At 34.7% G+C, this 72,089-nt stretch overlaps 9 protein-coding genes across 9 annotated transcripts; all 9 read left to right on the top strand.

The window, feature by feature from the left end:
- The first annotated feature begins 107 nt into the window (after positions 1-107).
- On the top strand, positions 108-1,073 carry LOC119819285 (olfactory receptor 10AG1-like). Its single transcript, XM_038337407.1, has one exon. It carries the CDS (start codon positions 114-116, stop codon positions 1,071-1,073), a length of 960 nt encoding a protein of 319 aa, XP_038193335.1. The 5' UTR covers positions 108-113.
- A 6,802-nt stretch (positions 1,074-7,875) lies between these two features.
- LOC119819401 (olfactory receptor 10AG1-like) lies at positions 7,876-8,855 on the top strand. Its single transcript, XM_038337595.1, is given in 2 exon segments — positions 7,876-8,437; positions 8,440-8,855. Coding segments are annotated over 2 exon segments (978 nt in total).
- Positions 8,856-21,517: 12,662 nt separating this feature from the next.
- On the top strand, positions 21,518-22,486 carry LOC119818791 (olfactory receptor 10AG1-like). Its single transcript, XM_038336568.1, has one exon. It carries the CDS (start codon positions 21,518-21,520, stop codon positions 22,484-22,486), a length of 969 nt encoding a protein of 322 aa, XP_038192496.1.
- A 6,543-nt stretch (positions 22,487-29,029) lies between these two features.
- Positions 29,030-29,974, top strand: LOC119819228 (olfactory receptor 10AG1-like). Its single transcript, XM_038337312.1, has one exon. It carries the CDS (start codon positions 29,030-29,032, stop codon positions 29,972-29,974), a length of 945 nt encoding a protein of 314 aa, XP_038193240.1.
- Positions 29,975-38,773: 8,799 nt separating this feature from the next.
- Positions 38,774-39,754, top strand: LOC119819230 (olfactory receptor 10AG1-like). The gene has a single exon (XM_038337314.1). It carries the CDS (start codon positions 38,774-38,776, stop codon positions 39,752-39,754), a length of 981 nt encoding a protein of 326 aa, XP_038193242.1.
- Positions 39,755-43,055: 3,301 nt separating this feature from the next.
- LOC119819346 (olfactory receptor 10AG1-like) lies at positions 43,056-43,949 on the top strand. Its single transcript, XM_038337512.1, has one exon. It carries the CDS (start codon positions 43,056-43,058, stop codon positions 43,947-43,949), a length of 894 nt encoding a protein of 297 aa, XP_038193440.1.
- A 6,287-nt stretch (positions 43,950-50,236) lies between these two features.
- Positions 50,237-51,190, top strand: LOC119818790 (olfactory receptor 10AG1-like). The gene has a single exon (XM_038336567.1). It carries the CDS (start codon positions 50,246-50,248, stop codon positions 51,188-51,190), a length of 945 nt encoding a protein of 314 aa, XP_038192495.1. The 5' UTR covers positions 50,237-50,245.
- Positions 51,191-59,122: 7,932 nt separating this feature from the next.
- Positions 59,123-60,100, top strand: LOC119818789 (olfactory receptor 10AG1-like). Its single transcript, XM_038336565.1, has one exon. The coding sequence runs from the start codon at positions 59,123-59,125 to the stop codon at positions 60,098-60,100; it is 978 nt and encodes a 325-aa protein (XP_038192493.1).
- Positions 60,101-70,866: 10,766 nt separating this feature from the next.
- LOC119818788 (olfactory receptor 10AG1-like) lies at positions 70,867-71,817 on the top strand. The gene has a single exon (XM_038336564.1). The coding sequence runs from the start codon at positions 70,867-70,869 to the stop codon at positions 71,815-71,817; it is 951 nt and encodes a 316-aa protein (XP_038192492.1).
- The last annotated feature ends 272 nt before the right edge of the window (positions 71,818-72,089 follow it).

Below are 72,089 nucleotides of genomic sequence, written 5' to 3'. Positions count from 1 at the left end.
AATAAATACAAGTGGACATCTCTACTGGGTCTGTGGATTTGACACATAATTTGACACAATTATTTTTTGAATTCCATAGAGTAAAGAACTTATAACCTTGATACCTGTCATTCATGGATGGATCAACATTACAAAGTCCCCAACAAAAGAACCATTCCACATTGTTAAAATTCATCTTAATTGGGTTTTCTGATGTTCCCAATTTGCAAGAATTTCTTTTTGGGGTGTTCTTGATAATCTATATAATTATTGTGATGAGCAACAGTTTTATAATCATAATTACTAGAACTGACCCTTCCCTGCAGACTCCCATGTATTTTTTCCTTGGAAATTTTTCTTTCTCAGAAATATGTTATGTGTCAGTCATTCTCCCCAGGTTATTAACCAGTCTCTACAGACAAGACAGAAGTATTTCCATTATAGCATGTGCTATTCAAATGTATTTATTTCTTGTCTTGGGGGCCACTGAATGCCTTATTCTGACTGTTATGGCTTATGACAGATACGTTGCCATTTGTAACCCATTGCTCTACCCTCTCATCATGAACAATAGTTTCTGTATTCTACTGGCAACTGGCTGTTGGGTATTTGGAGTTCCTGTGCATATAGGGTTCACATATTGGATCTTCTCTCTACCATTTTGTGGATCAAATCAGTTGGATCATTTTTTCTGTGATGTACTTCCAGTAGTGAACCTAGCTTGTGGGGACACTTTATTGCTAGAGGTAGTGATTTATGTGATTGCACTTTTAGTGGTCACAATTCCTTTTATGTTGATTCTTGGATCTTATGTAAAAATAATCTCAACCATTCTGAAGCTTCCATCTGCTACTGGGAGAGCCAAGGCCTTCTCTACATGTTCTTCCCACCTTATGGTTGTAGCTTTATTCTTTGGATCATGTATCATCACATATTTGAGGCCAAAATCTAGCTATTCAGCAGTAACAGACAAAATTCTTTCTCTTTTCTATACAATTGTGACCCCACTATTTAATCCCATAATATACTGTTTGAGAAACAAAGATGTTACGATTGCATTGAAAAAGTTCCTTTTGATAAGTTTTATGTTATGACTTGCAACACATGCTTGATTTATTTTGATAAATTTCTTATTTTCTGTAATTGTAGTGTAAATATGTCATTGATACCTCCTTCTATTTTTCTTAACCAATTCATGTAACATTCCCCTTGCTCCATTTCAATTTCATGGCCCTTTTTAAAAATTATTTGTACATATAAGTCCATGTACATAAAACACAATAAACATTGCTCTTTTTCATACAGTATTTGCGATTATTTTTCAACAACCTTAATTTCGAGTCATTCTGAAGGAGTGCTCACATTTTTATATTATTATGCAAAACCAACTCAGTGTTTATTATCAAGCAATAGATTAATTCCAAGTTTGAGTTCTTATTTATGTGCAAATAAAATTTCAAGAAAATTCTTGATTTCAAAAGTAACAATGTAGTTATTAAAGAATTGTTTAGTTCTTTTTATCTTAGGATTTCAAAATAACTGCTCTATTTTCTATTTCATGACAGTATCATGGAGATGTATGCTGTGCTGGGTAGTTCAGTGTCAACTTGACACAAACTAGAGGCAGTGAAGAGGGGGGAACTTCGGTTGAGGAAATGCCTTCATTGTTATGAGCAAAAGGATTATTTAATAATTAGTCGGTCTCATTTCACATGGTCAGACTATCAGAGTGAGGAACTGTGAATGCAGGTTTAAATGCAGTGTAAGGAATGTTGGAATTACTGCCTTGTGGGTTTCTTCACCATAAACTATTTCTTCCTGCTACAAATTTGTGATTCAACTCCCACAGTTCATTACTATTTCATCATTTACTGGACACAATTTTACCTAGGAATTTGCTGTTTACTGATTACATCCTCTAGGTATGTGTGAAAACAGTCCCACTAACAAGTGTTTGCTCCTGTCTCCTATGCAAATGCAGGGATCAGCCTTCCTGCAATAATCTTTATGGACAGGCATTGGGTCAGTGTTTAGGGTCCATATAAAATATTCCATCTAAGACATTCCCAGATATCCAAGGACATAGAATTCCTTCGTGCTCAAATTTGCAGATCCATTTCTACTCAGATAGATAGAAAATAGATGCATTTACTGGTTTTACCTCACTTGTTGGTAAAGAAGCAATTGTCTAACAGAGCCTTGTTTAAATGATTCCTAACTCCTAATGCTCATCTTCACCTCAGTTTACTGAAGACTTTCATTAAGGAGATTTACTACTGTGCCTTAACCTCAAGAAAAACAATTCCCCATCTTCCCATAGCCCAGTGGAAGACAAACTTCTACTGGTACCTCTGGTTGGCATCAAGCCCCAAATCTGGCAATTTTGAAGCTTGGGTATTTTCTTTGTTCCAACTGCTTAGAGTAAGTGAGTAAATGCTATAAAATTCAGATCCAAAAGGGCCTTAAAGTTTGCAACATTTGGCAAAAGTGCTAATGGACAGTAGTAGGCCGTAAACTTCACTTGTTTCTGAATTGGGCTGCCTGAAGGATTTTGTGGGTCTATGTAGCTGGGTAAGAAAAGAGTTAACGGAAGTTGGAGCAGAAGCATCCTATAAATTAGCAGAGATAGGAAAATGAAGAAAAAAGAAGGAAAAGAATGTAGCTGAAAAATGAAATTTAATTAGAATTGAGACAGAGTGAGAGCTAAGAAATTATACACTGTGTCCTTATAAAAAGCACCAATTAGAGACAGTGGGATATAGAAAAACAAACAAATACAATGACATGAAGTTGAGAGAAAGGGCATATTAGATTGGCTTGGAAATATTGGAGAGAAAAATGGGGAGGGTACATATGAAATTTGCATATCATAAATATGAATGAAATTTTTATACAATGAAAAATAATAAAGCTAATTTTATTCACTAGCATTTGAAAGGTAGAGTAATATATTTTCATTGGAGCACATAACTGAATTAAAAAGTAAGTGTTCGTATTACTAACTCAGTCCTAAATAAGATATGGAAGAAATGAAAACCTGTGCTAAATGAAACATTTGTCATTGATTGTACAAAATTCCTCTGCTTTTAATCCAAGCACTAAGAAGACAGAGGCAGGTGTATCCCTGAGTTCAAGGCCAGTGCCTGGTCAACAGAGCAAATTCCAGGACTGCTGAGGCTACATGAGAAACAATGTCTTAAAAATAAAATGAAATAAATACATGTGATGCTTTTGCAAATGATAACAACAAAGAGTTATCCAATGAAAAAATAATAAAACAGAAAATGAAGTTTTGTTACTAAAAAAATCCTATAACTAGATTATAACTGGTCAAATGAGTTAGGTATATAATATCCTTAAAAGGGTGTGGAAATACTGCTTTAATAAATTCACTATAAATATATAGATGGTATTACTTCTTTTTTTTTGTTTTTTGAGACAGTGTTTCCCTGTAGTTTCTAGAGCCTGTCCTGAAACTAGCTCTTGTAGACCAGGCTGGCCTCGAACTCAGAGATCCGCCTGCCTCTGCCTCCTGAGTGCTGGGATTAAAGGCGTGTGCCACCACTGCCCGGCTATAGATGATATTAATATCAATATTATGTTTATGATGAAAGGATAAAAAATGAAGCTACTTTTATACACTCATTACTATTGTTGGTAGGGTCAATACAGACATATGAGTTGGGTTGCTGCCCTTAAAGTAATAATCAATAACTATACAAAATTATCTCTAGCAGCTTTTCATATTTTTATTAAGAGGTATATGAGAAAACATATCTTTTCACCAATATTTATATAAATAAACTATTTCTGTCACCAGTTAAAAAATAATGTCACAATTCCTGTGGCAAGCACAATTACTGTGGAAACTTTGTATACAGTAAGATAATGCCAAAGATCAGTTCTCCCTGTGTAGTAACAGCTCATTTATATTTCAATAAATAAAGCTTGCCTAAAGATTACAGAGTAAAAAGTCCCGCTGTTAATAGTAACAGGAAATGATAACACATACCTATAATCCCAGTAGCCACATCAGTTTGCCAAATAACCAGAAGGTTCATGACTTTAATACCAAAAGTGCATACCCTTAATCCCAGTCCTAGAGAAGATTATAAAGTAGGAGAATACAGTACTCAGACAGAATCTTAGTCTGAGATTCCTGAAGGCAGGATCACCATCTCCAGACTGAGTTTGAGGTAAGAACCAGTGGTGGACTATTTTGCTTTTCTGACTTTCAGTTTGATCCCCACATTCTTTCTCTCTCTGAGTTTTTATTAACCAAGCTTCATTTTGGTGCCCACATTTTGGGGCATGAATTTACAAAAAAGTCATTTACCTGAGGCTTTTTATCCACCAGCCAAGGCCAGAGTTGGTATTGGAATTTTAGCTCTAGGAACTGGAACCCAAACCCAACCATCTGAGTTTGGGAAATCTAGTGATTCCGGTTCCCATCTGCGTGGCTTAACTTCCATGAAAAGATGGAAATTACACAGAGAATCTAAATATTGTATGTTAATGAACTGTCTTTAAATTGTTTGACTGCTGAGGAAGGAGCAACAACTGCTAGAAGACATTTGATTATAAATGCTGCTGGATTAATCCAACCTAAACTTTTTGAAAATGCCTTGACTTCGAAGTCAAAAGATGTGTTACTTTGCAGGAAAGCTTTTGCTTTGATTCCACAGGAAATGAGCATCTGTTAATTCATTATTGGTAAAGAAAAATAAAGTTTGATTGGCTCTGGATTCATTCTGGGTTAAGAAAAATAAGATTTGGTCAAGGATGACCCATTGAGAAACCTCCAATCGGAGCAGATGGTTCAGATGATCCAACATTTTAGAGCAACCCTGCTGCAGCTTCCTCTGTGTTCTACATCCAGAACTGTTTTCAAGACTGCTGCCTGGGATGATCCAGCTTACAGAAGACTCCAGTCATGACTTGTTCATAACCCTAAATTTTCTTTGGGTCTCCATAACATTATTAGCTTCCCCCAATAATCAAGAAGCTGCTAAAAAACTACAGCCACATTATCAGAAAATGGACTATGGATGCATGTCTTGGCTTAGTGTGTTGGTTACAAGTTGTTATGGATAATGGTCAGGAAAAGAAGGTAAACAAAGGAATTAGATTCAAGGTTTTGGTTTTGAAAAGAAAAAAAAGGATATAAATATGGTAGGATAAAAGGATAAATTACTGAATCTACTCTGGAAAGAAAACAAGGAGGCAGAAAATATGATAAGAAGGTAGATTATTGAATATACTTTTAAAAATCAACTACTAGTTTGAAATGTTTGACATTGGATTGGATTTTTGTGTTTTGTTTACATATTTTGTATATTGATATGAATTTGATATTAATTTTGTTAAAACCTACTGTACATACATTTTGAATCTTGTCCAAGGTATTGTACCTATTCATCTCATATAATGTATGCAATAGAATGCAAATCTAGTTTTTAAAAATTATTACCAATTGTTTAAGATAGTAAGGAAATGTAGGCAGGTAATTAGTTACCTATTATAATCAACTTGTTGTCATATTAGGTATGATTTCAAGGTAAAACAAAATATATTTTAGATAGACAAATCATCTTAAAACACTTCAGAGGTCTACAGAATAAGGTTTCAATAACCAAGATTATTCTTCTTTGTGAAAATAAGGTATATTGGCTCCTGGCAGCACTAATCTACTTCAGAGAAGATAAAAGACCTCGAAGAAACTCCACGTGGGGATGATTTTCTTTGTGGCAAAAGTAAGTCACTGGACAAGAAACTGCAACGGCCTCAAATGCTGACAGTATGCTGTCCTAATTTGAAAAACAGGACACAAAATATTCTGCGTCACAGAGAAGTCTGTAGGTTAAACTAGGCTTGAAGCCCAAAGATGGATTCAAGATCATTTCAGAGGAAATACGGATGACTGTCCAGACAGTCAGCTGTTTCTATTATTGATTACATGTTTTGGAAGTTGCCTGCTTGCACTTGCTGATTACTTAGTAAATATTATCTTTTTCTCAGGTTTCCAAGATTCTTGAAGACTAGATATTTATTTATAGTTATAGTCTCCCTTGTTTACAAGGCTCTGAAAAGAAATTTACTAAGGAAATGCAAAGTATATAAGATTGTGAGACATCAAAATATACTTTGAGCCGGGCGGCGGTGGCGCACGCCTTTAATCCCAGCACTCGGGAGGCAGAGGCAGGAGGATCTCTGTCAGTTCGAGGCCAGCCTGGTCTACAAGAGCTGGTTCCAGGACAGGCTCCAAAGCTACAGAGAAACCCTGTCTCGAAAAACCAAAAAATATATATATATACTTTGAATGGTAATACCAATTATGATAGAAAGTAAATTAGGCATAAGACTTTAGACTCACCAAGTTAGGATAGATTTATGATTTCTAGATCCAAAGAATGATACTGTAAAAACCTATAATCAGCAGTATAAAAGTATTTTGATATTTAGATAAGAGAAGAACATAAATTTGATTAATATCATTTTCCCAGAAATTAATTATTAATAGTATCCTAAAATCAATTTGATGCATAGGAGAAATTTTCCTCAGGGGTTTGATGGTCCTTATTAAATAACAATTCCTATCTGGAACCAAAATAATTAGAGTGGAATCAGTGCAACTCCCTGAGGAAAGCAAGAGCATATAAAACACGAAAGATAAAATTTCCATTTACTTTCACTGCCGATTTCAAGTGGATGTGTAGAGGTAAGATCAAGTCTGTCTTTAAATCGTGGAATCTTATAGGGCCTTCCCAACCACTAGGCATTATCTTGCTTTATGGAGTTGTGAACTCTGCTCTTCAAGGTAGCAAGCTCAAAACTGAAAGTTGCAACCATATATCCATGGATTTAACTTTCTTTGTACTCAGTGTAACAGCCTGTGGAATTCACAAAGACCTTCTTTTGAATAAGAGTTAAAGAAAATCTTCAAATAAAATCTGTGGATTTAAAAACTTTGTATTGATGAAAATGAAGGAAAGGTAATTTACAAACACAAAAACAAAAAAGGTTGTACTAAATTCTCACTAATTAACTGTTAGCAGTGGGCTACTTTACTGTACAGCCCATAACTCTGTTTGCAAGGTTGAAGTGGCCCTCTGCAAACTGAGAGTCACTCTGCATACTGAGGGTCAGCTTTTAGATATCCCCCAGTCTCATGACCAGCAACTGACGTGATCTATGTTATCGTTTAAATGAAAGAATGTATGTGACTTTTCAGCTATGCATTGTCCCATAGTCTTCCCTGCTATGCAAAACTGGCCATATTAGGGGACTATAGAGCTTTGGTAAACACCACCAGAAATGCCAAAGAGTAACAATGAGCTAAATATAAACATTAGCTTAACCGAAAAAACCCTGTTAATACAAATTGTTTTTAAAGTAATTTATTTCTGATTTTCATCTCAAGATTGTATAAATTCTTTTATTCATGTCTGATGTTAGCTTAATCCGACAAAGGGGAGTTTGGAATCTGCTCATGGCCACAGCCACAGAAGTCTGTCTCTTCCTGTGGTCACAGCTGTAGCTGACAAATTTTGTGTACCCCAAGGAGATTTTTTTTCTTTTTCTGGAATAAAATTTGCTTCTGGTTTAATAGAAAAAAAGAAGAAATACAAAGATATAATTTCCCTACAGTGTTCCTGTATTTATAATGTATGCATCTCAAAACTGTGTTGAAATATAGCTGAGTCTAGTAAAATAAATCTCATGTCATGAGCTCATTTTGACTACATACCTAGTGCTTTTTGAATGTTAAAAAATTTTATGCTGTAGTTAAAAAGCAAAATTATCATAAAATATGTCTAAAAACACATAAATATATTCATTCATCTCATCCAGCCAACATAAGACACTTGTGGATTTGAAAAAATAAATGCTTCAAGCATGGAAATTGTTTTATCTACAGATGAAGAGCAAAGTAAACTAAAATATTCTAATATTACAATTAGAGAATTCATTCTCTTAGGATTTTCTGATGTTCCCTATCTCCATTGGATGCTTTTTGGGGTATTTTTGCTCATGTATTTGATTACTCTTCTCTGCAATAGCATTATAATACTAATAACAAGAATTGACCCTGCTCAACGGACCCCTATGTATTTTTTTCTTAGCAACTTCTCTTTTGTGGAAATCTGCTACGTAACAGTCACCATCCCGAGGATGCTCATGGATCTTTGTACACAGAAAGGCAGCATTCCATTGTTTTCCTGTGCTTTACAAGTCTGTCTTGTCATCATGTTTGGAGGAATGGAGTGCCTCCTACTTACAGTCATGGCCTATGACCGTTATGTGGCCATTTGTAATCCTCTGAACTATCCACTAATCAAGAACAGTAAGATCTCTGTGCAGCTTGTGGCTGCTTGCTGGATCAGTATCATTCCAGTTGTGACTGGGCAAACTTATCAAATTTTCTCTTTGCCTTATTGTGGATCTAACGAAATTAATCACTTTTTTGTGACAACCCCCCTATACTTAAGCTTGCTTGTGGAGACACATTTGTGAATAATTTAGCAATCTATGTTGCTGCAGTGATTTTTATCATGGTTCCATTTCTGTTAATCATTGCCTCCTATGGCAAGATTATCTGCAACATTCTATATCTGTCATCTGCTGGAGGAAGTTCTAAAGCCTTCTCTACCTGCTCATCACATCTTATAGTTGTGGTATTGTTTTATGGAACAGCTATTATAACATATGTAATACTAAAATCAAATCAATCAGAAAGCATGGGGAAGCTGCTGTCTCTTTTCTACACTGTTTTCATCCCACTGTTGAATCCCATCATATATACACTGAGAAATAAGGACATCATGGTAGCACTGAGAAAATTACAAACTAAGTTATTGATATATGGGACCACATAAAATTACAAAAATGGTTTTCTTATATGTTTTGCATGTATATGCAACACAGCAGAATTGTTAAATTCATTTCTGAATGTTCAACTATAATAATTAATATTGTTTTAGTACTCATGTCAAATGAAATTTGTTTGATGAAATTTGAAGTTCTGTAAACAGAAACTGTACTTCATTTCCTGGCTACCCTGACCCAAATAATAAAACAGAAATTACATTAATTTCAACACTATTTGGCAAATGGCTCATCGTATTCCTGCATAGCTCGTATATCTTAAGGTACCCCTGTAATAGGAAACTGTGCATTATTTGCTGGCTGCCCATTCTCAAACAGATACACAAAAACTGTATTAATTACAACTTTGCTTGGTTAATGCCTCAGGTGTATTTCTAGATAGCTCTCACATCTTAAATTAGTCAATTTCTATTAATGTGTGCATTGCTATGAGCCTGAGGCTTTCTTGTAAGACTCTTGTAAGACTTCTCCTTTCATAGCTACGTGGTATCTCCCTGACTCCTCCTGCTTGCCTCCTTTTTCATTGCTTAGATTTCCTGCCTTACTATATGCTTGACTGCCATAGGCCAAAGCAGATTCTTTCTTAATCAGTGCTAATAAAACATATTCATAGCATACAGAATGAGTCCCTACATTATAACCTATTTCTATTAGTAAATGTATCACCACGAGGCTGTGGCTCACTGGCATCCTTGGCCTTCGTCAGCTACAGGGCATCTCCTTGAGTCTGCCTACTTTTTGTATATATCTGTTTTCAGATTTTCTGCCTGGCTTTAGTCTGCTAAGCCATTGGCCAAAACAGCTTTATTCTTCCACCAATAAAAACAAAATATATACAAAAGGACATCCCACTTCATATCACATTTTCTGTTTAATTAGAAATGAAGGCTTTAACTTTGACATAGTAAAATTACATATGCAAAACAGTGATTAAACAAGAATCAAAGTTACAATATTTTGTCCATTTATATTTGGCAAATTAAGGAAATACTCTATCATCTATCCTATTTTTGTGAGTCTAAAGTTTTGTGTTTAATTTATCATAACTAAGGAAAACAAAAATTATAACTATCTGGTAGTCAACTCCATCAAAGATCCCAGAAGTGTATAATATTACCTAAACAAGAAGTACATTGTAAGCAACTTCCAATGTTCTAGAAATGACACAGACATCTCACTGCCTGGAGAGTCACCCAAAGTTCTTTCGTAATGTTGGGGCATCTGTCTTCAGTCTATAGGCCCGTAATATCTGGCAAACTTTTCAGTGAAGCAGGAAACTTGAAGATTTGTTCTGCCTTGTACTGGCAAGGTTCATCAGTTGCTTTTTTCTGTGTTTAGCAGAATGTCTGACATTTTCTTCTGTGAAGTAGGAACTCTGAAGGACCATCACTTTTTTGGAAAGTTCAGTAGTCACTTTTCTATGGGTTCTATATGCCTAGTATAATACAGCATACAGTCATACAGTCTAGGAAAGGGCAGCTTCTTGCCCAAAGGGCTCGACTTGTTACCTTGAAGACAAATTCCATAATGAGTTTCTTCGATGTCCATCCACGTCTCTGAAATACTTGTTGCGGACAGAAGAAGAAATGTCTCACTGTTGAAAAAAGTCTAAGTTCTTAAAATATTTTAAATGCTGTATTATGTAGGTCTTTGAGATGTTTGAAGAATTTCTATCCATTTTAAATATATCTCTGTACATCTAGAAAGCCTAACTAACATGACTATGCATTGATTATTATAGGTGACTATCTATAATTGATAATTTTAATTATATATTACATTTTAATGAGTTAAAATAAACATAATACCTTAAACAAGAGTAGATATTTGTAGCAATAGACCAACATCTATACTAATGTAAAGTGTTTATCTCTAAATAATATCCCCCTTCTTTGGCCACAATCTCAGATACTCCGTTTCATATTGAAACATTTTTTCAACTGCAAGAAGTCAATTTCCTGCTGCCCTGTACCCTCGTACAGTTCCCTCCCTACTTCCTAATGTTGGCGGTGACCCTCAAGGTACAGAGACAGGGCATGCAGTAGGGTGAAGGAGCTGCTCCAATCCCACTTCCCCACAACTGTGCACCTCTCCATAGTAGTGTGTGCACACCGCTGTTTCCCAACCCTTGTTTGTTTGCACTGCCGCACCCACACTGGGCAGCCATGCGTTCTTTGAACTCCATGGGTGGGTTTTCAGGCTAATTAGGTTCGCCTAATGTTTCTGCTGCCATCACCCTGTGTCCACTCACACTGAGGCCATGGCTCCACTAGTGAACACAAGGCTCCTAGCAACAAGGCAGTGCACCATCGCCACCCTGGGATTGTGAGAGCTCAGGCAGCTGGGTGCTTGGCGCAAATGTTGCAAATGGCTTGAAGCTACAGCACCCCACTCCATGCCCAGGCCCCTGCCACCTCCCAAGGAGTGTTCCTCAGTCGTGGGTGCTATTCAGCCCCCCCACCAACTTGGGGCTCCCAGTCAAATGGTCAGGAGGTCAGGCGGTGGGCACTCAGTGCCCACTGTTCCCCAAAGGCTTTGCCCTCTTCCAATTTCTGGTACCACTGCAGCGCTCCAATTTGCAGGTCAGCCCCTTTCAGCTGTTCTGCTCTTGCTGCCTTTCTTCTAAAGAGGCATGCTGCTCTCTTTCCCTTTGCCCCATATTCAAGCTCTCTCCAGGTAGTGAGTAAGAGAAAGTGGAAGAAATCATCTGTACGATAGCTTTAGTTCATTAGAAACATGAGTACATTACAAACACAAAGATCACAAAAGCCCAAGGGCACAGGTAGAGAGTTTGCTCCAATAACACAAAGGAAAAAAATTTTAAAAACAGTGACAGGTTGGCATTCTCAAGTGGGAGAGACCCTGTTGGCTCAACTCAATTATGACAAAACTGTCCAGATTTGAGGCTCTTTCTCATCCTCCATCAAATGAACCTTGAGGGATTCCTCCACAGGGAGTTGGGACTCAAACCCACATTCTCCCTCCACAGGGAGGTGAGATTGAAACCCATGGTCTCCCTCCAAAAGGAGATGAAACTTGAACCCATGATCTCCCTCCATGGGGCCCATAATGTCTTTTGGATCATCCGTGGTCCCAGCACTCCCCAACACCTCCGCTGATCGGCTGAGCAACCCAATTGGGACTGTAACCAACTTTGCATCTCACTGTAACCACTTTACATATTCTGTGTGCTACAGAAAATGAAAGAAACATGAACCCAAAAAGGAGGCAAAGACTAAGATAAACAAAGAAAGTTACCTTCTGGCTGTGGCCGGCGGCCTTGGGATATCAAGGATGAGCTCTCAAATGGTATGCCCATGTCACAGGACACCCAAACAAGACCACCACAGAACCAGTGTCCAATGCAATCACACTGGGGTTTTTTGATTACAAGTTAGCTAACTCAGAACATAATCCAACACTCTGGCAAAGCAGGTGTGTGAGAATGTCTCCCAGGGCTTCAGCGTAAGGGATTTTAAAGGGAAGAAAAGTAAGCAGGATGGTACAAGCCTTGGCATTTTGGGATTTTGTAAAAGTATGCAGTTTCTTAATACTTTGGTTGGGCTATAGGGAAATTTCAAACAGCGACTGTCAGCACACACGAATTTTAAAACAGCAGTCAATCAGATACCTACAAGGACATTTGAAGCAAGCAGTTGTTGTTTAGATCCCCTGTTGGGTCACTTTGACCAGGAATGGCACAGTTTCTTGGAAATGTTTATGACTTACTAGGCTACATTCACCCCCCTAGTTATGTTCTGTCTAAAATGAAATTTCTTTCTCAAAACGGAATTTGTTCTGCCCCCTAGAAAATTAGGTTAGGGTTTTCACACACAAATAGGTACTTGGGAGTGGCTAGTACATATCCGGTGAGCTCCTTATTGGAGAAAGTTAAGAAAGGAATTAAATTATCAGGAGTTTCTAGAGAGGATGGTAAGTGTGCTATACTACACTTTTAGGTGATAGATAAAAGTTAAAATGCTTATTTTCAGTAAAATTATGATTAGGACTTGAACTTTATTTTAAATCATTGTGCACTTTTTTTCTTCTCTGAGCATGCACAGAATCAGGTAACCAAGCAACCTATATAAACAGTCAGGTGGAAGCCATGACTCTTAATCAGATTAGCACAGACACCAGATGCTGCAGTTTCTATGGGCCTAGGTCTAGAGTGAGACTTACTGCTCTAAGCAAAGAAGAGACCAATGCTCTAAATTATCAGTTCCAGGCTCTGCTGTTTTCAGCCACTCTGACTGTGGGTGCTGGGGTTCTTTCTCTGGGTTGCAGTTAATTCTCTCCTCTGTTGTCCTTGAGTGTAAAACACAAGCCCCAAATTTCCTGAATTAAAGCACCCGTAGGATGAGGTGAAAGTGAGTTCAAGGATTACACCGTGGAATAAAACCAGAGCAGTAGCTTGGGCAGGTAGTAATTCTATGTCCTTGAGTATCTGTGAAAGTTTAAGTGGGGTGCACCATGCCTGGACCCAGATGCCTGCTGATGAAGGTAACTGCAGGAAGGCAGAACTCTGCAATTATCTAGGAGAAGAATAAGGCCTGGCAGTGGAAACTGTTTCCACAAATAGTTCTGAACTGTGAACAATTCATTTTCAAATATGTAACAAAAAGAGAATTCAGCTACACTGGAAAATTTACATCAAAGGACAGCCACTTATTTACAAAGCAGTAACTCCAAAAAGCTTTGCTTTTTGGTTCAGCCTTTACCCAAACCCTGGGTTCAGATGAGTCACTCATAAAAAGATAACTGAGCAATTACTTTATAAAATTGTGGCTTGTAGCAGGAAACCTGAGGAATAGAAATAAATCATAAATTTTCTGAAGGTGTTAGTAAAGATGAAATAGAATCCAAGGATAATAACTCCAGTGGTCTACATAAGATTAGTTGATCAGTCATAAAATATTCAAGAAGTGGAAGAGCCTGAAAATCAGAAAGGAAAGGAAAGAAATAAAAACACTAATAAAAGAATCCAGGCTTAGATTTTGCAGCATAGATTTTTGCAGAAAACTTCTTTTTTTTTTACCTTTAAAACAATCTTTTCCCATTTTATGTAACAATTCCATTTCCCACTTCCTTTCTTCCCCCTTCCCCACACCTTCTCCTTACCCAGGCCCCTGTATACTATTCAGAGAGGGTAAGCTTTCTCATGGGGAGTCAATAGAGTATGGTGTAACAATTGGAGGCAGGACCAAAGCACCCCCCCACATATCTACATTGATAAATGCATTCCTCCAAAGAGAATGAGTTTCAAAATGCCAGTTCAAGCACTAGGGATGTATCCTGGCCCCACTGCCAATGATCCCACAGACTTTCTCTGCTACACAATTGTCCTTCTTATTCAGTGGGCCTAGTTTAGTCCTATGCAGCTTCCCCTCCTGTTGTGAACTCCCACTGCCTCAGGTCAGGTGTTTCTGAGAGTATCCCCATCATGGTCTTGACCCCTTTGCCCTTATTAATACTCCTCCACTTCTTCAACTGTTTTCTGAGAGCTTGACCCAATGATTAGTTGTGAATCTTTTATTATAGTTAAGGTATATTTCAATTTGATTACTTTGGAAGGCTAGTTCAGGACCTCTAAGAGAGACATACATGGGTTACCCTGAGAAGGGGAAATAGACAAGATCTCCTGAGAATATCAAGAGTGTAGAGCGGGAGAAGAGAGGGCAGAAGGGGAAGGAGAATAGAAGAGATTGGGGAGGAGAACATGAGGGAACTACATGTCCAAGATGAAGGAAGGACAGGGGGAGAGCAAGGAAAGAGTTACCTTAATTGAGGGAGTAATTATGGGTCTAGCAAGAAAATTGGCACTAGGGAAATTTGCAGGCATCAACAAGGATGACTCCAGTTAAGACCCTAAACAACAGTGGAGAGGGTACCTGAAATGCAGAAGACTTCCTGATGAGCAAAAGAATACCATAAAAGCATGAAACGGCTTAAGTAGCATAACTCACATGGAATTTCCAGGGGCCACACCAATCATGCCCCTAGGAATTATACTGTCAGGTAACACATTGCCATGAAACTCTCTTAGAATACAGAGAGGAAAAATGTCTAATACAAATAATAATCCAAATGTTTTAATTGTCAAGTTGTTGATAAGCTGAGTATATTAGGGAACACAGAAAGGGACTTCAACTGGGAAGAACACATCAACCAGGTATCCAGCAACAAGTTGACAGTCATGAAAGCATATGTGCATGGAACATCTTATAGAATCGAGAGACCATGCTGAGAATATATATTATATACAAATACATGTGATGCCAATTATTATAAAAAGGGGTCATAAATTTGAAGGGAACAAATTTACATATCTGGTGGTGTTTGGAGGGAGAAGTGGGAAGGAAAAAATATTGGAATTCCAAAATAAATGTTTATTAAATGATCATATTTGTAAATTATGTATAGATCTAAAGCTGCTAAAGTGATATTTGAATTTTACTGAAGAAAATAATTACTATGGTCATGAAATTGACATTCATGATCTAATGTCTGATTAAGTGCTTCTTTCCCTAAAAGGAAGCTATATAATCTGTAGTAACTGAATCTGCACCACAATAAACCACCTAACAAAACTTCCAGAAGAAAATACAATGGACCTACAGGAATTTGTTTTGGAGTTTTCTGATATTTCTCAGGTCCAGTTATTTCTTTGCAGACTGTTCATTTTCAAATATTACACCATACTATTGGGCAACAGTACCACTGTGCCAATCACAAGGATATTCCTTACCATAGCTACTTTTTCTTTTTAGAGTTATGTTATATATTAATTACTCCTCCTAGTATGTTCTTCAACCTTGTGACTTAGTGAAGAATCATCTCTTTGACTGGCTGTGCTGCACAAATGTACTTCACTCTTATTCTGTGGCCCACAGAGTGCTTCCCCCTGACTGTGAAAATATATGAGAACTATGTATGCATTTGCAGTTCCCTGTACTATTCTGTAGTCAGAAGTCACACTATGTGGTATGTACTCCTAGCTTGTGGTTGGATCTTGGATCAGGGAAATTCCAGTAAATGTAGGACCAACATCACAAACTTTATATTGTTTTGTTGGATGGTAAGTGTTGCTTTTGTTGCTTAATGAATACAGATTCTGCCTTAGCCTGTAATAGGGCAGAGTAGAACGGGGTAGGAAAACTAAACTGGATGCTGGAAGGGATGAAAGCAGAACTTCATAGTAAAATATAAAATAATGGAAATGGGTTCATTCTAGATATAAAAACGACCTAGTAATGTTCTTAAGCTATTGGCCAAACAGTATTGCAAATAATATAGTTTCTGTGTGAATATTTCAGAGTCTGGCTGGTCGGAAAAATGAACAAGTAGCCTCATTACAACATTGTGTGGTTCCTAATACATCAACCACTTCTGTGATTCTCTTGCTAATTTACCCTTCTAGTGACGACATATTCATGAAAGAGGTTGTAGTTTTCCTAGATGCAGTATTATTTTGCTTGGTTTAGTTTCTGTTACTATTTATATCCTATTATGAATTCTGACGAAGTTATTATCTAAGTGATTCACTAGAAGATTCATTGATCTGTAGCTGTTAACTATATTTTTACATGTCTATAATAAAATTTCAAGAATTATTTATTTTACAAAGATAGCTATTCAAAATTAAACTTTACCTGTAATGTTGAAACTTATTTGCCTGTAGGTCTATGTATGAAATATTTATCACAAATTCCAATTCATTCTATGTCACATTTTATCTAACTCTGTATAGTATTTGTTATCAAAACAGAACTTCTGATATGATAAATTGTCTAAGATAGAAAGTCATACTTTGCTATATAATCTATTGGAGATAATAGCATTTACTTTCATGAATTAGTGGCAGCAGTATTTGAAGTGACACTCGTAGACTGACAATGAACCTGAAATAAAATAATAAATGCTCATATTCTTTTATATGTATATATTATATATTTGTCTAAATATGACTTACCAAATGAATCACTTACCATAAAAAGTTCTAGGTTTTGTCATATTAATTTATATCATGGGTTTAAAACCTTAACAATGACTTTGCATATCCAGGAAATTTGCTAATAATGTAGTGGTTTCAAGCCCCTAAATGTACTCACTTTGGTGCATATAGTTATATATCTTCTTTTTATTAAGTATAGTAAACAGAGTCATATTTTATGTATGTATACAAGGAATCCATATTGTGGGAAATCATGGTTATGTAAATATATAATACTGAAATATAGCCATCTATTTTAAAAATCAATAGAATAATTCTATGAACAGAGATAAATACTTTTACAGTGAATGGTGACAAAGCATGAATCACTTCAGATGTATTTCCTGAGTCTAAACAAAATATAGTAAATTAGTAAATATGGACACAGGATTTACTTTTTTTCTTTAAATATATTATATGTGTGTGTGCATGTGTGTGTGTTGTGTGTGTCTGTGTATGTGTATGCAACTGAGTGACTACATAGTTTTAAGAAGGAACTAAGACTAAGAAACTAGATAAGTAGCAAATTTCTTCCTTGATATGCATTTGTCATTGAGATCTATCTATTCAAAATACTTCAAAAAAAGGAAAATAACTCTAATTATTATGGTTACCACTTTATTATGTTTCTGCTGTCAGAATTTGCATTTCTTAATAACTGCACACAAAACATAAAGGTTAAGGGTATATAGGATGGATAGCCCAAGACTACCATTTCCCTCATTTATTCATTTCATTATTACTTTAAACTCCCTGAGTAGCAAGAATTTTGTTTCATTCAGTTAAAAAGTAACATGGGAAAGGAATTTTTCCCTAGAGTAGTGAGGATCTCCCAGTGAAATTTTAGTGTGTCTTCTTCCAATAGAATATATATAAGATGATGCCCAGTCTAACATTAAACAAATTCTTAAACACAGTTCAACTTATTTCTTCATCAGTTTTGAAATTTATCAATCAATAAACGTAAGAATGCTATATGTTTAAGTCCAAAATGATACTCTTGAGCTACTTTTGGCAAATGTCAAATTTACTTGTGCTTTTATTTTTTTTAATATCAACATTCTAGTAGAATCACACAAAGTAATGAAAAGAATTCAAGGACTTATCATTACCTTAGATTGACTTTTTACTGTTTGATATTTGACATTAATTACATAAATGAAAAAATACATTTTGTAAAAGAAAGATGAAGAAAGTTGTTGTCATTGATATTGTTATCTTATGTGCTAATATGTATCACATCATTTTATTTTTGGACAGATATCTTCAAATGTATCTGTATTAAATCTGGATTTCCAACTGTATAGCAGATGATCAAAACGTTGATGAATATGATTGAAGTTTCTTGGTAACCTACTCTTACCCAAAGTGTTCCTAACTGTTCATGATAAATTAATCTAGAAATATTAACATATTTCCTTTGGGCTTTAAAGATGTGAACCCTTTTATTTCACATCTGCAATTTTATTCATACACTTTTTCATAAAATTAAAAGTGTTAGGTGTACTCTAACTGATTTTAAGTGTTCCTGTTAATATCACAGCAATAGCTACAGTAACAGAAATCAGTGTTTCAAAAAGGATGAAAGTTAAATTAAGGTAAGGTACATGAATACAATATGCCTAAACCTACCAGAGATGCCTACTGATTTTCTCTTTCCTACTGTAATTCCTCACCTCTAATGGTAACCAAAAATATTTTCAAATTGTTAGAAAAATAATAGCGGACATATTAATCCATTGAAAACATTTATGCAACCCTTATACTAAGGAAATAGGTCAGGTTAGAATGTTGTTTGACATAAATGAATCCCTGTGTTAGAGCAGAACAACAAACAAATAAAAATATGAGAATTTAAGAACATATGGAATCATATAATTGCATTAACTCTTTCCTTGTAGCTTTAAATGTTAAAATTCATAAAGGTGAGTAAAATTACTTGTTCTTTTGACAGTGTAAAAGTGAGACTTCACACCTAAAACCAAGCAAAATATCAGAGAAATTTAATAAAGAAAGAAATAGAATTCTACAGATGTCGAGGAAGTGGGTCTGTTTATCAGGCTTTTTTTTCTATAGGATATCTTTTTGTCTGTTATTATTTTATTAATAATTTCCTTCTCCATAGACTTTCATTAAATTTTACAGCAGACTTGAAATTGCAACAAGCAACATTTTTCAGGGTTTTTTCATTGACATCTTAAATTTCATTTTTTCTTTTTTTATATATCTTATCTATTTTGTTGAGTATAATGTAGAGATGCATTCTATTACTTAAAGAGCAATGAGAGGTGAATATTGTAAGAAGGAGCACCCTGAAGGTAGAACAAGATGATATTTTATATGTAGCATTGTCTTGATGGAAACAGTTTTTGAGGAAAATGTTTGTCTGAACAAACTTAGAAAACACAATACTTTCTAACACTTAATGAAATGGATGAAATTGTTTATCATTGTATTCTACAATCAGGTATATGTTCAATTAGGTGGTTGAATAAATCTTCATGTGAATTTTATTATGTAGTGTAGAAAAATGGAAATTTTGTCTTGTACGTTTGTGACTGTGAATCATACCTTCACGATGTGAGTACTTCTTACTAGTTTTTGTTCCTTAAATTTTCAGTTAATTCATTCTCATCTTTTAATAATTGCTTTAGTTAATATTCAATATGAAAATTGTAAAATATAAAATAAATTATGATTTTACATTCCTGTACTCAGAAAATTATTAGGTTAGTTTTTCATATTTAACACAAGCTTTCTCACTTGTACATATGCTTTAGAACTAACATCTTGGAAAACCACCCACATGTAAGTCTTTAAATATAACTGGTGGTCTGCCTTTTATTTGCTGTGAATTTCACCTTTCTTTTTGAGTTAATAATGATTCATTTAGAAATTACTCAACAAATCCTTAAAATATATGTTGGGAGCTATTTCCATAAGAGTAGATGAAATAAATGTTATTCCAATGAACTTATCTACTGAATACATGACTGAATAAAAATTATGGAATATATATAAAATATGGACTATCATGTATATATGATACCAGATGAAATTATAATATTTACCTGGTGACAAAAATGAGATGATTATGATAAATAAGAACTTAAAAATGCAGAAGACATAATGAAACAAAGGAGAGCAAAATATTAAGGACAATAGTGAAGATTTCAAAGATTTGGGAACAGCTCAAAGAAAAGTGCAGTAGATACGCTTTCTGCAACATCTCTACTCTCAGAGTATAGAAGTGCACAACCTTCTTAGCTCTCCATTTGGCCATCAATGTCAGTGACAATTTTTCTGCCTCCTAAGTTAATCATTACAAGAAGATAACCCTAAAAATTAGATTATCCACCTTAATTTTTTTAAAATCTGAATTAAAGTGTTGAATGTCAATTTTTATGGATTTTAAAATTAAAGATAAGCACAGCATTACATATTAGTAGCACCTCACTATGCATGGTAGTTTGTTAATAATTATTTAACAATGAAAAGTTGTGTGCCAGAATAAAGAAGTTAAGAATGTTTGCAGGGCGGTGGTGGCACACGCCTTTAATCCCAGCACTCCGGAGGCAGAGGCAGGCGGATCTCTGAGTTCGAGGCCAGCCTGGTCTACAAGAGCTAGTTCCAGGACAGGCTCTAGAAACTACAGGGAAGCCCTGTCTCAAAAAAACCAAAAAAAGGAAAAAGAATGTTTGAGAAAATCAATTTTGATAAATTCTTTAAAATATATTTAAATATAAATTCTTTTAAATATATTTAAAGAATATTTAGACCAGCTCAGGTTCACACAAGATAAAATCCCAGCACTTAGAGGTAGAAGAGAACATGAATTCCCATTCCTAACCTAAAAACTATTTGCAATTGATACGTGCTGGGAAATGGGAACCATGTGTCCTCTGATAAAGTGTCTCTGGGAATACACACAGCACATTGTTCTCAGGAAGACTTGGAAGAGACAGCATAAATTCCATGGTTTTTTTTTTTGTTGTTGTTTGTTTGTTTTGTTTTTTTAGTTTTAGTTTTGATGGTCTTTTGTTTTGCTTGAAAATTATTGTCTTATTTTTTTGTTTGGTTTGATTTTTATTGTTTGGAGAGAAAGGTTGTTTGGAGAGAAGAAGTAACAGAGAGAAAGAACACAGACTTGGAGAGCAGTGATGTGGAGAGGATCTGGAGGGTGTGTGCAAATCGAAAAAGATGACAAAACATATGTAAAACAATAATTTAAAATCGCAAAGTGAATCTTTATTAAACTGAAGAAACATTAAATGTGATAATTATATATACAAAAATTAAAATATTAGGCAAGAAGAAAAATATAAACTAAAGGAATAGAATTGTTTTATAAAGGAGGATTGATTTGGAGTTCTGCTACTGAGTAATAATTGCATACCTTATTATTATTAACTAGAACATACATTGATATTTAGTCAGGAAATTAAAAAAAGAAAAGAAAATTCCTAATAAGCACATTTAAGCATTTGAGTATTATGCTGTTTTCAGTGTACAGATATACTCTGAATTCAAGGCCAGCCTGGTCTAGAAGAGCTATTTTAAGACAGGCTCCAAAGCAACACAGGGAAACCCTGTCTCAAAAATAAAAATGTAGACAATCACGAGGAAATCATTTCATTTTTGCTTGAATTATCCCCGCAGATGGAATACACAGGGAACAAGCCAGAGGATAATTCCACTACAGTGACACAGTTTCTCTTTCTGGGATTTTCTGAATTTCCCAACTTACAAGGATTTCTGTTTGGGATGTTCTCTGTAATGTACATGATTATCATAATAGGAAATAGCTTAATAATTGTCATAGCCAGAATTGATCCTGCACTACAAAAGCCCATGTATTTTTTTCTGGCCAATTTTTCATTTCTGGAAATTTGTTACGTATCAGTCACTATTCCTAGGATTTTGTACAATCTTTGGACTCAAGATAGAAGAATTTGTCTTTTGGCCTGTGCTCTGCAAATGTTTTTCTTCACAGTTCTGGCAGCTACTGAGTGTTTCCTACTGGCTGTGATGTCCTATGACCGCTATGTGGCCATCTGCAACCCTCTGCACTATCCTCTGGTCATGAACCCAACAAAGTGTACTCAGATGGCCATTGGCTCTTGGCTCGGTGGCATCCCAATTCAGATAGGACAAACTTATGGAATATTCTCTCAACGTTTCTGCCATTCTAATAGAATAGACCACTTCTTTTGTGATATTCCTCCAATTCTCAAGCTGGTCTGTGGGGATACTTCAATGTGTAAGATGACTGTCTATGTAGTATTTATGATGTTTGTTGCTTTCCCTTTTATGTTGATACTTGGATCTTATAGCAAAATCATTGCCACCATTCTGAAGTTGCCAACAGCCACAGGACAGGCAAAAGCTTTCTCCACGTGTTCTTCCCATCTGGTGGTAGTCATTTTGTTTTTTGGATCAGGAACTATTAACTACTTTAGGCCAAAATCCACTAATTCTGCAGGAACTGATGAGCTACTCTCTCTGTTTTACACAATTGTGACCCCCATGTTCAACCCCCTGATATACAGTTTTAGGAACAAGGATGTGATTGCAGCTCTGAGAAGAGTTTTACTTAAAATGAAGAGCCACAGAGTTATATACAAGTGAATATAAACAGCTTCTTCAAAACTTATCAGAAATATTACAAATGTTTAGATTCCTTTTACATGTCCACTGTGTTTATGTTATCACGTGAATCTACTTTTTAAATTTAATGTATATAATTAAAATATATCTACATCATTTTCCATTTCCTGCCCCTCCTTTTAAACTCTCCCATGCCTCTTCCTCCAGTTCCTTTCATGTTACCTATATCATTTCCTTTCCAAAATGATGGACTCTTTTTCTTTGATTATTATTGGTATGCAATTAGATAGTTGATTAAAGATACATAGATGTTTAAATGATAGATGATGTATAAGTAGATACATATATACATAAATGATAGATGATAGATAGTTATATAGATATAAACAAATACATTAAGACAACTTTCTCAGTCTTTCTGTGTTGTTTGTGTATATGTGATTTCAGGCCAGATGCCTCATCAAGTATCTTTATTGCAAATGAAGGCTATTGCTGGAGGATGATGCTTGTTGGTTCTCCACCACTTAGCCCTGAAATAATCACACAGAAACTGTGTTAATTAAATTACTGCTTGGCCTGTTAGCCCTAGCTTCTAGCTTCTTATTGACCAGCTCTTACATACAAATTTAACATATTTCTATTATCTATGTATCGCCACATGGCTGTGGCTTACCCGCTAAAGTTCTGGTGTCTCCCTACAGTGGAGCCACATGGATTCTCTCTGACTCCGCCCTTCTTTCTCCCAGCATTCATTTTAGTTTTCCCCACCTACCTCTATTCCCTGCACAGATCCAAGGCAGATTGTTTATTCATTAACCAATAAAAGTAACACATAGACAGAAGAACCTCCCACACCAGGCTATTACAGAAACCACAACTGAACATAATATAGATAACAATGAGTTATGAGAAGTCCAGCACCAAATTCTGTATACTCAACTCCACTCCTGCATATAAGACTCAGGAAATGTGACAGAAGAGCAGAAGGGGATTATAAAAGTCAGAAGACAAGAATTTAAGCTATGATACCAGAAATAGTTGCTCAAGTGAGACTTGAACAATAATAACATCAATAAATATACTTTTAAAAATCTTTTGAACTATCATAAAACGGTTTATTCATAAAATATACTTTTTAATCTATCCTCATCCATAATTTCTATTATATTCAAATTGTTGTTTACATCATATTTCCATAAATGGCTGTAGTTAAAGTTCTTAAAGTTTTTTTAAACAAGAGATTATGTTAATATTATGTGTAAAATTGCTCAGTGGGAGTGTGCTAGGTTTTCATAGCAGTCATCATTGGTTTTTAATTTTGCTATTGCTTTCATTTTTTATTGTAGCGTTGAAAACCAACAAGCAAAACAAAAGCATCTATGGATACTGCCTATACATATTTGCTAACCATAGTATCTTTTAATCTATATTTTTCATAAATATGAAAACATGTTTATTCATTTAGGATATTTTGATTATGCTGAATGAATGATGAGATATTTTAGTATTTTACTGTTTAATATGGAGTTTTATATATGGACAATGAATTTTTTAATATTCCTGTTATTTCATTATTTCATAATGAAATCCTGAGTATTTGCAAGTATATCACATCTTACTATAGTCAATTTTTCTCTAGGTAGTAAGTTTGGAATCTTGAACAACAACCACAAGTAGCCATTAAAACGTATATGGAAGCTAACTTCTTAATTGCATTTAATATGCCTCATTAACATCAAAGGGGCAATCCTTATTATGAAAATGATTGTAGGTGAAAGTGATTTTAAAACATCTCTATGACATGTTGACTTCAACTGGTTTGGATGAATAGCACTTTAGCTGGGTCACATAACAGTTCTAATTTTAGTTTTGGAATATCTTTCAAACTGAGGTTTATACACATACCAGCAATATCTCAAGTTTCCCCATTGTCCCTATCTGCCCTAAAATTTTATTTATCAATTGTATTCATTTAAACAATATAATTGAAATAATATTAAATCCATTTCTGCCCTCCCTTTTCTCCTTTCTGCTTTATCCCATTATTCACCTTTGAATCTCTATGAAACACTTCACTCTCATTGATTGGCTTTTTTTCTTTTATTATTATTGTTTTACAGACACACATTCACACGTACATGCCTACAAGAAAATACACATGTGTACAAATGCATAATTATATATAAATACAGCATGCTATATTTTCATTTATTTGTATATATGTGATTTTAAAGCTGACCACACTACAATAAACAACCAAAAAGGGGTTAATCACTAGGAAAGCCTAGTTTTCCTTCTACCAGTAAAAAATATTTACCTGTGTTCTTTTTTTTTTGTCTAAGACTGGAACCCTAGGAAATTTCTCTCTTCCTATGTTAACATGTCTACTGCTTTCGCCTTTTTTATGCTCTTGTTTATTCAGCAATTTCTAGAAGAGATTGTCTTACAGAAACCTTATTCATAATTCTGGTTCTAATAATCCCTTTGCACCATTTTCCATGAAGCTCTTAGAGTCATAGATACAGGATATATTAGCTCTTGGGTCTGAGATCCCCACCATTTTTGATCTCTGCGGTTTCTGTGGTTTCTATTTGCAGTAAAGAGAGTCTCCTTTGCTGAAGATTTGTAGCTATACTTACTAATGGGCATAAGATAAGATTTTGAATGTAGTAAAAAATTATGCTAATCTGAATAGTTGCAATATTAGATTCTTTTCTAAGCTGGGCATGTTTCCTGGAGTATACATGAGTCTTCTCCTATTAAGTAGGTCCCAAGTCTGATTAATCACCAGTTGAATCCCATTAACCTGTGAATGCCACTTAATTTACCTTTGTGCATATCTTGACAAACTGGTAATTGTTGTGTTTTATAGATGTTGCAACTGGTTAGGGCTTCTTAATTGTTTCTATCCCTTGAAAGTCTGCATAGTGTTTTCTAGAACCCTTGAAGTTAGAACTCAGAAGAGAAGCTGGCAGGCCAGATTCAGCTCAAATTATCATATCAATATCTGAATTACTGTTTACCTTTTGACAAAAGATGCAAATAAAAAATAAAAAGATGCAATCAAAATGGAAATTTTTAAATATAAAAAAAAATAAACCATGAAAAAAAAAAGACTGACTCAGATAATAAATGGAAAAAAGACATGCCAAATTTGGATAATTCCAATTATATAGTGGCATAAATGTAAGGAAAAACAAAGCAACTTTCAGCTATACCAGTATGTTAATAATATCTAGGATTTAAACACATTAATGCAAACTGTATAAGTCAAATTTAGCCAAGTAATACATAGTCTTCCATCACTGGGAAGGATGTCAATATGTGGACTGGATGGAAATGCATAGTTCTTAATCATAATTTCTCTGAACATCTGTAAATTAATAAAAGATTCTCAATCATTTAATATTTTCTTCCATTTATTTCATGAATGTGAATTCATGTCTGTTTATATGGGGTCTTTGAGTCTTTTTCAATTTTCTTTATGAATTGGGAATGAAAACGGGCAATATTTGATGGAGAATTCATCAGTGACAAGGTAGATGTCTAAATGGCTGAGACATGTAAATTTATACCTGTCCATCATGGTAGTTCAGCTAGACAATAAATTAAGAAGTGTTTCCTCCCAGCTGCTGTAAATTTGTAACTAGATTTTGATGAGCTATTGTTACTTGAAATTCTAGTTCCTGATTCAAATAGTTCATAATGGAACATGGGCAGCTGTATTTATTTTAGTTTTGATTAGCCGGGCGGTGGTGGCACACGCCTTTAATCCCAGCACTAGGGAGGCAAAGGCAGGCGGATCTCTGAGTTCGAGACCAGCCTGGTCTACAAGAGCTAGTTCCAGGACAGGCACCAAAGCTACAGAGAAACCCTGTCTCGAAAAATACCAAAAAGGAAGTATATTTAGTTTTGATTATTTGTTTATTTTTGTCAATTAGAATTAAATGTGTCTATTTTTGGCACTATATTTTTGAATGAAAGACATAGTGAAGATGTCAAAATGTTTTTAGATTTGTGGTGTGGAAAAGTACATTTCAGTGCATTTTAAGATAGTACATACTTTTAGTCATGGTAAAACATCTTGCATATATAAAATGCAGAAACACTTTTGAATGTGTCAGAAACAACAGACTTCAGCACTATGACCATATAGGCAGGTTGATCACATCAAAAACATTTGTGTAATCAAGTGGTCCATTACCCTAATAAATAACAGTGCTGAAAAGTGATTCAGTGGCTGTTTATCTTTTATCGAGAGGCTTTAGTTTCCGACTTCAGTATTACAAAAAGTGTAGTAACTAATTTCTGATATTTTCAATTCTAGTGTTTCCTAATAATAACAGAAACAAATACTGACTATGACTATATATATGGCTATATATAATATATATATATGATTATATAATATATATATATATACATATATATGATTTAATGTACTTTGTGGTACTTGTTTTGCTAATTCATGACTGACATTTTAAAAAAGGGTGCTGTTTACAATTAGAAATTACCAAGGAAAGGCGTTGTCCCCAGGGTAGAGAACATTCCTTGTTATGTAGAAGAGTGTGTTGTGACAGGAGAATATATTTCAGAAGTGTTTGACCTCTGTTGCAAATGAAGGTAAACTCTTGAGTTTAGAAAAAGAATCTTCCTCATCATTTTGCTATTATATGTCAGTAAATCAAGGTAAGAATTATAACTTACCTAATTCCAAAGGTCACAGACTACAATTGACTAAAAAAAAATTGTGATATTTTATTTTGATATTTTAATATCAGCATTTGAAAAAACTACACAAAGTATAATTATAATTAATATTTATTATTAATATTAATGATATAAAATGTAATTAGTAATGATTATTAATATAGAAACATTGAATTATTTATTTCTGGTTAAGTTTCAAACACCATTTCAGCTGGGTTTTGCAATATTTTTCTATCTATTGACGACATATTGAAACATGACTCGAGAAAGCATCATAAGCATTGTTTTACATGAAAGATTGGTGCAATAAGGATCATGGTTATTAACATCAACACAGTATTGCTAAGGTTTATTCGTTTACTATTTTCTGTCAGGTATATATTTAAATATTTCTATGATAAAACATCAAGGGAACATATATCAAAAAGTACAGCTATCTACAATATAGAATGAAAATACTGAAGGAAGATAACTGATATTACCTTGAAAGCTACAATTTCAAAACATCTCATGAAGACAGAATGTTAAGATCTATCAGCAATTAATCTAAAAATGTTACAGAATCACTGCATATATTTATTTGGTTCTATAAAATTTTATAGCAAAGTTCTTCAAAAACAATGCACACACACATATATAGAAATAATATTTGATTTTTTAGGTTATCATATATTATCACATAATGGATGTAAAGACAAAAATCACAAGTTCCTCTCAATAATAGCAGAAAAGTCTCTACTTTTATTTTCAATTTATTTTTAATTTTTAAATTTCATTATTTAAGCACAATACAATGTATATTAAAAGATTTAATTGATGCCACAATATCTGCATCAAAGAAAATCATTGTTTCAAAAGCAATAGTAGTTAATATTATAAAGGATTTAAATAAAAACAAATACCCATAGTTACTTTGAAATTTCTACTCAATTTCTTTCTTAGTATGAACTTGAGAATCTGAAGAATTGCAAATGACACACCTGTAAGTACATGAGATGGAGAGAGAGACAGAAATGATAAATGATTTGAGAAAGTTTTTTTTTTTTAATTTTTTGGCAATTTGGGTGTATAACTTGCCGAGAGGAGTTGAAGGAATACCTTGGGGGAAAAGAGGTCACCTAGCATTCACAAAAAATACCTGAGACGGTTGCATCACAAACAAATGAAACTGCAGAGTGAGTACCGTTCAAAAATCTATGCTTACTGTGTCTTTTGTTTTACATTTAGCATCCAATAATTTCAGCAATGTAGAAAATATGAATTATGATTGCATGGATTTTACACCAAACTTCCAAAATTTTATAGGTAAAAGAGAATATCATCAAATCATATGTACAATTTATTATGTACTTTGCAATGAAATTGTATATATTTTGGATTTATTTTGGATTATTGGGACAAAGGGGATTTAGAAAACCACATGAAAAGATTAAATAAATTTTTTGTCCATAATTTTAGGTGTATAAAGGATATTTAATCAAAATGAAATTGATTTGTAATAATAATAAAAAGCAATTTTGGAAGAATACTAAGGAGACAACTAGAAATGAAATAATTAACTACGAATTTGTAACTTTGGATATTTAGATAAACATTTAAAATATTATAAGTCATTGTGCCATTAAAAAGAATATGTATTATATATCTAATGGAAAGCTGAAAGAGCAGCACTATTTACCTCAAAAGTACATTTAGTAACAAAGAGTATATGTCATTGTAATTTGTGATTTAATAAGGTATAAATATATATATTTGTAAGCAGAACTTAAAAATACGCAAATAAGACATCAGTGTCTGGATGATAAAGCAAAGCTGAGGATAAGGAAGTATACTTCTTGTTGGATCATCCTCAAGATGAAACACACAAATATCATGGAAGAGGACAATACTTCCACAGTGACACAGTTTCTCCTCCTCGGATTCTCTGACCTTCCCAACCTCCAGGGCTTTCTATTTGGGATGTTCTCTATAATGTATGTAATTATTCTATTTGGAAATACCTTCATAATTGTGATAACCAGAATTGATCCTGCACTACACAATCCCATGTATTTTTTCCTGTCAAATTTTTCTTTTCTGGAAATCTGTTATGTATCAGTCACTCTCCCTAGGATTCTGTATAGCATTTGGACCCAGGATAGAAACATTTCTCTTCTGGCCTGTGCCACACAAATGTGTTTCTTCCTAATGCTGGCAGCTACTGACAGTATTCTTCTGGCTGTGATGTCTTATGACCGCTATGTGGCCATCTGCAACCCTCTGCACTATCCTCTGGTCATGAACCAGACAAAATGCACACAGCTGGCAGTGGGCTCCTGGCTTGGTGGCATGCCTTTCCAGCTAGGGCAAACCTGTCAGATATTCTCCCTACATTTCTGCAACTCTAACAAGATAGACCACTTCTTCTGTGACATACCCCCTGTAATTAAGCTGGCCTGTGGAGATACTTCTGTTAACGAGTTGTACGCCTATGTAGTGGTTATCTTGCTTGCTACAATCCCATTTTTATTAATATTAACATCATACAGCAAAATCATTGCAACCATCCTTAGGTTGCCAACTGCTCAAGGACGGGCAAAAGCCTTCTCCACATGTTCTTCCCATCTGGTGGTGGTGATTTTGTTTTATGGATCTGCATCTATTACCTATTTAATGCCAAAGTCAACACATTCTGCATTAAGTGACAAACTCCTCTCTCTTTTTTACACTATTGTGACCCCCATGTTCAACCCCATGATATACAGCCTTAGGAACAAAGAAGTGATTGCAGCTCTGAGAAGATTATTGCTTAGAGCATAGGATTTATGTACCGTGACTGAAGAGAAACCACAGTCATGACATAGACTTCTATATCTGTATTTGAACTTTGGGATGTTAATTACTGTGTTGTCTTCTCTTTCTTAGTTTTGAAAGTTAGTATATTTTCTTTGCGTAGAAATGCACTAACCAAAATTTTATATTGTTAATGTTTTATGAAAAATATAACATTTTAATTGAATTTGTTCTATGACATTTTTCTATATATGTGAAGAACATTCCTTACTCCTCTCAAAACTAAATTTCTCCATCCAAATCCTTTCCCACATGTTTATCTTTTTGTTTTCTTTCATGACCCGTGAAATTTAACTGAGGCCATCTGTGTGATCACATGTTTGAAGGTATTATGCATAACCAATTGTAGACATTGATTCCTGCTCTCTCTGAATTTAGTAGTAGGTAGGATTTCTGTAGGTAGAGTAAGTTTCCTCCTCATTTTCATAACTTATTTTTGATATGAGGAGTTTCATTCAGGCCAAGAGAAGGAAGAGAAGCTGTTGTGAGTTCAAAATCTCATTGGTTTTGTTACACCCAGTTGCTGGCATTTTGTAGCCATTGTCCCCAATCTGACACTCTACATTCCTTCAGTGTCTCCTTTTTGTAGTAATACTAGAAATTTATATGGGTATATAGATGTTTTCTATGAGAATGTGTATTCAATTCTTATTTATTTTCAACAGTTTTATCAGCCAGGTATATATGCTTTCACCATGAATAAAATGTAATGTGTATCACAAGCTCCATATGAAAACTACAAGTGAATCATTTTGTTTTCATGTGACATATTTATGTAGGTATAAATTATATTGTCTTTAATTTTGACATATGTTTTCTTCTTCTTTTAATGTCATATATACTAACAAATATAATGACACATAAAATATTATTAAAGCATAGAATAAGTTAATTAATTAACTGGTGAAACTTGAAGTGTTTGTTTGCATTTTGGTAAACTTAGAGATTATAAAGCAGTACGCATTGAAAGCAACAATAAACCTACCAGTTATCTCGGTAGGATTCCTGAACTCACATAACAAAGTAGGTTTCTTTGAACGTATTTTCAAAACATAGGATGACTAATAATATATTCATTTTGTTTGTGTTTATTTTCAGTCCTGTGATGTGTATATGTTAAGTGTTTGCTACCTCCTGCTCACTTGTCCAATCACCAGCATATTGCCTCAAAGTGATATTTTGTAGAAGAGGTAGAAGACAATTTCTAACAAAGATTGTTTCTAACCAAGCAATGACACAGGACTGGGGAGCCGATATGTCACTGAAAATAAAGTTTTACTGTAAGCCTGGCCAACTGAAATCAAATTGTTTCTGTTGTTCTTACAAACAGGCAACAATACAATTTTAACTGTGAGGTTGAACTAAATTTGTTAAGTAAAGAAGAAAGTGAGGGTTTTTTTTTCTTCAGTTTAACAAGATATTGCAGTCTGACTGCCACATGGGGCTTTTAAGTAAAGAAAGAATCCATGACTGTCACTGCCTAAAGATCCTGACATTAGATAATCCATCGGTGAGAGTAAAACCAAACACTGCTGTTCTACTAAAAGAGGTAATAATAATAAAAAGACTCCTTATGACATCTTTTACACTCATAAATGAATGTCTTGCTTAGCCATCTTCAGAGATGCTTCCTTCAAAAGGAGATGAGAACAAATATAGAGATCCACAGCCAAATATATATATGAAGAAAATGAGACACTTTGATTCACTTATCCCTATAGGGATATGCTCATCAAATCCCTCTTCTCAAGGACCAGAGAGTCCTGTGCAAGAGAAGGCAGAAAGATTGCAGTAGTCAAAAGTAATGGAGGACATCAAGAAAAAAATGCATTTTAAATTAACATGATCAAAGATCGTATGAACACACATAGACTGAGTAAGCATGCTCAGAACCTGAACTGTTCTGTAGCAGGACTTACCGGTAGGCACACATGATAACACATACACACCACATACACATAGGCACACGCATGCATGCATACACACATACACACACATTTAATAGGTAACTAGTTTAATTTTTTTTTGTTTCTCCACAAGATGTAATCAAATAAACATTAATTGCATTGACATTTCTTCAAAACTGTAAATGCATAAAATATACAATTTAATAGTAGCAAGAAACAAGTTTACAAAGGTTACTCAGCAATACTTATCATAAAATATATTTCAGGACATTCATATGTGTACAAAAGTATAACTTGAGGAAAGCAAAATAGATAATCAAACTAAATGCACACGTAGCAAAAAGTGTGAAGTTTAGTAAAATGTATTAATGGTATAGCATAGAAAACAGCAGTAAGGAAAAAGAAACTAGAAAAACTAATACTTTGAAAATATTAAAACTGAAAAAATCTATATCAGATTAAAAATCACCTTATATATAAAGATTAACACTTAATATCAATTAGGACTTAATCAGAAATAAAAATACTAGTGCAACTACAAAAATTACCAAGTATAATGAATTATAAGAATACGATAAACAATTTCAGGCATTTTATTGTGCAATCTTCAGTTTGCACACTTTGAGCACTACAAATACATACTAATCTCAAGACAGAAAATTTAAAACATATGAAGACTGCAATGGCATGTAAAGGTAGCAAATCAGTAATTCAACATCTTTTAGTGAAGAAAAACTGTTCAAGATGAATGAATATTAACTCTCTAAAAATCCTATTTTCAGTCTAGTTTCTTATCTTTTCATTTGTGTGGGTGTGTTTGTTGTTGTTGTGTTTCTTGCAAGTATGGCTGTTTACCACATGCAAGCCTCGTTCCCTTTGAGCTGCAAGAAAAGATTGGATCATCTAGAACTGGAGTTACAATGTGAATTGTCACGTGAGTGCTAGGAGTCAAGTCTAGGTCCTGTAAAAGAGTAGCCAGTATTCTTAATGGCTGAGCCATCTTTATAGCTACATCTCTCCTCTTTCTTTTCTTTCTGTCTTTTTTTTTTTTAAAGAAATAGAGACTAGAAAACCTCGTTGCTTAGCAATACAGAGTTTCCTTTAGAGCTGATGGCTAAGACATGTGGAAAATAAATTTACAGGTAAATAATGCCATTGCAGTACACATATGCTTTTTTTTCTCGTTTTTTTATTCAAGATTTCCATCTCCTCCCCCTTCCCTCCCCTCCCTTCCACCCATACCCCCACTCCACCCCTCTCCAAGACAAAGAGCCATCAGGGTTCCCTTCACTATGTTAAGTCCAAGGTCCTCCCAGCTCCCCCTAAGTCCAGGAAGGTGAGCAACCAAACTGACAAGGCTCACAGTGAGCCCATCCATGCTGTAGAGTTCATGTTCATTGCCGTTGTCCTTGGTTTCTCAGTCCTCCTCCACCGTCAGCCACATTCGGACTGAGCTCTCAAGGTCCTGATGAGGAGCAAAAGGTGGGAGATCATGAGCAAGGAAGCCAGGACCGCGAGGAGTGCTTTTACCCCTTGAGACGGTGGGACAGATCTAACGGGAGACCACCAAGTCCAGTTGGAATGGAACTGATGGAACAGGGGACCAAACCGGACTCTCTGAATGTGGCTGACTTTTTATATCTTTATGTAGAACAGAATATAGTAACTGCTAGCATAAATACTGTTGTAGTAACCAGGATACAATGAATTTTCCAAGGTATATATGGTACTCAAGATTAATGTCTAACACTAATTGTCCTATCATACATCCAGGATTTCTTGACTTCTAAAGAAAAATAGAAAGAAATGTTGAATACTTCACTGCATGAGGGAGTTAGTTCCTTGCCTTTTCAGGAAGTGTAAAAGCTCATGGTGCCCCAGGAACCATCTACTGGAACCTTAAAAACCTATGACTTGTTATTGGGACTAATGAGTCCCGGTCTTCAGCTGCTCTTCCTTGTCTAGAGCCTTCTAATTGAAGTCACTTCTAATTGAAGTGACTAAAAGCTGTGCTTTGCCTAGAAAATCAGAGGATGGCCATTTTCACATGCTGGCCATTGTCCGCAGGGTATTTAAGCCTCCATGGTGCCTTTAAAGAGGGGCTTTTGGTACCAGTGTTGGAAGGTCTGTGAGTCCGTCTGTCTCTGCATGTGTATCTCAACCTCCAGCTCCTTTCCCGAAGCTCGAGAACTGGGGTCTAGCACATAAAGCGCAGACAGCGGCCAAGGTGCGCGGCAATTTGTGCCTCTCATATATGCTAGGCCAGGCCAACTTTATGATTCCCAGCCGTTATCAATCTGTTTTACTGTGTGCATGTAATATATGAGACAAATTCAATGCAATACAGACTGTCTCTTGATCTATTAATTTAGTATCAAAAAAGTATTGTACTTATTTGTGTTAATATAAAAATTGCAAATCTAAGCAGTATTAATGTTTCAATAATAAAAAAATACAGTAAAAAGGAAAATTATTCCAACCATTAAAGGAATTAAATTTTAAAATTGAAAAATATGTAGGACAGAGTAAAAAGTGGTTTAGAATAAATGAAGCATGAGAGTTTTAAAATATTAACATCTAGTAGAAGAATATGCTAAATGCCTTCTACAATTAAAATACTCTTCAGTTGTTCATGGCATTGATTTTGTGGCTTCAGAAGGATTTGTTTCTGGAGTGTCTGCTAGACCGCTAGAGCATAACAATGCAATGGGAAGGTGGTTCATCTTCATTCCTCTGGTTAGTGTAAATTCTCCCCATGGGAAGACAACAAACAACATAACACAGCTAAGAAATCACACAGATAAACAATGTGAATGTTTAAATTTCATAGGTAATATGAAAGTTATAATATTTATTCTTCCGGGGTTAGTGGGTAATTTGAATGTGTTTTGGGATGAATTCTATGGAGATGTTACAAAAAAGTCTAGTGTGCGATACACAATAGTAATATGTAATATGGACACTTGCCAAATTAATTGCAATCTTGGTCACCTAGGTATTAATTTAGGTGTGACAAGTGAGAATAGTTATCCTCACTGGAAAGAAGTATTTTCTCTATAAATGATCTAGGGTGTTTAGAAGACAAGTAAGGTTCTGATTTCAATGTGATATAGCTCCTGTTTGTATATATTAAAAACAAAGTATTTCAATGAGAAAGAACAACTTTAACAAAGCCGAAAAGGTAACCCGATAATATGTTGTCATTTCTCTCTGCACTATGAGTTTGAGGGTCATGGTTTAATAATTCATATTGATCATTTGAAATAATAAATTTTAATATATTGAGCTTAAAGTTTTATTGCTTGATATTACTTGAGATTTTAGTGTATAATGTAATTGATAAAATAATATTGCAACCAATTGAAAATTTATTTCTTTACATTTATCTATCATTATGAAAAATATTAAGAATAATAAAAGAGTGTTGTTTTGATTATAATGAAAGCATATTGTGTTGCATTGCTAAAAAAGGAAAATCTACTATTGTAACAGCTTTCCTAGAAATACTTTCCCTGTATTAAATATTCTCCTGGCAGATGGAAAAACAGACAGCAATTGTTTCTACTACAAGTGTCATAACTGCTGAACAGTAATTGATTTGATTATTATGATTTGTGTCTTTATATTGGACATATGACTCCCAATAAAATTCCTCGCAGAATTTGTATGTAGTATGTGACTAAATGTGCTTAATATGGTAAAAATTGATTATTTTTCCATGAAATTGATTTAGATAAAAAGAAAACATACTGTTTTAATCTTTGGGACACAAAACTCATTTTGATTAAAATCTTAACTCCTCTTCACTTAAGAAGGGGAAAGAAAGGGATTTTAACTGTTGCTCAGAGACTGGAACTGATGGTGTTTTGATATAACAATGTCTGTCATTGTACTCTTACTGAATTGACCTAATGATATTTGTAACTGCTTATAGATGTTGGGAAAAGTTTGACACACCCTGTAAAATGTTTGGGTTTAATGCATATGTTAAAAATTTTTAGATTTTGCCACATAAAACCCAGAGATATGTTTGCCTGTCCACGATAGGCATAGACACCAGCAAAAAGGGTGTGAGACAAAGTACTGCAGGGAGAGGACCACACATTCTGTCTCTCTACCCTTGTTACAGACTCCAAACCCTTTAGACCTTGGGATCCCTGAAAAAAAATTTTTTTGCAAGCAGCACTCGTAATCTTATGTTGGAGAAGGCACTTTAGGAAGGAGTTTATACCATAAGTCAGACTAAAAGGTGAATACTGGGTTTGGAAGGTGCCCTTTCTTCTTGTCCAGAGAGGGAGTCATTGGTGTCCAAATTATATCTTTTATACCTTTTGTTTTAGAAGCTCCTCGCAGTCTTTTCATTAATAGTCCATGCAGAGGCCCAATGACGGGAATATTGTGGAACCCTCCCCTGAACAGCACATCATACAGAGGCCGTACAGGCCTGCTCAACATGGCATGATGTCAGGGGATGAGGATTGCCCTCCACATAGCCTAAGACAGGGACCCTGCCGTCAAAGACCTGCTTACTTTGGTCTTGCTAGATACCTTTTTGAGGAGCTTCAAGGACGGGCAACTGATGGCAGGACTGCCCCCAACCTAAGACAGGGCCCTGGGAACCCTATGACAGGTAATGGGGAGAAAAACCTGGTCCCCACTCGACCTAAGACAAGAGCCCTCATCACAGGCCATCATTAGGGGCCAAAATAAAAAAAAATATATCATTAAGACACCCCACTGTTCCCAGGAAAAGATAGGAGACTCTACCACTCGAGAGAAGGGTCCTCCTTGTCCCAGTCCCTTCTCCTATAGGTCTGACTACGTGGTTAGATTCTGACCAGTGTTCTCCACTTATTAGCTGCCTGCCTTAATAAAAGGAAGGGGGATTTGTCAGGGACCATTTTCCTAAGGATAGATTTGTCAGGGACCATCGTCCTTACAGGGATAGCAGAGGTCATTGCCCTAAGGATGTTTACAGAGAACCCACCCCTCATCCCACTATCTTGAGAGCTATCCTTTAACTGAACCCACCCCTTACTCCAATGCTAATGGATCACATCTGTTAACGGAACCCGCCCCTTACTCCAATGTCAATGAATCACATGCTTCGGCTTACACCAGGTGCTGGCTGATGACCTTCAGTTACCCCGGCAGAGTTCCTGCCTACCCCTACCTCCACCCCATTCAAGGGTATATAAACTGTAACTTTCACCCCAATAAACGGAGACCTTGACAATAAAAAAAAAAAAACAATAGATTGAGGGAATGGATACACAGAATTGAATGGTTATGTGAAGAACAGTCAGAGTTGAAGTTTGGCTAAATAGCTCAAGGATAAGGGAAGCTGCTGCTTGAATTCAATTCCATGGTTCTACATGCAAGAAAAAAAATCAAATACCAGAAGAAATCCTATGACCTCCGCTTGTGGGTTGTGGAATTTGAACAAAACCCTCCTCAGACTACTCATACACAAACACAAAAAGAGAGATAGAGAAAGAAGGAGAGACAAAAAGATAGAGAGGTACAGAATGAGAAAGAGATGGGAGAGACAGCTGGTGAGGAGAGGGGACATGAGGAGCAGAGAGAGAGAAACGTAATAAAAATTATAAATAACCAATTTGAAATTAAATAATTCTGTGTATTCTGAAATATAAAGGGAATTTAGATATATAAAATATGAGAAGTCAAAGGAAATTTTAATTCAGTTTTAAAATAATAGGCTTTATGTAAGTCTTTGGAAAGTTATCTTTCTGGGTCTGCATTCTTTATACAATATACAGCTTTCTAGTTCTATCCATTTTCTGGAAAACTTCATGATTACATTTTTCTTTGCAGCACAATATAACTTCATAATGCACACATACCAAATCTTCATTAATTTATCATGAGAGAAGCTTAGTTTTGTTTTCTATCTCCTGGCTATTGTGAATAAAGTGACAGTCAACACAGCTGAGCAAGTGTCTGTGAAGTAAGCTGCCAAATCTTTGTCGATGTGCCAAAGTTATGTCAAATGATAAATCGTTATTTGTTTATTAATTGAGATTAATATGTAATTAAAATATTTTTTCTTTCCTACATACTACCCTACTTTTTACACTGCTCTTTGAAATAATTGCTAACATATTGTGATTGCTGAAAGCTGGATATCATCTAATAAAAACATAAAGATGAATATTTTTATTTAATATATTTCAATTGTTATTAAAATAGGTAGTGTCATTACAGATTAACAATAGTCAGTCATTTACTACACTACAACTGAAAGGGTAAGTCCGTTAAAGGAATATCAGCCTCCATATTTTACACATATAAAGAGAAATAGTAATTCCATACACAGGAAAAGTAGCTGGAAATTCTCATACAGTCATTGGCAAATGAGGCAAAACCTTGAGTCCTGTTTAGCTCAGACTACATGCAAGATTAAAAATTTATGAGTGAAGTTAATAATAATAAAGCCTCAAAGATGTCAAGGTTTCTTTTAAAATTCAAAGATAAATAATATTCTGAAAGTTTTAAAGTTTTTAAAAGTCAGGAACTAGCTTAAACCATTTCTAAGGCTATGATAGATCAAGGGAGCATAGAGAAGTGTCCTTATAGTGTAACATGAAGATCAAGTATGTGTGCATTATCTTTGTGCTATGGCGAGTGAATAAAATCATACACCTGTATGGATTTCATTGGTACAATTATAATATATATTTAACGTGCTAAATACACTCAGAAGACCTTATTGATAAAGCTGGTTACATTTTAATTCATTCCTTCTATTTTCAGAGCACAGAAACTCCAACTCCAAGATCAGAAATATAGAAGTTATAAAGACCAAAACAAATATCCCTTCCTATTTGAAAAGAGGAAAATGAAATTAAAAATGGTGAACCTACAAAGAGCAAACAAACAAAAAATCATTGAAACAAATTTTACTCTACCTGTGGAATTTGTTCTCTTGGGGTTTTCTGATATTCCCAAATTGCACTGGTTTCTCTTTGGAATCTTCCTATCCATCTACATAATTATTCTGCTGGGGAATGGAATCATCATTCTAATCACAAGGGTTGAGCCCACTCTGCAAACCCCCATGTATTTTTTCATCAGCAACTTTTCTTTCCTGGAAATCTGTTATGTATCTGTCACTCTTCCTAGAATGCTTATGGATCTTTTCACGATGAGAGGAAATATTTCTTTTTTTGCCTGTGCTACACAAATGTGCCTATTCCTTATACTTGGGGCCACAGAGTGCTTCCTCCTGGCTGTGATGGCCTACGATCGTTATGTGGCCATCTGCAACCCTCTACGCTATCCTGTTGTCATGAGTCACAAGGTGTGTACCCAGCTAGTGGTTGGTTCCTGGATCATTGGGATTCCCATTCAGGTGGGGCAGACGTATCAGATTCTGTCTCTTCCCTTCTGTGAATCTAACCAAATCAACCACTTCTTCTGTGACATACCTCCCCTGCTCAAATTGGCATGTGGAAACATCTTTGTGAATGAGATTGTGGTCTTTATATTTGCTGTCTTGATTGTCACCGTCCCTTTCATGTTGATCCTTGCGTCTTACAGCAGGATCATCTCAACCATTCTGAAATTGTCATCAAACACAGGAAGGACCAAAGCCTTTTCCACATGCTCTTCCCATCTTATAGTTGTGTTTTTATTCTATGGATCAGCTAGCATCACCTACTTAAAACCGAAGTCTAATAAGAAAGAGGGAACAGACAAACTCCTTTCTCTGTTTTACACCATTTTGACTCCAATGTTTAATCCCCTAATATACAGCCTGAGGAACAAAGATGTCACAGGGGCACTGAGAAAATTATTTACCAGATTGGTAGCAGTGTGAGAAAAATAATGTCTGTTAAATTATTTTTATATATTTTATACATTTAATTAGAGAATAATTTCATCTTGTAAACAAATTAATAAAATGGTTTACTCTAAATGAACTCTATGTCTCATACTTTTGTGCAAGCTCATTAGCCATGTTCTGATGTTAAACATCAGTTTTTCTCCTTGCTTTATGTGGGTGAACAGAAGTTTGTAAGTCAACTAGAAATGATGTGGTTTGCCTACTGCAAAACTTCACCAGTCCTTGTGTTCTTCTGACTCTTTTTTTCCTGACCTTGGGACCTTTTTCCTCTACTGGTTTTCTACATCCGGTCTCGACAAAAGGGTATGTGTCTAGTCTCATTGTAACCCTTCATGCAGTGTTAAGTTTATAGCCACAGGCAGCCTTCTCTTTTTTGAGTGGAAAAGGTTGAAGGGTAAATCTAGATGGGAGGAGAAGTATGGAAGAGAGTGGGAAGACTGGAGGGGAGGATAAACTGTGATAGGGATGCGATATATGAGGTAATAGTGAAAATGAAACTACTTTTCCTTTGTTTCCCATAAAGTTATTTACAGTCTATGGAAAGTTCAAAATTACAAACAATATTTCAGCATTAGGACGTAGTTTTTCTAAAAGGGGACACCTTTCTAACAAAGGAAAATACCCATTGTAGGGATCCAGAGAATAATAAATTATGCCAAAAGATGTCACTGTTTGCAAAAACATGGGGATAAAATATGTATTCAGGTTTGCCAGATACTGTCTTAAATGAGGCAGAATGATGTGTTCTTATGTTGCATAATGGTTCTGTGATGGATACACTCTTATTAGCTCTTAAATTTTGTTTTGTTGTCTAATATCACAATATGTGATTTGTACTTTTTGAAGATCTTTAATAGAGTTATGTTTCTAATCTTTCACACATTTGAAAAAATTATTTCACCAAATAAAGCACTCCAATTATAACAATTATATTACTATAGTCAATACTGGTGATTTAACTTGAAAAAATAAATATCTATGATAATATAATACCCTCAAACAATATTGTATATGATGATTAGAAAAATTACTCAATTACAAAGGTCATAGTTCTATTATCAATAATTTTTAAAACTTATTATATAATATATTGTTTGGATATAGTAGAGTAAATTTAAGTTTTGTTTTATAGTATCTGGATTTGAAGGGAAGAAACATGAAGAAAATTTGGCGAAACTGTCATTTCTATCTACAGTAAACAAATGGTTAATATTGGGATACACACAAATAAATTTGTTTTTATTTATTTATTTATTTATTTATTTATTTATTTATTTATTTATTTGTTTGTTTGTTTTTCGAGACAGAGTTTCTCTGTGGCTTTGGAGCCTGTCCTGGAACTAGCTCTTGTAGACCAGGCTGGTCTCGAACTCACAGAGATCCGCCTGCCTCTGCCTCCCGAGTGCTGGGATTAAAGGCGTGCGCCACCACTGCCCGGCCTATGAAATTATAATACATGCCTAAAGACAAAATGACAAATTATGATAAATAAGAAATGTATGCACGAACCCTAACAAACTAATGAGACTAAAAGGATAAAGTTAACCAGCGACTATTTCAATTATTTGAGATTAACACGATGATAACTGCAGTTGATACCTGTCAGGGACCATTTTCCTAAGGATAGATTTGTCAGGGACCATCGTCCTTACAGGGATAGCAGAGGTCACTGCCCTAGGGATGTTTACGGAGATCCCACCCCTCATCCCACTATCTTGAGAGCTATCCTTTAACTGAACCCACCCCTTACTCCAATGCTAATGGATCACATCTGTTAACGGAACCCGCCCCTTACTCCAATGTCAATGAATCACATGCTTCGGCTTACACCAGGTGCTGGCTGATGACCTTCAGTTACCCCGGCAGAGTTCCTGCCTACCCCTACCTCCACCCCATTCAAGGGTATATAAGCTGTAACTTTCACCCTAATAAACGGAGACCTTGACAATAGAATCTTGCTTGGTCTCCATTCCTCTTCTTCAGCCCATGTCTTGCAGGTTAGCGCCCCTTCAGAGGACCCTGAATAGCTGACCCTGCCGGCGGGGTTACAGATACCCTTTATACAACAGATCTACATTCAGATATAGAAATGTCCACCTTCCTTAAATCTTCTTTTGACCCTCAATGCCAACGAAACTTTTTCTGTCTCAAGAGGCTCATACAGAAAGAGCACCCTCAAAATTATTTTCTGCATCCTAACTCACAGTTGGATGCCACACCATACTTAAAATCTCAGTAAAAGTTATAAATATTGATTTTTATGAACTTTACAATGAAATGTAACCATGGGTTTACATATTAAAAATACCTCATTATACATGATAGCTAGTTAATAGTTATTTTGCAAAGAATACTTTTGCAGAAATAAAGAACTAAAGATTTGAGAAAATAACCTTTAGATAATAAATAAGTCTTTGCCTAAATTTATAATAAATGTTTAGAGGATAGAGCATCACAGGTTCACAACAGACAAAATCCCAGCACTTAGAGACAGAAGGGACCATAAAGTCCCACCATTAAAGAAACAACCATTTGCAGTTGATCCCTGGCAAGAGAACGAAAAGTTTGTATTTTCTAATGGAATGCCACTGTGTTTTAACTACAACTCACAATGCTCAGGATAATTTGCAAGACAAAACAAACGTCATGTTTTTTAATTTTGGTGGACTTTTGCTTTGTTTTGTATGAATATTATTGTCTTATTCTTTTTGTTTGTTATCTTTTTCATATTGGAGAGAGAGAGAAAGTTAGAGAGACAAAGAAAGAACATAAATTTGGTTGGTAGGGAGGTGGGAAGGATCTGGAAGGATGTGAGCAAAAGGAAAAATATGAAAAACACATTGCATGAAAAGATAATTTAAAATAGCAAAATAAATTTTATTAAACTAAATAAATCATTAAGTGTGTTAATTACATAATAAAATATAATATTAGGTAAGAATAAAAATATAAACTTAAAGATAAGAATCATTGCATAAAGGAGAATTAATTTGGAGTTCTACTTCTGAATAGATGAGAATTAAAAGTAGCATGTCTTATTGTATACTATAACTAATATACACATTAGCATCTAATCAAAAAGCAAAAGTGAAAATGAAAATAAAAATCCTTACAGATGTGTTAAGTAACCAATAACATAGTTTACCACATTTTTGAGAGCTTCTTCTCTGGGTTTCAGGCATTGAGTATGATACTGTTTACCATGAAGATAAAATTATAGACAATAACAAATAATAAAATAATAAAATGCATTTATTGTTTGATTTTCCCACAGATGGAATACATAGAAAACAAACCAGAAGATAATGCTACTATAGTGACACAGTTTCTCTTTCTAGGGTTTTCTGAACTTCCCAAAGTGCAAGTATTTCTGTTTTGGATGTTCTCCCTAATGTATGTAATTATCTTAATAGGAAATAGCTTCATAATTGCCATAGTCCGAATTGACCCTGCACTAAAGAAGCCCATGTATTTTTTCCTGGCCAATTTTTCATTTCTGGAAATCTCTTATGTATCTGTCACTCTTCCTAGGATTCTGTACAATCTTTGGACTCAAGATAGAAGAATTTGTCTTCTTGCCTGTGCTCTTCAATTGTTTTTCTTCACAGTTCTGGCAGCTACTGAGTGTTTCCTACTTGCCGCGATGTCCTATGACCGCTATGTGGCCATCTGCAACCCTCTGCAGTATCCTCTGGTCATGAACCCAACAAAGTGTACTCAGATGGCCATTGGCTCTTGGCTCGGTGGCATCCAAGTCCAGATAGGACAAACTTGTCTAGTTTTCTCTTTACATTTCTGTCAATCTAATAGAATAAACCACTTTTTCTGTGATATTCCAGCTATTCTGAAGCTTGCCTGTGGGGACACTTCAATGAATGAGTTTTCTGTCTATTTAGTGGTTATGGGGTTTGTTGCTTTCCCTTTTATGTTGATACTTGCATCTTATAGTAAAATCACTGCCACCATTCTGAAGCTGCCAACAGCCACAGGACGGACAAAGGCCTCCTCCACGTGTTCTTCCCATCTGGTGGTGGTGGTTTTGATGTTTGTTTCAGTAATCATTAACTACTTTTGGCCAAAGTCAATTCGTTCTCCAGTAACTGATAAGATACTCTCTGTTTTACACAATTGTGACCCCCATGTTCAACTTCCTGATATACAGTCTTAGGAACAAGGATGTGACTGCAGCTCTCAGAAGAGTTTTACTTAAAATATCGAGCCATAGTCTTATGTACAAGTGAATGAACAGCTTCTCCCACACTTATCAGAAATATTTCAACTGTGTAGATTCCTTTTCACATGTTCGCTATCACATATATTTACCTTTTAAATTTAATATATTTTATTTAAAATATTTGTACATCATTTCCCATTTACCTTTCCTCCTTCTAAACTCTCCCATGTCTCTTCCTCCAGTCCCTCCCATGTTACATTTCTGTCTCAAAATGATTGACTTTTTTCTTTGATTATTATTTGTATGTCAATAGATAGCTGGTGATAGACAGATACATAAATCCATAAATTATAGGTAATAAGTACATAGGTTAAATATATAGAAATACATAGATACATAAATGATTAATCATAGGTGGATATATTATAGATACATAGATGATAGATACTTGATAGGTAAGATACACCGATAGATAGATAAAAAGTAGGTAATATTGTTGTTATATCCTGACCACAGTTTCCCTTCATCCTTGTTGGGAGCAGTGAGACCCCAGATCCTGAATTTCTTGTAATCCCCTGATCTGAGTGCCTACAGCTGCTCTGAGCACGAAACCTTCGGGAGTTCCTGATGACAGGAGAGTGGTTTCTGGTGGGTTTGGCTGGGGAGTGGCTATCTCTATATAATCTGTCCCTGAACACAATAAAGGGGGCATTCTTGGGGCTTTTGGTATCAGTGTTTGAAGGTCTGCATGTCTGTCTGTCTCTACGTATGTATTCTCAACCTCCAGTCCCTTGCCCGAAGCTCGCGAACTGGGTTCTAGCGCACAGAGCACAGACACGGGGGGCGCGGTACGCAGCACATGGTCTTCTCCAATACCTCCTCCTCCTGCCTTTTTTCAGTACCCACCTACTCCTCCCCCTTCCTGTTAGACTTCAAAAAATGGCATTCTTCTCATAATTATCAATCAGCCAGGGCATATCAAGTTTCACTGAGACTAGGCCCCTACTTTCCTATTAATACTGCAAATCAAGCCAGTAAGAGAAAATAACCTCAAAATCATGCAACAGAGTCAGATGTCACGCCTTCATCCACTGTTAGAAGTTCCACATGAGACTAAGCTACAAGACTGTTACAAATATGTAGAAGTCCTTGGTCAGTCCCATGAAGACTCCGTTTTTTGACTCAGTCTCAGTGAGATTCTAAGAGGCCGGGTTAGTTGATTCTGTGAGTTTTCTTGTGATGCCCTTGGCCCTAAAATCTTACCTCTCACTCTTCCACCGGATTCCCAGAATTCTGTGTAATATTTGGCTGTAGGTCTCTGCATCAGTTTCTAATACTTGCTGGCTAAAGCCTCTCAGATGGCTACTGGGCTAGGCAGCAATCTCAATACATCTTGTAGGCAGGACAAATTGTAGGATGAAGATTTTGCAAATTTTCATTTTTTTGGATATCGTTTATGTATCATTCATTTTCTTTAGGCTTCTGTAGCTTCTTTCCTTAGGCTGTAGCCTTTGGAACAATCACAGAGCATTTCTCTTCTGTACTGTGCCACACAAATGTGTTTCTCATTTATGGCGGCAGCTATAAAAAGCACAGGAAAGTGCAGAGGATACAAAGTTTGCAGATGGAGACATAGCAATTATAGTACATCATAGTGAAGTGAAGAGAATGCTTTTTATAGCTGCCGCCATGGTTTATTTATTTTTTTGATATTTTTCAGGGGGAGCATGAAATTGCGGTAAGTATGAGAGTGGCAAGGACCTGGGAGTTGTTGAGAGAGAAGAATAATTATAAAAGTTAATTGTATGAACAAAATGGAATTAAAATTAAAAAACTTTAAATAAAGAAAACTAAAAAAAAAGACATTTCAAACCAACTTTACCTAAAACATTATTTCAAGGGAATTGAGTGATCAGTGTAAAATAACACTAAAGGAAAGGTTGATCTTTTATTTCCAGAAAAAAATATTTATTTTATTTCTATTTTGAATATAAATATATCAAATCCTCAATCCCTTTCCTTCCTCTAGAGACTTCCATATACTCCTTCTACATTTCTTTCAAGTTCACAATCTCCTTTAGCATTAATATTTGACATATATTATGTGTGATTCCCCTTTGTATGCTATAAATATGATTGGTAAATTAGTAAAGGAAACTGGCATGGCCTGATAGGGCAAAATAATAGAAGTAGGCAGGGAAAACTAAACTGAATTCTGGGAGAAAGAAGGGTGGAGTCAGAGAGAAGACATGGAGCTGCCGCCGGAGACAGACAGGCTGCAGCCTTGCTGGTAGGCCATGAGCCTTGTGGTTAAATGTAAAATGCTGGAAATGGATTAAATTTAGATGTAAGATTTAGCCAATAAGAAGCTAGAGCTAATGCGCCAAACAGTGATTTAAATAATATGGTTTCTGTGTGATTATTTCCGGTCTAAATGGCCAGAACAACCAAGTGACCTCCTTACAATCACACACACACACACGCAGACATATATATTCTTAAATACAACCTGCTCAATCTGTATGATGTTACTTGTTTCTGTTTTCAAGACTGATCATTTGGTATTGGATAACCTACTGGTGTTCTCCTGTCTGGTAAATACAGATGACTCTTTCTTTTGCTCTTAGCAGTCTATGGTTGTCTTTAGTTGTCTGGCATAGTTCAGGCATTCTGGACATTTCTCAGACAACCTTAGCATGTCTATTGTTGTTATCCTTGTTAGTCAAACTTTAATTAGTCAAATTGTGACATTATGTCACAATTATGTGACAAATTAGACATTGAGACATTATGTGTGCTGGTTGTGTAAATGCTATAAAATTTTGGAAATGATTGTTAAAAATTATAAGTGTCATTTGCCTTGTTTACTTAAAATAAAAATAATTTCTAGAATTCATGCCTTAATTGCTATTTATCTTTGTACAAAAGATGCAAATAGCATCAAAGTTTACTAAGGTAATATACAGAAAAAAGACATCAGAGATGCTTAGCACCAATAGGGTGTGACATAAACATATGAAAAACCAAAATGACTTACAGTAATACCAGTAAGTAAATATCTAGAATTTAACCACGTTGATAGAAATTGTATTATTTAAGATTGGCAAACTAATACATAATCTTCGAATACTGGGAAAAATATCAGCTTGTAGCCTCAATGACAATGTATAATCTTTGTCAAAAATTCTCTATTCACAGTCTTAACTTTCTGTAAATACAGATTCTCACATTCATTTAATATTTTCTTCTATTTTGTCTGTGAATGTGAGTTAATCTGTTTTAATACATTTTTTGTGGTTTTGATCAAAATTGTGCATATGAATTTAGGGTTAAAAATGGATATCATTGATGGGGAACTCAAAGAATGAATAGTTGGACTTCTAGATTGTAACACCTGAATGCAATTGTTGTTAAATCTTGAGAAATCTAGTCCATCAATGGTAGTCCAGGAAGTCTATCCTGCCAGTTGATGTAGATTTGCAACTAGTTTTCAATGTGTTATTGTTATTTGAAATTATATATAGAGAGATCTGTCTATCTATCTATCTATCTATCTATCTATCTATCTATCTATCATCTATCTATCTATCTATCTATCTATCTATCTATCTATCTATCTATCTATCTTCCTGGTTCAAATAGTTTATAATGGAACATGGATAGATTTATGAGTTAATTAATGAATTTATCAAATGAAAAAATGTGCCCATACTTGGCAATATATTTTTTAATCAGATATATATATATATATATATATATATATATATGTGACATCAAAATGTTGTTGGATCTGTGGTGTCAAAAGGTACCTTTCAATTTACTTTTAGAAAGTGTATACTTTCATTCTTGTTCAACTGTATTACTGTATATAAAATGAAGTTACACTTAGGTATGTGTCAGAAACCACTGATTTCAGACAAATAAAATCATAGGTAGGTTGATCACAGCAATTTTTTTGTCAGCTAGCGTTCCCTTACCTCAATAAATAACAGAGCTAAAAATTTGATTCAGTGGTTAAATACTTCTTTTTTTAATTCTTTATTTTTTTATAAAAAATTTCCATCTCCTCCCCTCCTCCTCCCCCTTCCCTCCCCTCCCTTCCACCCATACCTCCACTCCACCCCTCTCCAAAGACAAAGAGCCCTCAGGGTTCCCTTCACTATGTTAAGTCCAAGGTCCTCCCAGCTCCCCCTAAGTCCAGGAAGGTGAGCAACAGAAAGCCTAAGTTTTATTCTTCAGTGCTACAAAAAAAGCATAGCTACAAATTTAAAATATTTTCTTTTGTAATATTTCTTAATAATAACAAAAACAAACATTGACTCTCTCTCTCTCTCTATCTATCTATCTATCTATCTATCTGTATGTGTGTGTGTGTGTGTGTGTGTATATATATATATATATATATATATATACATATAGATAGATAGATATTCAATTTGTGGTTCTTGTTATACTAAAATCATAAATGACAGGAGAAAGGAGCTCTCTACAACTCAAAATTAACTTGGGAAAGTAGCTGTCCCCAGGGTAGAAAACATTCTTTTTAAAATAGAGTAGTATGCTATGTCAGGAGAATATATTTAGGAAGGTATTTGACCTCTGTTTTAAATAAAGAAAACTCTTGACTTTAGAAAAAGAAACCTCTTTATAATTTTACTATTGTATGTCAATAAATCAAGGTAAGAATAACAATTTACTTAATTCTAAACAGCATAGACTATGTTTAACAGACAACAAATTTGTGTTTTTATATTTTTATATTCATAATATCAACATTGGATAAATTTACACAAAGTAAATTAAAAGAAAAAATAAATCATTTATTTTGGTTAAGCTTTAGAAACCATTTTTGCTAAGCTTTTCATGACTGTCCTGACATTTGGTGATATAAGATCCAAATAAACAGCATATATTGTCCTATGGAACATGGGAGAATAATACACTGAGGATCATGGTTATCAACATAGTATGTGCTAAGTTGTGTTACTTCATTATTTTATGTTAAGTAGATGTTTAAATGTTTCAACAATATAACATTTAGGGAACATATATTCTAAAATTACACCTATCAAAAACAGATAATGAAAATACTCATTGAGGATCATTGGCAGCGGTTGACACCTACAGTGATTGAAATAGCTTAGCTCCTGGTGGCAGATTGTTAAGATCTTACAGAAGTGAATCTGAAACTGTTATAGAAATATTAGCATATTTTCATTAGAAAACTCTTCAGAATTAAGACAATTATATAAAGATACACATATACATTTTTATATAATTTTTTAATTTTTTGAAATATAATCACCATAATGGGCTTAAATAAAAAATCACATGCTTATCTCAGTAGATGCAGAAAAGTCTGTATTGATTTTTAATATTAATTTAAAGTTCTAAAGTTCATTAATAAAACTTAATACAATCTATATTAAGGATTTTAATTAATACCACAATATCTACATTAAAAAAATCATTGTTTCAAAGGTGATAGCAGCTAATAATTACAAAATATTAATTAAAATTAAATGCTTATAGTTACTTGAAATTTCTACTGAATTTCTTTTTTAGTATAAAAATGAGAGTCTAAAGGTTCTCTACCGACTCACCTACACACAAAGACAAGAGAGAGACAGAAAGGCAGAGACAGAAACACAGAGAAAAATGTTAAGTGATTAGAGCCAGTTTGTTTTAGCAATTGGTGTCTATAACTTGGATACAGGAGCTGAGGAATAACTTGGGGTTAGACAGCTCGTCTAGAATTCATAAAGGTATGGCTTCAGCTGTCGCACCACAATCAAATGAAACTACAGAGTATGCACTATTTGAAAAAAGCTTTAATTAATATATCTTTGATTTACAAATAGTTTAAAAAATATCCATAAGTATAAAGAATATGAATTCTGATAGACTTTTACACCAAACTTTCAAAAATTTTAAATACAAAATAAAATCTCATCAAATGTAGTTCTCACCTTATCATTAATTTTTAATTAAATTTGCAGTATATGGAATTGTGTATATACAGAATTATTGGGTGAAAAGGAGTCTAGAAAACATAGGATAAATTTTTCTCTAGATAACTTTTAAGTGAATAAAGACTATTTCTATGTATATATCTTGATAAACACTTATATACATATGTGCAAATATATTTACATGAACATATCTATATAGGCATATATATTTCCAAGCAGAACTGAGAACATGCCAATATCCAAATGTGAAGACATCAGTTTCAGCATTATATAGCACAGCTAAGGATAAGAAGTGTACTTGTTGAATCATCTCTAGAGATGAAACACTCAGGCATCAAGGAAGAGGACAATACTTCCACAGTGACACAGTTTCTCCTCCTGGGATTCTCTGACCTTCCCAACCTCCAGGGCTTTCTATTTGGGATGTTCTCCATAATGTATGTGACTATCATAATTGGAAACAGCTTCATAATTTTGATAACCAGAATAGATCCTACACTACACAAACCCATGTATTTTTTCCTGACAAATTTTTCTTTTCTGGAAATCTGTTATGTATCAGTCACTCTCCCTAGGGTTCTGTATAGCATTTGGACCCAGGACAAAACCATTTCTCTTCTGGCCTGTGCCACACAAATGTGTTTATTTTTATTGTTGGCAGCTACCGACAGTATACTCCTTGCTGTGATGTCCTATGACCGTTATGTAGCTATCTGCAACCCTCTGCACTATCCTCTGGTCATGAACCAGACAAAATGCACACAGCTGGCAGTGGGCTCCTGGCTTGGTGGCATGCCTTTCCAGTTAGGGCAAACCTGTCAGATATTCTCTCTACATTTCTGTAAATCTAACAAGATAGACCACTTCTTCTGTGACATACCCCCTGTAATTAAGCTGGCCTGTGGAGATACCTCTGTTAATGAGCTGTATATCTATGTAGTGGCTATCTTGCTTGCTGCAATCCCTTTTATATTAATATTGACCTCATACAGCAAAATTATTGCAACCATCCTTAGGTTGCCCACTGCTCAAGGACGGGCAAAAGCCTTCTCCACATGTTCTTCCCATCTGGTGGTGGTGATTTTGTTTTATGTCTCTGCATCCATTACCTACTTAATGCCAAAGTCAACACATTCTGCATTAAGTGACAAACTCCTCTCTCTTTTTTACACCATTGTGACCCCCATATTCAACCCCATGATATACAGCCTTAGGAACAAAGAAGTGATTGCAGCGCTGAGAAGATTATTGCTTAGAGCATAGTACAATGGACTTATGTACAGTGAATGAATGTGCAACCACAGTTCTACCATAGACTGTTATATCTGTATTTGTACTTTGAGTTAATTACTGTTTTTACCTCTCTTTGTTACTTTTAAAAATTAGTATACCATTATTTTCTATAGACATACACTATGTTGTATTGTTAATGTTGTATGCTTATGAGACATTTTAATTAAAATTGTTCTTTGATTTTTTTTTCTACATGTGTAATACATTCCCTATTCCTCTCAAAACTCAATTCCTCCTTCCTAATCCTTCCCCACATATATGACTTTTTATTTTCTTTCATAAACTACAAAGATAATTGAGGCCCTCTGTGTGACCACATGTTTGAATATATTGTGCCTAATCAGCTGAGAGCATTGACTCCTGCTCTCACTGAATTTGCTAGCAGATAAGATTTCTGTAGGTAGAGGAAGTTTCCTCTTCATTTTAATAACTTATATTCTATGGGGCCCATTTCATTCAGGCTCAGTGAAGGGAAGAACAGAAGTTGTTTCTTTAAAATCTCTTTTACTTTGTTAAGCTCAATTGTTGGTATATTCTAACTACTCTCCCCTTCCTGTCACTCTCTATTTCTTTTGTGTCTCTTTTTCTAATATTCCTAGAACTTTATTTGGTATATAGGTGTCTTTTACAGAACTGAGTATTTAATTCTTATCTATTGTCAACACTTTAAGCAGGTATGTTTATGCACATTCACCATGAAGAAAATGCAATGTGTATCACAGTCTCTGTATGAATACAGTAAGCTTAATCAGTGTGTTTTCATGTGAAATATCTATAAATCTAAATCTCATGATCTACAAAGACTAGCAACCAAAGGGAAAGGTCTCATATGTGCAGTAACACCATGGTGGAGGTGAAAGTTTAGCTTTATAGAGAATAAGAAATAAACTTCTGCAAAGGGCTTATTAAACATTTAAAATAAAATTTCCTTGTAAGCTTTCTTACGATGTTATAGGATGTTTTTTTCTGCCCCTAGTACTGGTCTGTGGGTACTTTTGTATTTCCTTGTTAAATAAGATGTGTCCAGTGTACAATATCAGCATGAATTCTTATCAACTTCCCTCACCCAGTGTCTGGTAGCTTGAATTTAGTTGACTCCCGTAATCTAATTGGGATTGGCACTACAATAAGATATGGTTTTGTTGGAGTACGTATGGAGGAAGTCTACCACTTGAGGGAGAAGGCTTTCTTTGCTCAAGATACTTTCCAACGTCTCAGACAATTTCTTTTTGTCTGCAAGATGTAGGACTCTCAGCTACTCCTACAGCACCACATCTGCCTCGTTGCTACCATGTTCATCACCTTGATGGGAATAGACAGAACCTCTGAACCAGTAATCTGCAGTTTCAATTAAATATTTTCCTGTATAAGTGTTACCATGGTCATGGTGCCTTTTCACAACAATAAAATGTTAACTGAAAGAGAAGCTGGTGATTGGAAACTTCGGCGGTGGTGTGATAGGCCTGTTCACGTTTTTGCTTTGAGTAATATATACTTTAACATTTGAGTTAGGAAAGCAGCAAGATACTTTAATCACTGTTAAAGGAGCCATAAGGAGGAGCATGTAAAACAGTGTTACTGAAGTTGAATTGATGAATTATTATGGTAATCAAGAGGTTTCAGAGAAGTGCCAAAATCTTGGTGGAGACCTCCAAATGCCATGCACGGCACCCCCGTGTCTGCGTTCGGTGCCTTGTTCGGTTTTACCCTGTTACCGAGCTTCGGGCAAGGGGGCTGGAGGTTAAAATACACAGACACACAGACACAGAGACAGTGACACGGGTCATCCTTGAATTCCCCAAGAGTGCCCCCTTTATTGTGTTCAGGGGCAGAATATATAGCTATAGCCACGCTCCAGCCAAACCCACCAGAAACCACTCTCCTGCCATCAGTAACTCCTGAAGGTCTCATGCTCAGGGCAGCTGTAGGCTCTCAGATCAGGGGATTACAAGAAATTCAGGATTTGGGGTCTCACTGCTCCCAACAGAGAAGAATAATATTATGTGACCTACAGACTGGCTTTGTGATTTTTTTTTTTGAAGAAATGACTGCTTTTTGCCCTTGACTGAAGAATCTGTCTGTAGCTAAATTGAGTAGTATTGGGTTAACTTGTTTTGCAGAGGAAATCTTAAAACAGCTTAGTATAGACACTGCTCTGTAGTTATTAGTGGCAGCTGTAATACAGTTTGTAATAAAAGGCAGCAAGCTGAGCAGAGTAAATTACAAAATGTAAATTTTGAGGAGAAAATTGCTTCAGGAACTACAATGGAGCTAAGTCATGTGTTCAAGGAGATAAATGGATTAAGAAATGGAATATAGGGAGTGCTCACAATGACAAGATACCACCCAGATAAGATCCCAACTTGTGAAAGGGAACTAAAGGAAAACTTACTGATGGATATGCTGGGGAACACCTTTTATCCCCAAACTAGGTAGACCGAGGCTGGTGTATCTCTGAATTTGAGGGCAGTGTCTGGTCTGCAGAACAAGTTTCAGGAGAATCTTGCTTAGGCAGTGAAGAACAGAAAGCAGATAAGATCTAATGGAATGAAGGGAAAATATTCCAGGCCCTTTAAGCAGCAGAGCTCAGCACCTTCAGCCACATGATTCTGGATTTAGGGTTAAGGATGGAAGAAATAGCTTAGGGGATTTGCCCCCATGCTTCAAGAAAGCTGCTGAAGTCAGGCATGTGTCATGACTGCCCTTGAATGAAGGCCTAGTAAAGTTGCCACTGTGTGAAGCTTCAAAGTTGAAGCCTGGATGGAGAACAAAGATGTTAGAGACACAAGAGTCATGTGATAATGGGATACCTGCCTAGGAGAGCTGCTAAAAGGGAGGGGAGCCATGCCAAGAAGAGAAAGTGTTTGCAATCACCAAACCTGAGCAGAGTTGAGATCTGGAGTGAGTTTTGGCATTAGAAACAGAGATGTAGAGTTTGAAATTTGCCCAGCTGGTTTTCAGTTGATGTGGGAGAGTCTTCTGTTTGAGTTGATTTCATTGGTTAATAAAGAAACTGCCTTGGCCCATTTGATAGGCCAGCCCTTAGGTGGGTGGAGTAGACAGAACAGGATGCTGGGAGTGAGGCAGATGCCTTGGGCAATCGTCATGCCTCTCCTCTCTGGGTCAGACATGATGGAGCCAGTCGCCAGGTCAGACATGCTGAATCTTTCCCAGTAAGACACCACTCATGGTGTTATACAGATTATTAAATATGGCAAGATGTGAGAATTAGCTAATAAGAGGCTGAAACTAATGGGCCAGGCAGTGTTTGAATGAATAAAATTTGTGTGTTGTTATTTCTGGGGCTAAGCTAGCCAGGCAGCCGGGAGCTGGGTGGGACGAAAAGCAAGCCTGCTTGCCTCCTCTCTACATTCAGTCTTGCTATGGTCCAGTATCTCCTTCCTATTGTCCCTTCCCTGCATTTTTGAATGGTAATAAATATATATCCTATGCAACTGGATGTTGGAAGTACTTAATTTGCGTTTTGATTTTTACTTTTGCATGGGGTTACAGTTAAGAGGCTGAATAAATATTGGGAGAGACTTTGAACTTTGGATTTTAAAACATTGGTGAGTCTCTGATAGACTACAGAGACTTTTGAAGATGGATGAAGTGTATATTTGTTATGAAAGTGTTACAAGATTATGAGGCCAGGGAGTGGATTGTGGCAGTTTGAATGTAATTTGCCACGTAATCTCACAGAAAGTGACATCATCAGAATATATGGCTTTGCTGGATTTGGTTTAACCTTTTTGGAGGAAGTTTGTCACTGTGTTGGAAAGTTTTGAGGCTTCCTATATTCAGGATACTTCCTAATACTTTTAGGTAAAGTCAGCTTCCTGTTACCTGGAAGATGTAGGACTCCCAGCTTCTTCTCCAGCAACACATTTGCCTGCTTGCTGCCAAGCTTCTCACCTTGGTGTTAATGGACTGAAACTCTGAAATGTAAACCACCATGGATGGATGGATGTTGTGGTGACTCTCCACAACAATAACATCCCTAACTATGGTAAGGTAAGAGTTATTGAAATGCTGTCTTCTCATATGACATGACTGTTGCACATAGAGACTCACAGCACCAATGACTGTCTGCACATCTTGAGAACAATTCTATATTGACTTCGACAAGAATCATGAGGTCCCCCTCCAGTTAAAAGTCTATGGGCAGGCTTGGCTTTAGTAACAGCTATTAATCTTTGCTTTGACGATATCTGTAGGTCACAGGCTCATTTAGGCTACACCTTAATAAATGCAGTTGTATATTGTAACAAAGCTTTTTCTTTTTACAGCAAGTCAAATATGATACAAATAAAAAGAAATTCTATCTTCTTAGCCATTAGCAAAAAAGAAAACCAAAACTACAGTGAAACTCCAACTCATCCCAGTCAGAGAATCTGTCATAAAATAAAAGAAGAAAGAAGAAAATAGCAATAATAAAACTGTAGCCATATACTCTGTTGCATATGTGGATAAAGAGAGCATTTATAGAGAGTTATTGAGAATAAAATGTGCCTTCATTATGGAACACAGTATAGAGAATCCTAATAAAGCTGAAAATTGAACAGCTGTAAACTCTCCAAATAATACTTCTGGGTCTATGCTAAATTGTTCTAAATAAATATATCATAGAGTTTCTAAGACATCTGTAATTCATAGCTACCAAATGATAGAATTATCCTCATTCCTTATCAATATATACCTGTGTAAAGAAAAAAAATATATATATATATATACTATTTGTGTATGTGTATGTGTGTGTGTGTTGCATAAAAATTATACTTATTCTTTGCCTGGAGGATTTTGAATTTTTATGAGTATAATAAAAATCACACACACACACACACACACACACAAAGAAAGAGAATGATTCAGAATGATTCTCATATCACATTTCCAGAGGGAAGTAATGAGGATGTCAAGATAAGAGAGGCAGATGTGCCTAAAATATTCCATAGACATGAAATTCAACGCTATATGCAAGGCATATATACCATAAGATATTCAAAGTGATCCAAAGTTTAAAATACTTTTTTGATCATGAATCACAGACAATTTACTTTTATCTCTCACCATTTAGATTTTCAGTTACAAATAGTTCTTTAAAAACCTTTTGCAGTGTTGTATATGCTTGTTTTGTTTGCACCTACAAGTCTGCATGCATTTGGCACATAAATTGGTATGCCTTTATGTTTGGAGTATTCTATGATTTTCAGGTGTTTTGCTCCATCACTCAGTACTTTATTTGTGAGGCAAGATCATCACAGTATCTGGAGTTAATTGATTCAGCTTGTCTACCAAACCAGTTTTCCCAGTATGCATTTTCTTTAACTCTCCAGCACTTGGGCCACAGGCAGCCTGTCACCTCAACTGGGACTTACTGCCATGAGTACAGCTCTGTCCTTCACACTCAGGGGACAAGGCATTTTTCCAATGAACCCTGTCCCCATTAATTAGAATCCATATTAAATATTATTACATTAAAACAAAGGTATGTGTAAGTAGAAATAATACAGATACACAAAAGAGGAATTTCTAACATCACTCATCTATGTGGAGCATAGTGGGAATTTTGATAATAGAATGTTCTGGAAATTTCTACAAGAACACTCTGAAATACCGTATCCTGAATTTGAGACCAAGAAATATTTGATCTTACAAATTTTACTGACATTTTTAATAAGTTTACATTCTACAGGTTAAAACAATAATGATGAACAATTGAAATGAAATAATTATAACTAATTATGGGATTAGTAAGATATAGAGAAAATAGAACTGAAATAAAGTACTGGTTTCAAAAAGATAATGAAAATATCACTTTTCTACGTAGGTCATTGCTTTCCTCTGGCAACAATGGTGTGGGAGGTCTTTCTGTCTCTGTGTTTCTTTTATTGGTTAATGAATAAAGAAACTGGCTTGGCCTATAGCAACAACAAAAGTGCACTTCATTATGAGTGTAAGATTATCTTTTTGGAAATTGTTGGAAAGACAATGTTATAGTTTCTGAGATGCTTCATGTTATTATGATATTTTAGTCAATCACAAAATATTTACTTGGTATTTTAGTGTTAAGATATAAAACAGACCAAGATATATCCCATTTATAATGTATGCAGAGGTACAGCGAATGACAGTAATGCTATTGTAAAAGGATTCAGGATTCAGAACACAATGAAAATGAGATTTGAGAAAAGTGTTCTAAAGCTGCCATAAAATGCAATTGGATGATTGTAAATGTGACTGTACCTTTAAGATCATTGTGTAAGGTGTGACCCACAAACATTTGCCTAAATTCTGATGAAAATTCATGCTGATTGTTAATGTTTTTTGCCTATAATTTCTTAAAAGTTGATTTAGGAATACAAACTGCACTGCTGAAAAGGGTTCTACTACTCTAAATATGCAAGACAAAGAGCCCAGGGAAAACGTAGGCTCATTGTCCTTTAGGTGAGGATGGCCTGGGTTTGTGAGCCAGGAGAAACACAAGCAAAGCCATGTCTGTGCGAGGTCCTCAGCTGCAACACCTGGAAATAGTTCACATCTTCCCCTAAAGTAAAACTAAGCACTTATTAGTACTTGACTTCTACAAATCACAAGAGTCATCTATGCCAACAAGGGCTTACAACAAAGATGGGTCCATTCAGAAATCATGGCTCTGAAATAGAACAAGAATAATTACCACCTGATGGTCTACTAGAAATCCTATTCACACATGAGGCCAGGTGGTCCCCAGGGGTAGAGCACATGTTTCACTTTAGAGTACTGAATGTCCAGCTATTTACTTTTGCTGGCAGAGTGATTTCAGGAGAAGTGTTTGATAAGACATAGTTTACAGACACTTCAATTTCTAATGCAATTTGATGAAGTTAAATCATGGTAATAAATAATTTTGCTGCTAAAGTATATAATTTAGGATATCTTTAAACTTAAAAATCAAGTCATTGAAGGAAAAACCATGAAATTCTGATAATATCATCTCATCTAAACAAGCTAATTATTTACTACAGTTCCTGTATTGGTTCATTTTACCTAGCCGAAAAGAAATAATATTTATTTTAAATAATATTAGTGACAATAATAGTTTTATTAATGTATTTGAATTTGTTTTCAATATAGTACCAACGAAAGTAAAAAAGTATGAGAAGTTTTTGCCTACTGAAATCTATTTACTGGTATATGGATTTAGGGTAGAAATTAATGTTCTCAATATAAAGGTAAAATACAGCTCATAAAAAAGAAAAATACAAATGAGATTCTCAGAATTTCTTAGAAAATCATAGAGAAAATGACTTCTACATTAAGAAGAGCAGTACAAAGCATGGTGTGAGCAATAGCTTCTACTCATTGTTAAAGTTAATGATATAAGATATATCAGGTTTTTGTTTATTTACATGTCAGTTGAACCTATGCACTCCTTTCAGTGGGAAAATGCTATAACTCTGAGCATCAAGTCTGTCAGAATTAGTATATTTCGCATACTAGATCAGAGATGTGAGTTTAAAAATTTCCTGAGCAGAAAACTGAGGCTGAGGTTTTCATACCTGAATATTTGAGAGGATAAAGATAAAAAGCAGTCATAACAAACAGTTTCTTCATCAGAAAGTATTAATTTTAGAAATTTGACTCTAATTAAAATGTTAAAAGGAAGATTTAACTCATTTTGAATGAAGAGCCACAAAAATTTTCAAGAAAAAAAATCTGTGTAGGGAACAAAGATGTAATAGAGATACATGTATTCAATTGTTTTCAGCAAAATATTTGTTTTTGAAGTATCAACTATCATAGTCAGAGTAAGATGAGCTGGGATTTAAAATATAATATGAAATATATGCATATGACTCAGTTATTTTTATAATTCAGTGCAGTTCATAATAGGATTGAATTGACTACTTCATATTTAACATGCCTGCAGGTGAAGATCAATTTAAAACAGAAACATCGAATGTCTCTACACTGATAGAATTCATTCTTCTGGGGTTTTCTGATGTTCCTAGGCTACAGTGGACATTGTTTATGATATTTTTGTTCATGTATCTGGAAATTCTGATGAGCAACAGCATTATAATAATGTTAGCAAAAACTGACCCTGCTCTCCAGAACCCTATGTATTTTTTCCTTAGCAACTTTTCCTTTTTGGAAGTTTGTTATGTAACAGCCACTATCCCAAGAATGCTTATGGATCTTTACACCCGAAAAGGAAACATTTCTCTGCTTTCCTGTGCAACACAAATGTACTTTGTCCTTATGTTGGGAGGCACAGAGTGCCTCTTGCTGGCAGCTATGGCCTATGACCGCTATGTGGCTATTTGCAAGCCTCTACAATATTCTTTACTCATGAAGGATAAGGTGTGCTGGCAGCTGGTAGCCACCTCCTGGATCAGTGGGATTCCAGTAGAAATTGGACAGACCTACCAGATATTCTCTTTGCACTTTTGTGCTTCTAACAAAATTGATCACTTCTTCTGTGACATCCCCCCACTACTCAAGCTTGCTTGCGGGGACACTTCTGTGATTACAGTAGCAGTCTATGTTGTTGCAGTGTTGTTTGTCATGGTTCCCTTTCTTCTGATCCTTGTCTCCTATGTCAAGATTATCTGCAACATTATGAAGCTGTCTTCATCCACAGGGAGGGCCAAGGCTTTTTCCACCTGCTCTTCTCACCTGATAGTTGTAATCTTGTTCTATGGAACAGCTAGCATCACTTATTTACAACCTAAATCAAATCAGTCAGAAGGAATGGGGAAACTGCTGTCTCTTTTCTACACTATTCTAATCCCAGCTTTGAATCCTGTTATATACACTCTGAGGAACAAGGACATCATGATGGCACTGAAAAAACTGCAGATTAAGTTACTGACGTGGTGGAAAAGTTTAATATAGGAAAATACAGACGCATACACCATGTTGAAAGTCTGTTTCGTGGTTAACAAATGTTAACCATGTTTAAAAAGACACTTGGTACATAGAGCTTATTGTGATGAGCAAAACCAGTATAAATGAATTAACTCATTGTGAAAATATAAATTTTGAGATCGATTAATGCTCTTATTGCTAACTATTGTTTTTCCAGGCGACTTATGTAGCTCAATGTATAACAGGTAAGTTACCACCATGTTTTGGGGTTATTTGCTAATATGAACTTTGTATATATACTTTTTAGTCCTCCTTAGGCTTGTTTTCCTCTATTCTTCAGTTTGCATTTGTCATGGCTGATAACGTTCTTCAATTTTTTGCAGTTGTTGCCTTCCTCCATTTGTGCTTAGGTGTCCCTAATCTGTGATTTTTCTTAACACAATGCTCCCTGTGTCTGTTTCCTAAACTTTAACATTTGTGTTTTGTGGATTTTTGTATTGATTTGGTTCCCATAACAACTAATGTTGATCATATTTTCAATATGTTTTTCTAGAAAAATTTGTTTATGAAAATAGATGGCACTTTTGATCTGCCTCTAATCTGTTTGTTCTCCATTTTTCCCTAGTTAATATAATTTCAGAACTGTATGTCTGCTACCGATCTTACTGTCCCATATTTTAAATTTCTCTTAGAATATTCAGTTGTTTTTAAAATTCAGGTGTTGCTTTAGCTATCTGTTTAGAAATGTAAGTTGCCAAATATTTTTGATGAAAATAACCAAGTGAAAAGCATTGTTTAGATACTAAATATCAGTTATGTCACAAAATAAGTGTACACACACGTGTATGTATCCATACCCACATAAATGTATGCATGTATATGTGCCTACGTGCATAAAAATACATATATATGTAAATATAAGAGAAACAAAATAAGTGTATACACACGTGTATGTATCCGTACCCACATAAATGTATGCATGTATATATGCCTATGTGCATAAAAATACATATATATGTAAATATATATGGAGAGAAAAAAGAAGAGACAGAAATACAAACACAGACAGACAGACAGAAATAGAGAGAGGGACAGAGAGTAATTTTGTTACCTCATGCAGTGACTGGACAAGTCAAAAATCTCTGCCCTACCTCATTACATGTTAGAATTCTGCGTTTGTTTATGTTGACAAATAAAACATAAACATTCTTCAAGGAGAAATATGTTTCTTTCTTTTTATATATCCTGGTTTTCATGATCTTTATGAATAGTGTGAATGCTGAGAAAGATATCGTAAGCACCTTAAGATTCTTGCATGAAATTTAAAGTATTAGTTACAGATTCATATCTTTTGCATAATTTCTCTTATATTTAATCATAAACTTTTATTTTGACTTCCTACATTAATGTGCACTAATATTCTTCTTCATTCATGATAGTATGTTTATATATATATAAGAATGGATAATAATAGTGATTTCAACTGTTAATTCAAAGTTGTTCTTTCCTCTAAGTTATCATTCAAAGTGAATGTTTAAACTTAAAAGAGTTAAATATGTCACATAAGCCATTTTCCAAATAAAACTGCATAAGAATAAAATAAATTTTTACTAGAAAATTACGATTGTTTCAAATAAAGTCAAGGTAAAACCCAATAGAAGAGAGGTCAGAAAGAGTTTAAGAGCCGGAGGACATGGAAGACACCACGCAAACAAGGCCCCTCAATGAACATGATGAAAGCTCAAATGAACTCACAGAGACTAAGTCAGCATGCATGGGACCTGCATGGGTTTGTACCAGGTTCATTTTGTATGCATTACAGCTTCCAGTTTAATATTGTCATAGGATTTCCAATTGTTTGAGTGAGTAAGTCTCTGTTTCTGTGCCTTCATTTGGGCTCTTTTCTTCTGTTTGTCTTGACCAACTCTAATGTGCTAGGTTTTTTATATTATTAGATTATATTTTATTCATATCATTTCTAAGCCTGTTTGCTTTGTAATGAGAGAAATAAATGGACTGGATCTTTATGGGATATGAGTTGGAGATAATATTGAAAGATTAGAGTATTGAACCATAATCAGGATAAGGAATGTTAGAACATAGTATGCTTTCAATAAAAGGGAAAACAAGCAATGAGGTGAAGCATGACTGATGGCTTTATTCAGTGTTAATCTCTGGCACAAACACATGCAAACAATTTCATCTGCCATACACTTCTGCACACAAACACAGAGAGACAAACACACACACACACACACACACACACACACACACACACACACTAGAAGACACACATTCAAGAATAAGAATAAAAGGACAAAAGTTTCTAGGACATTCAAGGCTAGACCATGAGTGTGTATTTCAGGAGAAAGTCAATTTTTTTTCAAATAATACAAAAAATGCTTAAATGTACAGTTATAGTCTCATGGTGGGAAATAATGTATGTTAGACAATAATTTTTTAAATGTAAATCAGTCAATAAATTATTTTATACTTCAAAAAACAAAAAATAATTATCCCAGTAATAATAAGCAATATGGAAATATGTGGTGAACCCAGAAGTCTCTACAGCAAAATTACAGCTAACAGGCCAATAGACAGGAATATGATCTGGTTGAGAACCCCAATGCAGAATTCAGGGAACACCTGATTGTTTGACAAGTAACTGTCAATTCTGTAAAATTCTTGTAATATTATGATGTTTCTTTCTTCCATAATGTCCCAGGAGTGTATAAATCATTCTTTAAACTTGACTTTTCTTTTATGGGCAACTGAATAACTTTTCCCATACCATGAAGCAATGGTGTGAAAGCATTCACTTGACTAAACCTTTGCTGTCATATACAAATCTACATAAAACTAGTCCAACACACATACCCTATGAAAGGACTTCCACAAAGAAAAGAATACTAAGCAGCATCCACTGAGGATGATACATACATATATATATATATATATATATATATATATATATATATATATACAGAGAGAGAGAGAGAGAGAGAGAGAGAGAGAGAGAGAGAGAGAGAGAATCTGGGTGGCCCCTCTGTCAGCAAACTAGGAAGGTATAATCTACTGGTCTTTTGCTCTAACCTAGCAAGTTACTAGTATTCAGTATTTACCCTTCACCTTGATTTCAATTAAAATATGATCATAGCCCAGGAAATTAACTCTTTATGTCTTTAGACTCATTTTAACTCAGCCAGCTAGATGCTGATGGAAGTCAAGCACCTCACCTTAGTTGCAAACCCCCAGGTTGCTGTGGTTACCAACACTGTGTTCCCAGCAGCCAGGGAAGGAAGCAAGTGTTCAGAAAATGCAAAAGCACTGTTGTGTTTTTCTGCAATTATTAACCATAAACTTCTAATTACACTTAAAAATGTGGGTAGTAAAGAAAAACTTCTTCTTAGAATTTTTGTATCATATCTTAATTAATCCTTCCAGTATCTGCCAACGAGTTTCACAGTCATGCACGTTCTGTGATGCAAGGTGTCTTCTTGCCAGATCCACCAGTCGGCGTGATTCTGTGAAATACATGCTTCTTAACTGTCTGTGTATAAACTGAAGACCATTTGGGATTGCTAGAACTGTGAGAAATACCTAGTGGGAATTAGAGTGGCCAGAGAAAGAATAACATGGCATGACAAAAAAGATTTACCTGAGTCAATTTATTTTTATTTTATCCTCATACACTATTAGTCAGATTTTTGCCTGCTATTGTGGTCCTTCTGAACCATGGGAGGTTTAGTGGATTTATCCCCAATAGAAATAAAATAAAATAAGACTTGTACATAACCATTAGATTGATAAATGTAAATGAAAAAAATTAACTACTGACAGTTTTATATTCATGTAAGAAAAAGAACAATAGAAACCTCAACCAGTGCTGGCAAATGATTTGTAGTCACACTTTAATCAACAGCTTGTTCTCATCCCTCACCTAGTAAAGATGTGTAGGTGTTTCTGTCAGTGTTATTATCAAGGAGGTTCATTTTGTGTATGAATCTATCCTTGTTTGTTAAGAAGTTATTAGCTGGGCAGAGGTGGTTATTGCCTTTAGACCCAATACTAAGGAAACAAAAGCAGGTGGATTTATGAGATCAAGGCCATGGGTATATGTCACTGCTGCAGCCTCCTTCATGGCAGTTGAAATTACTGCGACTATCATGTAGCATTTAATATCATTCATGTTGACTGTAGAATAGCATGTTTGCTAGGGCATTTTTCAGCTTATAAGAGCAGTTGGATTTCTTGTGGGATTTGCATGTGGTTAGTTGCTATACTTTTTTCTAATTATATATATATAAAGGGGGAACTATGTTGGGAGCTGTGAACCCCCAGATCCTGAATTTCTCGTAAACAAATTGTTTTCCCCTGATCTGAGTGCCTGCAGCTGCTCTGAGCATGAGAAACTCCGGAGTTCCTGATGGCAGGGGAATGGTTTCTGGTGTGTTTGGCTGGGGCATGGCTATGCCTAAATAAGCTGCCCCTGGACACAATAAAGGGGGCATTTTTGAGTCATTCCTATTTCAAGGAAGACCTGTGTCTCTGTCTCTGTGTGTTTCTGTGTTTCAATCACCAGCCCCTTGCCTGGTTCATGAACTGTATCGTGACACATAGACCACAGACCGGCATGGTGCGCAGCAAACATAATAAAGTTTGACTATTATAAATTACTATCTATTAGTCCATAATTTTTAATTATGCATGACATTTTAAAATGAGCTCTATAAACATAATACCTTAAACAAGAGTAGAAATATGTATATAACAAAATTGACCTTAAGTTTGTATCAATAAACCAAAGTCCATACCAATATAAAGTATTCATCTCTATATATATTATATTCCCCATACATATATTTTTTAGAAACTATGACCATTAATTACTTATAATAAATCTCATTTAAATGAAAATGAATATTTATAAACAATCATTTGGGAATTTGTAGTTTTCTATAAACTGCTTCCTGTTATTTGTTGAGCAAAATAATTTTAGGGTTCATAGACCTTTCAGTGGATGTCATTACATCAAATCACATTAGCCACAAAGGAATCCATAGGTTCTCATCTTTTTTGGTAGCAAGTGTAGAACCTCTTTTTCAAAGTAACTTATTCTTAGATACAAATTTTGAAGACAAAGTACCTTTATGATGGTACAATTGAGCAGCCCCTAGAAACAAATGTCTCTCTGAAGTTAAAAACAAAATTTTTAAAAACAAAATAATATGCATAATTCAGACTCTGTGCATATTCCATCTTTATGTGGCTTAATTTTTGCTCTATAATATTTAGTATTTATTTTGTCATCTTTACTACCTTATTCCAGATTTAATCCTACCTCTAACACAAACCAGTAAACCAACTCTTAAAAGAGACACATCTTTGCTTGCCACCAGCAAACAGAGCCTATCCGAAAAAATGCAGCTATAAAGAGGCTGTTTCTTGCTTTCATTTTTATTGGTCTATTTATAAAGGTTTGTTTTTAGATTTAATGTGGATCCATGCTCCAAGTGGTGGGTGCCATTTTGTAAATGGAGACTGCTCATTCCTTTCCCTGCTGCCCAGACACAGAAACTATACTAATTGCAAAACTGCCCAGCCAAAGTCCTATGTGTATTCCTAACTAGCTCTTACATCTAAAATTAAGCCATTTCTATTCTTCTGTGGATCACCACGAGTCTGTGGCCAATGGTAAGGTCGCAGAAGTGTCCTTTGCATCTACATGGCATTTCCCTGACTCCTTCTACTCTCTATAGCTCTCTCAGCCTGGCTATATTCTGCTCTGCCATAGTCCAAAGCAGTTTTATTCATTAACCAATAAAAACAACACAGATACAGAAGAACACCCCAAGGTTGTTGAGAGAAATAAAAGTGGTGTAAATGAGTTGATGATACTGGTGATAATAGCATTTAATCTGTTAGTATTACATATTAAAAAGGACAACAAATGTCACAAGAACAGGAAGATATTTTTAAAAATTATTTGAAATCTACCATTAATAGATAAATCTGTTTTTCTTTTAGTTTTCAAAACTAACAATATCTCAAGTATTGAAGCAAGTAAAGCTGAGTGCCACTCAAAACTAAAAATCTGAATAAAAGTTATAAATATATTGATCTTTTTGGACCTTACAATGAAAGGTAAATATGGCTTACATATTAACAGCACCTTTCATACATGGTGGTCATGCAATAATTATTTAGCAATAAAAGGTTGAACAATGTCAAAGGCCACCTTTATGGGCTGACTTCTGCGATGGGCTCCTATATCCCAGGATAGGAGGGTGAGATTAGAATATGCTAAGTAGAAGGAAGAGAGATAAGAATCACAGAGACAAAGGATAGTAGAAGAAGGGTAACTCAGCAAATACTAAATGCTGAATATACCCACGTTTATTTTCCATACACTTTCAAACCTCATTACAAAGAGGAAGAAGACAAAAGCAATTATCCTAGTTTATATCCACAAAGAACTAGTGTGAAGATGTATGTGCAGGTCCCATAAGGTAGGTCTGAATATTCAGAAGAGATAAGGATTTGTATGGTCATTATTACAAGATCAAATTCTTTTAACCCACATTGGTTCCAGAGAAAGAAAGCAGAATTCTGGTAAAGCTATTAGTGCTAAGAGAAAACTCATTGATATGAAGTAGTTGACTTCGAATTTTGTCTTAAGGTGAATAAGTGTCTGAGCTTCAAGATTTTACCCTTGACACCTATTTGAAAGTTCAAAGAAACATTTTAATAACATTAAAGATGGGAGTGTCGCTGGTATGTTACCATACAGCTGACATGTATTTTTTGTCTATTCTTTATTATCTTAGTAGTTTCATGCTATGTATGTACCATAACCAACCTATTGCCTATGAGAAACATGTAAGATAATGTATTTACAGCCATTGTTACAAGTTTATAATGTATTTTTCTATCTTGTTTTATATGTATGTTATATAACATTCAGAAGAATTTTTTTCTTGATTGAGAAAAGGAGACAAAATGCAAAATCCACACTTTTGATAACTGAAAATTGCCAATTGTTTTGCAGTACTTTATTATATTGGGTGTCTTGTCTTTCTTGGGCTTTTAGTTAGCTGATGAATGAATACATTAGACACTTCTGGGTTTTAGTTGGGATTTTACATAGCTTGCATTTTAATTCTTTGGTTCTTTGCTGTTTCTATTAACCCATAGCATTATTTTAATAAATGTTATAATACCAACCTAAAAAAAAAAAGATGATACTCAATAAGGTATTGTAATAAAATATCATTGGTTCATAATTATGAGAAACTATTGAATAAAAACATTTTCATGAATAAAAAATCATTTACAAGACGTTTTTAGGAGTACATATGAAATATTAACTCATTAATGTTAATTTTAGAAGATAATAACAAAATGTTAGAAAATAATAGGAAATACCAACGGTAATAATGAGTAACTGAAAGAAAATTAAGGATTTATTTCTTTGAAATTTTAGATACAAATTTAAGGGGACAAACTTAATATTATGATCTGGAACACATATTAAAGCCTTGTGAAAACTGAAAAATATAAAATTTGCTTAAGCATATATATTAGGTTCACTAATGTTTACTAAATTGATAATACTAAAATAAATAATAATAAAATAATAATTACTAAAATAATAAATAAATAAATAAATAATAAATAAATAGAAAAGGACATGTCAAAGATGCTTAATACCAATTAGGTGGTGACATAAATGTACGGAAAAACAAAGTTAATTACACTTATACCAGTATGCTATTAATGTCTAAGATTTTACAACATTAAAGCAAATTGCATCATTTAAAATTGGCTATTAATACATAGTCTTCCATTATTGGGAAGGATGTCAGCATGTGACTAGGATGACAATGCATAGTTTTTAATCATAGTTTCTCCAATCACAATCTTAACCATTTTGTAAACTAATGACTGAGTCTCAGTCATTTAATATTACTTCCATTTATTTTGTGAATATGGCATCTTTAAATGGGGTCTTTTGAGTTTTGATCCAAACTTTCCTCATGAATTTGGAATCAAAAAGGGCAATCATTGATGGGGAGCTCAATCAATGTTTAGTTGAACCCCTGGATGTGACATCTAAATGCAATCTCTGTCAAGACTTGAGAATACTATCCCACCAATGGTAGTCTAGCTACACAATTCATTTGTAAATTTGGAGCTAGTTTTAATGTGATATTGTTACTTGGAATTTTACATATGTCCTTATTTCAAATAGTTGATAACAGAACATTGGCAACCATATTTATTGATTTATTATTTGTCAGCTTGTTTATTTTTGTCAGATGAGATCAAATGTGTCTATTCTCTGCAGTATGCTTTTGAATGAAAGACATATTGAAGATGTCAAAATATCATTAGATTTGCTGTGTCAAAAATACATTTTAATCTATTCTAAGACAATACAGACTTTCAGTCATGGTAAAATGTTTTGCTTATATAAAATGCAGATACACTTATGGATGTATCAGAACCCATTAATTTCTCCAGTACTACAAAACTATAGTTACCAACTTCTGTTATTTTCAACTCTAGTATTTTTTAATAATAACAAAACCAAATACTGACTACATATATATTTAGTCAGTACATATATATTAATAATAACAAAAATGAATACTAAATAAATATGTATATAGTCAATATATTTATAAGTAAATATGTATATATATTTATTTAGTCAGTATTTTTTTCAGATACTGTTAAGAAATATGTTTGTCCATATGTGTAATTTTAATTTGTGGTTCTTCTAATGCTAAATTCATAACTGATAGGCAAAAAAGGGTTCTTTACATTTAGAAATTAACACGGGAAAGAAGTTTTCCCTTGGTAGAGAACAATCCTTGTTAACTAGAATATTTCGTTATGACAGGGGAATATATTTTGGGAGGTGTTTTAACTCTGTTTCAAATAAAAGAAAACTCTTGATCTTAGAAAAAGAAACTTCCTCAGTATTTTATTATTGTATATCAGTAAATCAAGGTAAGATTTATAACTTATCTAATTCCTAAGAGCACAGACTAGATTTGACTAACAACAAGTATGACTTATTTTATTTTTACATTTTTTTATATCAGCATTTGGATAAAATTACGCAAAGTAGTTAAAAGAAAAATTTAATTATTTATTTTGGTTTTAAGTTTCAAACACTAGTTGTGCTTGGCTTCACACTGTTTCCAACAAATGATGATACATGATCCAGAGGAAAAGCATGTACGATTTGTTTTGATATGAAGGAGTGATGAATTAAGGATCATAGTCACAAAAATCAACATAGAGTTGGTAAGGTGTATTCAATTATTATTCTTTGTTAGGCATATATTTAAGTGTTTCAGTGATATGACATCTCGGGAACTCCACCTACCTACAATAGAGAATGAAATGGTGCCTGAAGATCACTGACGTGTGCTTGACACCTACAGTAATCGCAACTGCTTCTAGTGGCAGAGTATCACAAGTGAATCCGAAAATGTTATAATTATTGCATATTTCCATTTGGTTCCACAGAATCTTTTCTAGAAAACTCTTCCCAAAAAGGCAATTATATATAAATCTTTAATATAAGACCGTAAATGAGCTTAAAGACAAAACTCACAAGCTCATCTCAATAATTTTTTTTAAAAAGTCTTTATCTTCTTTTGTTTTCATATTAATTAAATTTTCTAAAGTTCATTAGTAAAATAGAATACAGTGTATATTAATGGTTTTAATTAATACCACACTATCTAAATGAAAGAAAATTACTGTTTCAAAAGTGAGAACAGCTATTTATAAGGATTTTAAATTAAACAAAATGCCGGCAGTTACTTGAAATTTCTGCTGAATTTCTTTCATAACATGAACATGACAATCTAAAGATTTATAGAGGACACACCTGCACACCTGCAGACATGAGCCAGAGAGGTAGAGACAGGGAAGGAAGGTTGAATGATTTGAGAAAGTTTGTTTTAGTAATTTGTGTGAATAACTGGCCTACAGAAGCTGAGGAAATACCTCAGGGGTAGACAGCGCATCTAACATTCATAAGTCTGTGGTTTGGACTGCTGCGCCAGAAACAAATGAAACTAGAGAGTAAGTAACTTTTGTCAAAAATGCGGTAATTACTATATCTTTTGATTTTTTTCTGTGGTGTCAAAGAATTCCACAGATGTAAAAATATAAATTCTGAGTACATAGATACTACAACTAACTTACAAATTTTAAATGTTAAATAGAATCTTATCAAATATGGTCTTCAGTTTACCATGAATTTTGTAATGAAAGAGCATTTATAGAGGAATATAAGAATAAATTAGGCTTTAAAAAATCACACTAGAACTTTGAATAAATTTTTCATTAGATAGTAAATATGTGAATAGAGAATTTTTATCATAATAAAAGAAAACAATTTTGGTATTAAAGAGCCAACTGAAAATTAAATAATTCTGAAATTGTCACTTTGGTTACTTAGATAAACATTGAACATATTATGTGTCATCCTGCCATTAACAAGAATATTTGTTAATCACTCAGTAGAAAGATATTAAAACAATTTTTATTTCAAAGATATAATTATTTATTTCAAAGATATAATTAGTTCCAAAGAGTATATGACAGGACAAATTGTAATTTCATCAGTATATATGTATACCTTTATGAATATATATACATATATCTGTAAGCAGAAATTAAAAATCTTCACATATGACAATATCAATTTCTTTATGATAAAATAATACCAAGCATAAGGAAGTGTACTTCTGATTGAATCATCCCCACAGATGAAACATGCAGACATCAAGGCAGAGGAAAATACTTCCACAGTGACACAGTTTCTCCTCCTGGGATTCTCTGACCTTCCCAACCTCCAGGGCTTTCTATTTGGTATGTTTTCCATAATGTATGTGACAATCATAATTGGAAACAGCTTCATAATTGTGATAACCAGAATTGATCCTATGCTGCACAAACCCATGTATTTTTTCCTGACAAATTTCTCTTTTCTGGAAATCTGTTATGTATCTGTCACTCTGCCTAGAATTCTGTATAGCATTTGGACACAGGACAGAAGCATTTCTCTTCTGGCCTGTGCCACACAAATGTGTTTCTTTCTAATTCTGGCAACTACTGACAGTATACTCCTTGCTGTGATGTCTTATGACCGCTATGTGGCCATCTGCAACCCTCTGCACTATCCTCTGGTCATGAACCAGACAAAATGCACACAGCTGGCAGTGGGCTGCTGGCTCAGTGGATTGCCTTTCCAGCTAGGGCAAACCTGTCAGATATTCTCTCTACATTTCTGCAACGCTAACCGGATTGATCACTTCTTCTGTGACATACCCCCTGTAATTAAGCTGGCCTGTGGAGATACTTCTCTTAATGAGCTGTTTGTCTTTTTAGTGACTGTCTTGCTGGCTGCAATCCCTTTTTTATTAATATTGACATCATATAGCAAAATCATTGCCACCATTTTGAGATTGCCCACTGCTCAAGGACGGACCAAAGCCTTTTCCACATGTTCTTCCCATCTGGTGGTGGTGATTTTGTTTTATGTCTCTGCGTCTATTACCTACTTAATGCCAAAGTCAACACATTCTGCAGTAAGTGACAAACTCCTCTCTCTTTTTTATACCATTGTGACCCCCATGTTCAATCCCATGATATACAGCCTTAGGAACAAGGATGTAATTGCAGCTCTGAGAAGATTATTATTTAGAACAGTAAAATAGACTTATGTTAAGTGATTAAATTGCAACCATAGTTCTCACATAGACTGTTACATGTGCATTTCCCCTTTGAAATGTTACTGACTGTTATGACCTCACTTTGCTACTTTTGAAAGTTAGTATAGCATGACTTTTCATAGAAATCACTAACCAAATTGCTTTATTGTCAATGTTGTATGTTTAATAAAACATTTTAATTAAAATTTTCTTTGACATTTTTCTACATGTTTAATACATTCCCTATTCTTATTAAAACTCAATTCCTCTATCAAAAT

The sequence above is a fragment of the Arvicola amphibius genome, chromosome 7, assembly GCF_903992535.2.
Source record: "Arvicola amphibius chromosome 7, mArvAmp1.2, whole genome shotgun sequence".
NCBI lineage: Eukaryota > Metazoa > Chordata > Mammalia > Rodentia > Cricetidae > Arvicola > Arvicola amphibius.
The sequence above is the reverse complement of the archived record's forward strand: the minus strand, read 5'-3'. Positions and strand labels throughout refer to the sequence as shown.

What these genes read in the sequence shown, in the direction of transcription:
- LOC119819285 (XM_038337407.1), top strand. Translation starts at nt 114, where the DNA reads ATGGATGGATCAACATTACAAAGTCCCCAACAAAAGAACCATTCCACA.
- LOC119818788 (XM_038336564.1), top strand. Translation starts at nt 70,867, where the DNA reads ATGAAACATGCAGACATCAAGGCAGAGGAAAATACTTCCACAGTGACA.
- LOC119818790 (XM_038336567.1), top strand. Translation starts at nt 50,246, where the DNA reads ATGAAACACTCAGGCATCAAGGAAGAGGACAATACTTCCACAGTGACA.
- LOC119819230 (XM_038337314.1), top strand. Translation starts at nt 38,774, where the DNA reads ATGAAATTAAAAATGGTGAACCTACAAAGAGCAAACAAACAAAAAATC.
- LOC119818789 (XM_038336565.1), top strand. Translation starts at nt 59,123, where the DNA reads ATGCCTGCAGGTGAAGATCAATTTAAAACAGAAACATCGAATGTCTCT.
- LOC119818791 (XM_038336568.1), top strand. Translation starts at nt 21,518, where the DNA reads ATGGAATACACAGGGAACAAGCCAGAGGATAATTCCACTACAGTGACA.
- LOC119819228 (XM_038337312.1), top strand. Translation starts at nt 29,030, where the DNA reads ATGAAACACACAAATATCATGGAAGAGGACAATACTTCCACAGTGACA.
- LOC119819346 (XM_038337512.1), top strand. Translation starts at nt 43,056, where the DNA reads ATGGAATACATAGAAAACAAACCAGAAGATAATGCTACTATAGTGACA.